Source organism: Stomoxys calcitrans, chromosome 2 (genome assembly GCF_963082655.1).
Source record: "Stomoxys calcitrans chromosome 2, idStoCalc2.1, whole genome shotgun sequence".
NCBI classification, from domain to species: domain Eukaryota; kingdom Metazoa; phylum Arthropoda; class Insecta; order Diptera; family Muscidae; genus Stomoxys; species Stomoxys calcitrans.
In genome coordinates, this window is record NC_081553.1 from 131,944,493 (window position 1) to 132,012,294 (window position 67,802).

At 38.8% G+C, this 67,802-nt stretch overlaps 2 protein-coding genes across 2 annotated transcripts; both read left to right on the top strand.

Moving 5' to 3' along the window:
* The first annotated feature begins 26,462 nt into the window (after positions 1-26,462).
* On the top strand, positions 26,463-43,832 carry LOC106087922 (protein takeout). Its single transcript, XM_059361350.1, has 4 exons — positions 26,463-26,879; positions 42,905-43,157; positions 43,221-43,354; positions 43,413-43,832. The coding sequence occupies exons 1-4, from the start codon at positions 26,780-26,782 to the stop codon at positions 43,748-43,750; spliced, it is 825 nt and encodes a 274-aa protein (XP_059217333.1). The 5' UTR covers positions 26,463-26,779; the 3' UTR covers positions 43,751-43,832.
* A 5,734-nt stretch (positions 43,833-49,566) lies between these two features.
* LOC106087931 (circadian clock-controlled protein daywake) lies at positions 49,567-60,711 on the top strand. Its single transcript, XM_013253149.2, has 4 exons — positions 49,567-49,844; positions 59,746-59,998; positions 60,064-60,197; positions 60,254-60,711. Exons 1-4 carry the CDS (start codon positions 49,745-49,747, stop codon positions 60,577-60,579), a joined length of 813 nt encoding a protein of 270 aa, XP_013108603.1. The 5' UTR covers positions 49,567-49,744; the 3' UTR covers positions 60,580-60,711.
* Positions 60,712-67,802: the final 7,091 nt, after the last annotated feature.

Consider the following 67,802-nt stretch of genomic DNA (forward strand, 5'->3'; position numbering starts at 1 on the left):
ACCCCTTTCATTATCTTTTTTAAAAACAAATTTAAAAACCGGAGTTTGACCCCCAAACACACCTGAGTCCCAAACAATCTCTTTGGCCTTCATGGCCTATTGGTTTTTTTAGGGTGGGGTATACCCAAATATGTGGCTACAAATTTCTGTAAAAGATTCCTACTCAATACCGAAATCTCTTCCATTTGAGTCAAATACTGTGCCAATCAGACAACATACGATTTGGGGGTTTTCGGGAGATGGCAGCTACTTCAGCTCCGGAATCTTGGCGCAGACCCGTATTTCTGATTTATTTTCTTCTTCTGAAATGAAATGTGTTTTCATGTGAGCCCAATATTGTTTCGATCGAATTTCATCTGCTCTTGGAGAGCTATAGAGGTAAGGCGACTGCACAAACACTTGATCACAACTTTCAATATCTGATTCGAACTCTTTTCCAAAAGATCCTTAAATTAAGTCCCATTATTCCCGATCCGACAGCATGTCCTGACCCCAAATTTCATTGTGATATTACTTTTCTTCTCGTAATTTTAATTGATTACCTTTTATTTCCCACCCATATTGTCCCGATTGTGTCGCATTCTTTAAAATTGGAATTGATATTGGAATTCATGTTTGTATCCTACACCGGCGGCCACAGTGATACGCCCCAAAATTTCGTGGTAAATTCTGCTCACAAATACCTTTTATGTTAGTCGTATACTGTTCTTCATTTTTAGGATGGGCAAGGCCCCCTGACACCTGACCCAAAATTTTGTTATCAGATGTTTACTCTACTTCCACAGCTCGCTATAACCCCAAATTTTGATATCAGATTACGACTTTTCCCGAATACCAATAATAATGTGCTTGAACGCTCACACCAAGTATGTTTCACATAAAACCATACAAATGTTGGCTCCGATAAATCGTTCTTCCGATTTGACTTCTCGACTTATTATGTAAAATGTCCTTATGATTCTGAATGCCCTCATTTATAAGCCCATAAATAGCTGTGTCCGTCCGTCTGACCGTCTGTCTGTTGAAATCACGCTACAGTCTTTAAAAACAGAGATATTGATCTGAAACTTTGCACATATTCTTTTTTTGACCATAAGCAGGCTAAGTTCGAAGATGGGCTTTATCGGACTATATCTTGATACAGCCCCCATATAGACCGATCTGCCGATTTAAGGTCAAATCAGTTCAGATTTGGATATAGCTGCCATATAGAGCGTCTCTCGATTTATGGTTTTGGACCCATAAAAGCCGCATTTATTGTGCGATTTCACCAAATTTTGGGACAGTGAGTTGTGTTAGGCTTTTCGGCATCCGTGTCGTATATGGTCCAGATCGGTCTATATTTGGATATAAGTACCAAAACGACCAATTTGGGGAAATAAATTATGCATTTTGCAACGGATTATGACAGAAGGTGGTTTATATATAGACCCGAGGTGGTGGGTATCGAAAGTTCGGCCCGGCAGAACTTAACGCTTTTTTACTTGTTGCTTTTTCAATTATTTAAAAGTAAATTAAGACTTGTTCGATGCAATTTCAACTCGCTCTATTACCCGGTATAAATTAACACCGATTAAATTAAAAGTGGAAACTTTACTTAAATTATATATTTAATTGATTATTCATAAAAATAAAAAATCGTGTTTATGAACGCGAATTTGAAATTTTATCATATCTATTGAATAAAAAAAGTAAAAACGCAAAAAGTTAGGCCGTGTCGACCTTTGGGTACCCAAAATCACGGATATATCATCTGCTCTTGTTTGTATGTCGGGTTGTTTGTTTGTTCTGTATAGACTCAAAAATAGATGACGCGATTTTCTTGAAATTTTCAAAAATTGTATTGTAAGACCTGGAAGGAAAAATAGGCAATATAATTCTTTGACATCGGAAGGGGGTGGTGCTTTTGGGTTAATGGGTAGGGTCCCCATTAACCCAAAAACACCACCCGAAAGTAAACCGATCGGGACAGTATGGGTATCAAATGAAAGGTACTGAAGAGTGGTATAGGAATATAGTCTTAAAAATTGGGTCCAAGTATCCCCATACGGACATATTGGACGTTCATGTCAATATGGGACGCAAATGAAAGGTATTTGACAGTAGATAACGAATATGGCAAACAAATGAGGTCCAAATAAGTGTGTCGCCTTACCTCTAAAAAACCCCTGCATGGGCATATTAGCTGGCCAGGATTATATGGGACTTAAGTGAAACATATTTGGGAGTAGATTGCGAATATGACATTCTAATTTGTGTCCAAGCATCTAGATGGAGTTTTACTTCCTACACCACAAACAGGTTTATTGGCCCATCATGACAATATGGGACTAAATTGAAAGGTATTTAAGAGCGGGAAACAAATCTGATATCCATATTTGTGGCCAACTGAACTTATTTTCGGACCATGGCAATATGGGGCTCAAATGAAAGGTACTTGGGTGTAGAGAACAAATTTGATATTCATATTTCGGGCAAAATGTCAGAGGCGCCATCCCTCAAAAAGCACCCCCAGTTACCACCATTTTCAAAAATGTCAGATCTCTGATTCCAGAGAATTTTTTTGGACTCTTATATAAACCTAAAATCGATAGATGGCAAATTGATATATAGACCAATCACGACAATATGGGACTCAAATTGTAGGTATCTGTATTGAAGGCCATGTTAATGGCGGGCAGCCCCATCCTCAAAACTCCTTCCATATCGTACTTATTTACCGATCATGACAATATGGGACTTAAATGAATGCTATTTGGGAATAAAGTATGAAATTGTGAGGTACAATGCCATAAAAAAACTTCTTCCCAAGAGGTGTCACAACGCGGCATGCCGTTCGGACTTGGCTGTAAAAAAGAGGTCCCTTATCATCAAACTTGAACTGAAGGGGACAGCGACCATTTATATGTAAGAAATTTGCCCCTGTTCCTTAATGAAATGGTCACGGACAAATTTGCATTTTCATCATACACTCATAGAAAATGTCTGTTCAAAATAGCAAACAAACATTAGTAGTTAATTTGCTATTACAGCGGTAGACCCGCTTCTACAGCAGTAGTTCTGCTACTTCAGAACAGCAGTCTTACTGTTGAAAAGTCTGCTGCTTAATTATGAAGGGGATGTCAGAAGAAAAAATAAAATACAAATATAAATGTGGGTCTCAGTGGATGCTTATAATCACCACTGAATTTTTACTTTACATAATATTTTTTCTTTAAATTTAGATATAAAAGGCCATGCCAGTCAGGCATATATTAGTAGAGCTAGAGCTGGATCAGCTAGCTTCTTTACAGTAATATTCCACAAATTAAAATCATCTGTTAACGTAATCAAAACAGGTAACAGGCAAGCATAAAATTAGCAATACATTTTTTTCGGCATATTTTTGTACTTAAAACAGCAGATTTTGTTTGCTGATTTACAAAAACATTTTAGCTGTTTTGAATAACAAATTTGATTAAGTGTAGCATATAGCTTATCCAATCTCAAAGGATCTGGTTCAACCACTACTGGTCTAAAGATTGGATCAGTGTGGCCAGATAAGACGCCATATAGTCAGCCTCCTTCTGTAGTAATTCCGGAAATGTTCCATCAGGTCCGGGTAACTCAAATGCCTTAAAGCTCCTCCAAGCTTCGTTAGCCATAAATTCTGTAATGGTAAGCCTTCGATCCCAATATTGCGAATCTCGGTTTTTTGTTGGCTGATTTCCTTTCTCGAATAGGACAACTATCTTCGAAAAACCCCACTTGTGCATTCGTGATCCTGTTGACATTGTCGTCAATATATTCTATGCTTGGTCAATCTTAATTATCTTGCCTAAGTCTTCTTCTGAGTAGTCTTCCGAATTTAGTCCAGTTGGTTCAAACTTATCGCGGAAGCTTATCAGCTTGAAGTGATCCATGGAGTCCCTCCAATCCTGAACTACATGGATAAAATATTCCGTACATATTGTCACATTCAAAACCTCCTTCCTAATAATATTAGCAAAGCTAGTCGTTAGTATTCAAGAATTCTGTCAGGGCTTGGCCCCGCTTATTAATGTTGGCACTACCCCACGAAAAGTGGTGGGTGTTCGCATCGCACCCAATAAGTACCTCATGTTCTACCTCATGTTCTGCAGCTCCGATGTGGGTGGCTGTGTCGGATAGTCGAAAGGTAGATAAAATGATACCAGGTATTCTCCACCGTCTCCTTGTCATGTTACTGTTTTATGACAGATAATACAGGTTCTTGGCCGAGTACCATGTTAGCATAAAACAAGTAAAAGCGTGCTAAGTTCGGCCGGGCCGAATCTTATATACCCTCCACCATGGATCGCATTTGTCGAGTTCTTTTTCCGGCATCTCTTCTTAGGTAAAAAAGAGGATATAAGAAAAGATTTGCTCTGCTATTAGAGCGATATCAAGATATGGTCCGGTTTGCACCACAATTAAATTATATGTTGGAGACCTGTGTAAAATGTCAGCCAATTCGAATAAGAATTGCGCCCTTTGTGGGCTCAAGAAATAAAATAGAGAGATCGATTTATATGGGAGCTGTATCGGGCTATAGACCGATTCAGACCATAACAAACACGTATGTTAATGGTCATAAGAGAATCCGTCGTACAAAATTTCAGGCAAATCGTATGATAATTGCGACCTCTAGAGGCTCAAGAAGTCAAGATCCCATATCGGTTTATATGGCAGCTATATCAGGTTATGAACCGACTTGTACTTTATTTGACATAGTTGTTGAAAGTAACAATAAAAAACGTCTTGCGAAATTTCACCCAAATCGGATAGGAATTGCGCCCTCTATAAGCTCAAGAAGTCAAGTACCCAGATCTGTTTATATGACCGCTTTATCAGGTTATAAACCGATTTGAACCATATTTGGCACAGTTGTTGGATATCATAATGAAATACTTCGTGCAAAAACTCATTCAAATCGGATAAGAATTGTGCCCTCTAGAGTCTCAAGAAGTCAAGACCCAAGATCGGTTTATATGGCAGCTATATCAGGTTATGGACCGATTTAAACCATACTTGGCACAGTTGTTGGACATCATAACAAAACATGTATTGCAAAATTTCATCCCAATCGGATAAGAATTGCGCACTCTAGAGGCTCAAGAAGTCAAGACCCCAGATCGGTTTATATGGCAGCTATATCAGGTTATGGACCGATTTGAACCATAATTGGCATAGTTGTTGGATATAATAACAAAACACGTCGTGCAAAATTTCATCCCAATCGGATAAGAATTGCGCACTCTAGAGGCTCAAGAAGTCAAGACCCCAGATCGGTTTATATGGCAGCTATATCAGGTTATGGACCGATTTGAACCATACTTGGCATAGTTGTTGGATATAATAACAAAACACGTCGTTATCCCAATCGGATAAGAATTGCGCACTCTAGAGGCTCAAGAAGTCAAGACCCAAGATCGGTTTATATGGCAGCTATATCAGGTTATGGACCGATTTAAACCATACTTGGCACAGTTGTTGGACATCATAACAAAACACGTATTGCAAAATTTCATCCCAATCGGATAAGAATTGCGCACTCTAGAGGCTCAAGAAGTCAAGACCCAAGATCGGTTTATAGGGCAGCTATATCAAAACATGGACCGATATGGCCCATTTACAATACCAACCGACCTACACTAATAAGAAGTATTTGTGCAAAATTTCAAGCGGCTAGCTTTACTCCTTCGGAAGTTAGCGTGCTTTCGACAGACAGACGGACGGACGGACGGACAGACGGACGGACATGGCTAGATCGACATAAAATTTCACGACGATCAAGAATATATATACTTTATGGGGTCTCAGACGAATATTTCGAGTAGTTACAAACAGAATGACGAAATTAGTATACCCCCCATCTTATGGTGGAGGGTATAAAAACGTCTTGCGAAATTTCACCCAAATCGGATAGGAATTGCGCCCTCTATAAGCTCAAGAAGTCAAGTCCCCAGATCTGTTTATATGACCGCTTTATCAGGTTATAAACCGATTTGAACCATATTTGGCACAGTTGTTGGATATCATAACGAAATACTTCGTGCAAAAACTCATTCAAATCGGATAAGAATTGTGCCCTCTAGAGGCTCAAGAAGTCAAGACCCAAGATCGGTTTATATGGCAGCTATATCAGGTTATTGACCGATTTAAACCATACTTGGCACAGTTGTTGGATATCATAACAAAACACGTCGTGCAAAATTTCATCCCAATCGGATAAGAATTGCGCACTCTAGAGGCTCAAGAAGTCAAGACCCAAGATCGGTTTATATGGCAGCTATATCAGGTTATGGACCGATTTGAACCATACTTGGCACAGTTGTTGGATATCATAACAAAACACGTCGTGCAAAATTTCATTCCAATCGGATAAGAATTGCGCACTCTAGAGGCTCAAGAAGTCAAGACCCAAGATCGGTTTATATGGCAGCTATATCAAAACATGGACCGATATGGCCCATTTACAATACCAACTGACCTACACTAATAAGAAGTATTTGTGCAAAATTTCAAGCGGCTAGCTTTACTCCTTCGGAAGTTAGCGTGCTTTCGACAGACAGACGGACGGACGGACGGACAGACGGACGGACATGGCTAGATCGACATAAAATTTCACGACGATCAAGAATATATATACTTTATGGGGTCTCAGACGAATATTTTGAGTAGTTACAAACAGAATGACGAAATTAGTATACCCCCCATCTTATGGTGCAGGGTATAATAATTGGTAGTTGATATGCTTCAGCCCAGAAACTTTGTTCCGGGTCGTCCATGGCTCCTGAATTAAGGCAACATGAATCCTGCCCTTGCTGATTTTCTCCATCAGAGAGTGTGTAGCTGTCTCGGTCCGGTGGAGGTTTATCTGGATGATCTCAATCATTGGTCCTCCAGCAAATGGGATTCTTGGGAGTGGGTGATGGTCTCATCGTCCGCTTCCTGTTCGTTAGACTGCATTGAGTTTCCTATCAATGCAGTCTGCCTGTTGTTTTTCAATATCTTAGTCCATCTTAGTCTTCCGATTCCTGAGAAAGTCGGTAATGTTTCCATCGTCGACCCCCTGTTGGTTAGGCGGTATTGAGTCTCCCGTCCCTGCACTGTCTGACGTTTTAATATTTGGATCTCTGCTTACGCAAAAATTGCCCAGAACATTTCATTAAGAAACAGGGGCAAACTTCTCACATATCACCACAGAACTGTCCGATCAATTTTAATAAGACTAATTCTAGTCTTCTTAATATTGACAAAGTCGGTGGTGGTCTCGTCGTGGCCTCCTGTTCGTTAGGCGATATTGAGTCTCCTGCCACTGCACTGTCTGATGTCTCCATATGAGGATTTTTTGCCTATCCTTGTCTTCCCAACTTGGAAAAGACAGCCTTGATCTCGTTGAACGCCAAGCCTTTGGTCGTAGCCAAACTTGTCACGGTGACTTGGTCAACTCAAACCACAAGAAGTGTTCCTTCCTCCTTCTCCTCCCTGTGGAACGCCTTCCTTCTCCGCGACCACACCTTGGTTTTGCTTGTTTAAGACTTTCACCATACCTACCGTCGCGAATTTTCTGCCTCATCCCTTGATAAAGATCGTCGCCTTTGACGATAGCCCTTTTTTCTCGCAGCTTATAATTTGTATGGATGTACCCTCTTCAGATTTTAACATATGTTCCCATAATCCACTCATTAAATGGATCCTCCACTTCGGACTGATGTTCTGGTGGAATCCTACACTGCCGATATTGATGACTGCATATGCCAGCTTATCTTTTTTATTTTTCCTTGCCACTCTGGCGTAAGAGGCCGATTCCTTACCTTTTTGAGCGACCATCTTTCAATTCCGTGATATTTCTGGCGATTTCTTCGTTCCTATTCCGTCTTTGTCTCCCTCCGCAGGATACTGTCTGGAATCTCCATTGCGGAAGGACTGGCATAGTCTTTCGAAAACACTTGAAACTATTTTTAGTTTTCAGCGTTTTAATTTTTTAGAATTGAAGGGTGACCAATAAGCGATTTTAAGATTTTTTTTTCCTATAAGAGCTGAAACTTAATTTTTAGAGAGCGTAATAAAGCTTCATCAAAATTTGAACACGCATATTATAAGGATTTGTCTCCGCCAGCTGTTAAAGTCAAAATATTGATCCCGTTGACGTACCATTAATTTTAAGTAAATTTTCCTTACTTTCATTTACCTGCCACTCTTGTGTTTTTTAGAAGTTTTTCAATTTTTTTTCCATATTTATTTGCAAACAAGAACTTTGAAACTTGATCCAACTTTCTTATAGGGGTTTCAAAATTTTCATATATAAGAACATGTAACGCAAGAAATAACAAGTAAAAGCGTGCTAAGTTCGGCCGGGCCGAATCTTATATACCCTCCGCCATGGATCGCATTTGTCGAGTTCTTTTCCCGGCATCTCTTCTTAGGCAAAAAAGGATATAAGAAAAGAGTTGCTCTGCTATTAAAACGATATCAAGATATGGTCCGGTTCGGACCACAATTAAATTATATGTTGGAGACCTGTGCAAAATTTCAGCCAATTCGTATAAGAATTGCGCCCATTGGGGCTCACGAAGTAAAATAGAGAGAACGATTTATATGGGATCTGTATCGGGCTATAGACCGATTCAGACCATAATAAACACGTTTGTTGATGGTCATGAGAGGATCCGTCGTACAAAATTTTAGGCATATCGACTGACTTCTTGACACCTCTAGGGGTCAAGAAGTCAAGATCCCAGATCGGTTTATAGGGCAGCTATATCAGGTTATGAACCGATTTGAACCTTATTTGACACAGTTGTTGAAAGTAAAAATAAAATACGTCATGTAAAATTTCAGCCAAATCGGATAGGAATTGCGCCCTCTAAAAGCTCAAGAAGTCAAATCCCCAGATCTGTTTATATGACAGCTATATCAGGTTATTTACCGATTTCAACCATACTTGGCACAGTTGTTGGATATCATAACGAAATACTTCGTGCAAAAATTCATTCAAATCGGATAAGAATTGCGCACTCTAGAGGCTCAAGAAGTCAAGACCCAAGATCGGTTTATATGGCAGCTATATCAGGTTATGGACCGATTTAAACCATACTTGGCACAGTTGTTGAATATCATAACAAAACACGTCGTGCGAAATTCCATTCCATTCGGATAAGAATTGCGCCCTCTACAGGCTCAAGAAGTCAAGACCCAAGATCGGTTTATATGGCAGCTATATCAGGTTATGAACCGATTTGAACCATACTTGGCACAGTTGTTGGATATAATAACAAAGCACGTCGTGCAAAATTTCATTCTGATCGGATAAGAATTGCGCACGCTAGAGGCTCAAGAAGTCAAGACCCAAGATCGGTTTATATGGCAGCTATATCAGGTTATGAACCGATTTGAACTATACTTGGCGCAGTTGTTGGATATCATAACCAAACACGTCGTGCAAAATTTCATTCCAATCGGATAAGAATTGCGCACTCTAGAGGCTCAAGAAGTCAAGACCCAAGATCGGTTTATATGGCAGCTATATCAAAACATGGACCGATATGGCCCATTTACAATACCAACCGACCTACACTAATAAGAAGTATTTGTGCAAAATTTGAAGCGGCTAGCTTTACTCCTTCGGAAGTTAGCGTGCTTTCGACAGACAGACGGACGGACGGACGGACGGACGGACGGACGGACGGACGGACAGACGGACGGACATGGCTAGATCGACATAAAATGTCACGACGATCAAGAATATATATACGTTATGGGATCTCAGACGAATATTTCGGGTAGTTACAAACAGAATGACGAAATTAGTATACCCCCATCCTATGGTGGAGGGTATAAAAAGTTGATAAAACGGTTACTACGCATTAATGGGTTAAAATGTATATATTAATGTGTTGCAAACGGAAAGGCAAAATGAGCATACTCCTGGTCCTACAGTTGTGGGTAAAACAAGTTAAAAGGCGTTAAGTTTGGCCGGGCCGGGCCAAACTTTGGATACCCACCACCTCGGGTATATATGTAAACCAACTTTCGTCATAATCCGGTGCAAAATGCTTAATTTATGCCCCCATATTGGTCTTTTTGGTAGCTATATTCAAATATAGACCGATATGAACCATATACAACACGAATATCGAAAAGCCTGACACAACCCACTGTCCCAAATTTTGGCGAAATCGCACAATAAATGCTGATTTTATGGACCCAAGACCTAAAATCGAGAGATCGATCTATATGGTAGCTATATCCAAATCTGAAATGATCTGAGCCAAATTGCAGAAATATGTTCACTGTTCCAAATTTCAGCAAAATCGGATAATAAATGTGGCTTTTATGGGCCTAAGACCTTAAATCGGCGGATAGGTCTATATGGGGGCTATATGAAGACATAGACCGATATAGCCCACCTTCGAACTTAACCTGCTTATGAACAAAAAAAATCTTTGCAAAGTTTCAGCTCAATATCTCTATTTTTAAAGATTGTAGCGTGATTTCAACAGACAGACGGTCAGACGGGCGGACATGGCTAGATCGTCTTAGATTTTTACGCTGATAAAGTATATATATACTGTATAGGGTCGGTAATGGATATTTCAATGTGTTGCAAACGGAATGACAAAATGAATATACCCCTATCCTTCGGTGGTGGGTATAAAAACTTGTTTATGATATCTTATTTATGCATCTCAAAAATATTACGTCTCAAAAAGCTTGTCAATTACATAGTTCAGTCGAATTAATTATTCTTTGATTATACTATACTGAAAAATAACGAATAGCCAAGATCTGGAGCAGAAAATAAATGTCAGTGTCATGTCCTTGAACTTTAATCCGGAGGAACTGAATGCAATGAATACATAAAGTAAACGGTTGTCTAAAGAGAAACTAAAAGCAGTTATCTTAATCGCCAATCATTTTAATATTTTCATCGACTTCTTATTATTCTTAATATGCTACCCAGATAAACTGAAAATTGCTGTTGTCAAGGAATTTGTAACACCTTAAAGTATTGCAGTCATTGCAATGTTCCCCAATAAGCAGATATAAACATCTACTGATTTTACAAATCAAGGTCAGGCAAATTCAAATTTTAGTTATTATACCCACCACCGAAGGCTGGGGGTATATTCATTTTGTCATTCCGTTTGCAACACATCGAAATATCCATTTCCGACCCTATAAAGTATATATATTCTTGATCAGCGTAAAAATCTAAGACGATCTAGACATGTCCGTCCGTCTGTCCGTCTGTCTGTTGAAATCACGCTAAAGTCTTTAAAAATAGAGATATTGAGCTGAAATTTTGCACAGATTCTTTTTTTTTTGTCCATAAGCAGGTTAAGTTCGAAGATGGGCTATATCGGACTATATCTTGATATAGCCCCCATATAGACCGATCCGCCGATTTAGGGTCTTAGGCCCATAAAAGCCACATTTATTATCCGATTTTGTTGAAATTTGGGACAGTGAGTTGTGTTAGGCCATTTGACATCCTTCGTCAATTTGGCTCAGATCGGTCCAGATTTGAATATAGCTGCCATATAGACCGATCCTCCGATTAAGGGTCTAAGGCCCATAAAAGCCACATTTATTATCCGGTTTCGCTGAAATTTGGGACAGTGACTTGTGTTAGGCCCTTCGACATCCTTCGTCAATTTGGCGCAGATCGGTTCAGATTTGGATATAGCTGCCATATAGACCGATCCTCCGGTTAAGGGTGTTAGGCCCACAAAAGCCACATTTATTATCCGATTTTGATGAAAATCGGGACAGTGAATTATGTAAGGGCCATCGACATCCTTCGTCAATTTGGCTCAAATCGGTCCAGATTTGGATATAGCTGCCATATAGATCGATCCTCCGATTTATGGTGTAAGGCCCATAAAAGCCACATTCATTATCCGATTTGGCTGAAATTTGGGACAGTGAGTTGTGTCAGGCCCTTTGACATATTTCTTAAATTTGGTCCAGATCGGTTCAGATTTGGATATAGCTGCCATATAGACCGATTTCTTGATTTATGGTTTTGGGCCCATAAAATGCTCATTTATTGTCCGATGTCGCCGAAATTTGGAACAGTGAGTTAAGTTAAGCCCCTTGAAATACTTCTGCAATATCGCGCAGATCGGTCCAGATTTGGATATAGCTGCCATATAGACCGATATCTAGGTTTTAGGCTTTGGGGCCATAAAAGACGCATTTATTGTCCAATGTCACTGAAATTTGACACAGTGAGTTTGGTTAGGCTCTTCGACGTCCTTCTTTAATTTTGCCCAGATCGGTCCAGTATGCATATAGCTGCCATATAGACCGATCTCTCGATTTAAGGTTTTGGGCCCATAAAAGAGGCATTTATTGTCCGATTTCGCCGAAATTTGGGACAGTGCATTGTGTTAGGCCATTCGACATGTTTCTGCAACTTGGCCCAAATCGGTCCAGATTTGGATATAGCTGCCATGTAGACCATAAAAGGCGCATTTATAATCCGATTTCACTGAAATTTGACACAGTGACTTATGTTCGGCTTTTCGAAATCCGTGTCGTATATAGTTCATATCGGTATGAGGTATATGAGTATAAGGTATGAAATTTTCACCGAATTTTGATGAAAGATGGTTTACATATATACCCGAGGTGGTGGGTATCCAAAGTTCGGCCCGGCCGAACTTAACGCCTTTTTACTTGTTTTATGTTAAAATAACCCGTTTGAATGTTTTGAACTGTATAAAGTTTGCTATATGTATTTCTTTTATAATTTTCATTTTTCGGTTGCAATATTTCTCCGAATATGAAGTTAATTACACTGGAATAAACGTCAGCTTTTTCGTACAGAAAAAACGGCACGGATCATGAAAGAAGACGCAATAAGAAAAGACCATATATCGGCGTTTTGAAAATTTACGAGGAAGAGTACGAAACATCTTCTTATATATATAAATCAATTTGTGTTTGTTTGTAGGTTTGTTTGCTTGTTTGTCTGTTTGTATGTTTGTGTGTTCCTTATAGACTCAGAAACGGCAGAACCGATTTTCTTTAAATGTTCACAGATGGTTCATAATGATCCCGTGATGAAAATAGGGTACTAAATTGTTTGATATGGGGGGCGGACACTCCCACTTACCCTTATTTTCAGAAACGCCAGATCTCGGAGATGGGTGGTGCGATTTAAGCGAAATTTTTTTGTGCTCTCATATAGTACCCTAAAAATAAAAATTTAGTACCCAAATATCGGATGGGGTACCTAGGGGAGCCACCCCACCCCAAAACCTACCAAACATATATTTAGACCGATCACGACAGTATGGGACTTAAATGAAAGGTATTTAGGATAATAAAACGTATCTGATATCCAATTGTCGGACCAAGTGTTAGAGGGGCCACCCCAAGCCCCAAAACACCCCTAAATCGTACTTTTCTTCTGGGAATCTACCCCTTTCCCAAAATTCCCCACAAACAACAATTTTTTACTGCCCATCGCAAAATGGGGCTCAAATAAAGGTAGAGTCGAGTTGGGAGTAGAATACAAATTTGATATCCGAATGTACGAGCATGTATTTAGGGCATCACCCCTTCCCCAAAACACCCCCAAAGGGTAAAAATTGTTCGAAAATGCCAATATGTGGCTCAAATGAAATATGTGGCTCAAAATGAGATTAGAAAACGAATTTGATAACTTATTTTGGGGCCATGTGCTTGGGGGACGCCTCATCATGTAAACTCCCCTAAACCAATGATTGAAAGAAGAGCACGATGCTGATATTTTTTCTGGGCCAAGTGTCTGGGGACCACCTCATCCTCATGAGAATATCGGGCTGAAATAAAATATTTTAATAATTTATCTAACATCCTTACATTAGCCTTACATCCAAACTTAAATGCGTAGACCAATAAAGATCATATGGGATTCAGATATAGGCACTTATATTGTTAAAGTGTTAGTCAAGCTATATACTATTTTCGTAGCATGGTCATTCAATAAAAGCTCTTTAATTGGATTTTAATTAATTTTTTCCATATAAAGTAAAAAAAGGCGCAGCGGAGTTTGGAATAAATGTATTATTTTTCGATTATAGCGAGCTCCTACTTCATCGAACATACATACAGACTTGTGTGAAAAACAAGTAAAAGCACGTTAAGGTTGGCCGGCCCACCCTCCACCATGGATCGTATTTGAAGTACTTTATGTGACTTTTTCACATGTATAGTAGCTACATCAAGCAAGTTAGGTTAGGTTAGGCTGAAAAGAGGGTGCAGATATTAATACGCACCATGTCGCTATGGATGTATATCCATATATCCGCTATGGATGTATATCCAAAGCCAGTAATCGGATTGTTGTGCACTCTAACAACTAAAAAGTAACCTCGAAAAAGAAAATTTTAAGTTAGGAATTCCGTGCTACTTACAATATCTTACTTATTTTCCATACCACACCCCTAAGTAGGTTCATGTTGCTCCCCATGCCCTACACATGCTGTCACTTGCCGCACCGATTTTGCATATGTGAGCTCGTAGTTCTATGTGTCCTGTTATGATACAGAAAGCTATACGGACTTCCTTTTTACTTCCTTTCCTCGTCCTCTTACGATCTGGATGTCCCATAGGATTTTCACCGCCCTACCGATCCTTTCGCTGTTCCACAGGGTTTGGTTATGTTGAAAGAGGGTGCAGATATTAATCCGCCCCATGACACCATGGACTTACACCTAAGTCAGTAATCGCCTTGTTGTGCGGTCTAAAAACTGTAAAGTAACCTATAAAATGAACATTTTAAGTTAGGAATTCCGTGCTACTTACAAAATCCTTAATTGTTTTCAATACCAACTACCCTATGTTGGTTCATATCTGGTATTGTGTCCCCACCTAAGTGTCGGTATCTGTTAGACGCGAAAGCCGGGCAATGCAAAGGAAATGCTCCAAAGTCTCGTCATCTTCCCCGCATGTCCTACACATGCTACCACTTACCGCACCGATTTTACATGCGCATTCATCGCCTACGTATTAACTCGGGCTGCGTCGACCCGAAAGGCTTCGGGTTAACCAAGTTTATTGACGGCAGTTCTACCAATCTTCCAACTTCCAAATCGTTTCCTTTCTCATTCCCAGTTACTCCGCTATGGCCCGGCACTCAAACGATGCGGATTTTGCCATCCTCAGAGAAGGCGTTAATTTCGTTCCTACTTTCCAAATTTAAGTACACCTTAAGGTTGTTTCTGCTGTAAACTCGCTTCTGTTAGCAAATACCGACTGCTGATTTTAAATTGAAAAATTCTAACATTTAAGGGAAACAATTTCAAATTTTGGAACATCTTAGCGATAGTTAAAGCATTTTCTTAATAAAAATTTAGTTTTTTAAAAATTTTAAGACTGATTTAAGATAATATACATATGATTTAAGTAGATTTTTTGCTGCTGCTATTTCAAATCATTTAAAAGTTACTAATGTGTAGAAAATTTCATAAAATTGTATTGTAAAAACGTCCGTTTTAGTGTTGGACTTCCGACAGCCCATGTAGTCCCACAGTTTATAAAATTATGAAATCTTGTCATATCTGTGTGTTTTTAGTGTTAAGTGTTGTTAAGTTTAGTGTTTTTATGTACCAAAATGCGTAGCCTTAGCTCATTTAACAAAGAAAGTACCAAATAGTACCAATTGCTGTACTAAATGTTCTATTTCTCCGACTTCCGTTACAATTTTGAAAAAATTTTTTCTCCAATCCTTTTTTTGAGACGTTCTTTATCTTGAGCCCAATCTACTCTTGGAAAACATTCACCATTTAGGTGAATTTGAGTGAGTTGCCCACCAAAGGTTAGTTCACTTGGAGGCCAGTCTGGCCCATTGTGGTACCCTAGAAACGGCGTCCCAGAAATGAGAGTCTACGTCCCTATAGACCCGTACATGAACACAGCAAGTGCTCAATAGTCATCCTCATCAAGGCAACTCGTATAGAAGTCATTGTGCGGTATTCCCATGCGCGCCGCCATGCGGCCTATGGCACAGTTTCCGGTTATGACCCCTGTCAAGAGGAACGCCAGCAACTCTCTCATCCTCATTCGGGCGATGACCGACCATAGCGCCTTTGTAGTCCGGTAATCACCTACCGAGTCCCACCTCGCCCCCGACGCCGTCCTGGCCATCCCCTCTACTGTGTTCAGTAGCTCGACAAATGACACGTAGGCAAGACCGGTGACTGATCCGCCCGGCGCAGACGAACCCCTCCTGGCTCACTTGTCCACCCTCTCATCGCCTGGAATCCCCTCATGCCCAGGAACTCATGTCTGCGTTATATCGTGGGCCGGAGCCTTTCCAAGGACTCCAAACAATCTGCCACGCATCTCGCCCTTAGCATGCCGAGCACCCTTAGCCTTAGCGCGACACTAGCGGTGCAGTTCCGAATATAGGCCTCAACGGGCTACATATCCAGCATCGCCTCCAGGCCTGTCAGCGGTGTGAATCTTTGCCCCTGTAACCCCGACACAGGTTATTCTCTAGACCTTCTGGAACTCCCTCGCACACGTCCTCTTCTCTACAGCATTCCACCATACCAGTGCTCCATAGATCAGTATTGGCCTCACGATGGCCGTATACATCCATCCTACCGAACATCCTCCTTCAGAGTTAAAAGCGCACAGTGCCTTACGGCCTCTTTCCCCGGTGTTCCTCTTCCAAGACATTTTCGAATCGAGTACTAGGCCAAGGTACTTCGCCTTCTTCGACAACCGCAGGGTGACCCCGTCAAAGGACGTGAGTCTGAACTTCGGTATCTTATATCTACGCTGGAAGGGCACCAGCTCCGTCTTCCCTGGGTTGATCCTCAACCCATTCCTGGTAGCCCAGGATCTCGCTTATCGTCGACAGAAACCTGGTCGGACCAGCAGCACGATGGTGTCAACATTAGCGATAATCTTCGTGCCGTCTCCACCGAGATCCATCAAAAATTCATTTATCACGAGGTTCCATAGAATAGACGAGAACACCCCTCCCAGGTTCGTATTAATAATCCTGCCATAAAGCATATTATTGGTCCACTGGGAGATTATGGGGTGAACCCCCGTGCGGTCCAGTACGACGATTATCTATCCTATCTCCACATTATTGAAGGCCCCCTTAATATCCAAGAAGGCAGCCAAAGTGTACTCCTTCTGTCGGAGAGACATCTCGACCTCCTTTACCATCTCGTGAAGGACCGTCTCCACTGACCAGCCTTTAAGGTATGCGTTTTGTACCTCACTGAAATTTTCCGGCGTCAGTTCACCTCTCACCTTCTGGTCAATCAGTCCTTCCAGTGTTTTCAGCAAAAACGATGACAGACTAATAGGCCATCTTGACCTCCCTCCATGCCCTCGGTATGTAGGACCATGCCAGGCTCGCTCAGAAGATCCGCTCAAGGGCAAGGTGACTCCAAGGGACTCCTGCAGCAGTGCCGAAATAATTCCGTCATGTTCGGCCGACTTACGTAGTCGGAAAATGCGGACCGCCCACACTATCTTCAACTCGTAAACGAATTTCCTAATAAGGTCATCCGTTAAGGCCACATGTGCAGGTATTGCGATATCTTGATAGCCGACCTCTACCTGGCCCCCTGGGAAATGAGCCTCCATCAAAAGTTTCACAGTCTCCAACAGCCCACTCTCAATCGTAGTCCCTTCCTCCCTCCTCAGGGAGCTAGGCGTGATGGGATTCTTCGAGAGCACTTTGCGCAGCATAGATGCCTCACTAGCGCTTTCTAATTCCTCAAAGAATTTCGCCCATAATCTCCTCATCGCCATCCTCGTCTCCTTCTTGAACTTGCCAAGGGTGTCGGGATCCTCATCCCAGCCCTCTGCCGTGTTCTCTCTCTCTCTCTCTTGGCCTTATTCAAAAGCCTTCTGCTCTCCATCCTGAGCACCTTTAGCTCCAGTGACCACCGTGGCTGGCTGGTTTTATGTGGCGGTACTCTTTCGGGACGAGGCCTTCAAAAAGACCTCGTTGAGGTATCCCGTGACAAGATGGACTGCAGCCTCAAGTACACCTTGTATCATCCAGAGGCCCCCTAAGGGGCCCCAATTTCTGCATCTGTTCCCTGAACATCACCCAGTCGGTCCTCTTTGGGTTTCTGTATGGTATCTTCTTCCCCCTCTCGTGCTCGATCTGAAATCATATCTTATAGTGACCCAAACAGGATCGCCAAGAACGTTATATCAATAACCTGTTCCCTGATCCGGTTGCGGAAAGTGGGGGCGTTGCCCCTATTGGATACAACTAGGCCCGTGGACAAAATGTAATCAAAAAGTTACTCACCTCTTCCATTGGTATCCGTGCTTCCCCAGAGACTGTGGTGTGCCTTAACATCCCTCCCTACTGGCTACGATACAGCTTCTAATCTCACCTTCCTTGGGGGAGGGGAGAGATGAGATTCAGATTTCGTGGTCTAAGTCCACGAATCTTTTTACCGCGAACCTTGTTACCTCGGTTCTTGAGCGAGGGCCACATCTGTGCCATCTCTCCATTGCCCTCAGCAGCTCATCCGTGGCTGCCTCTGAGTAGAGCAGGTTAATCTGAACTAGCTTCAGGCAGCCCATGCCCCCTAGTTTCCTGGGTGGCGTCGCACAGTGGGCCAAATGGCAAAAAAATTGGAAATAAGTCTACAACTTTTTATCTGTTGATTTTAGCCATACAAAATGTTCTAGACATTTGTAGAGGAGGACATAGGCTTTCAGAAAAGTGCTGTTGTTGGTCCATATCTTTAATACAGGGTGAGCTACAGGGTGTCAAAGTTGACCACTTTTGACTTCTCCAAGCTTCTGGGGGCCATAACTTTTGATCTACTCAACCGATTTACATGATTTAGGACTCTAGAGAAAGAGCTTGACAAGATCTAAAAAACTTATGCATAAAGTACCATGCCATCGTGTACTGTTAAGGAGTTATGAATTGTTTAATTTTAAAATATGAAAATTTGGCCTTGGTTTTTTTCAGTGTTTTTTAAATAACTCCGTCAATTTTAAAGCTATAAACTTCATACTTCACACAAATTATGCCAGCATATGTGTGCATAAAATACAAAAGGAATCACGTGAATATCTTTGGCGGTTTAAAAATGGCATCGTTTTCAATATGAAAAATATTTTTTTTGTCAAAAAATTGCAAAATTTTTCAAAAAAGATACTCCCATTTCCTTTAAGTTTTCGCAAACTTTGGCCATCAAAGCATTATCATTTCTTTCCATTTTCACAAAGTCGAGGTATTAAGAAAAGTTTTAAGTGCTAATTTGGCTAATTTCGATATCAAACAACACCGTTATCTTAAGACCAAAATGGCCAATTTTTTTACTAAACTTCAAAAGTTTCTCACTGGAAAAAAAGTTCCACGGGGATTTTTTCGCTTTTTTTGAACTTAAATGAAAGCTTAAAATGTTCCCAACATTTTAAGGTATGTCTCGCCATATCCTAGCCATAAATGAGATCGTAGCGATCAAAATACTGAAAAAAGTCAATTTTCAAGTAGTGCTATATTCATTGCTAAAAAACAAGTATTACGTCACATTTTATTGCAAAGATGTTAAATAAACTTTTATTTGGTAACACTTCTTCTACAAAACACAAAAAGAATCATGGAAATATCTCTATTCTATTCCATTTTATGGAACCGGCAATAAAAAAGTCAATTTTTCAAAAAAGTCGAATTTCCCAAATTTTGTTTTTGTTGTCCTAATTGCACATGACACACTATAGCCATATTTACGCAACATACCTTATCGTAAAGGAAATTTTCATACCTTTCCAACGATGTATAAAACATTTCTCAACTCGGATTCTATCTACTCTAAAATTCATTTACACTTCATTAAACTCTATATAAAAATGTCTATTTGTGAAATGGAACCTTATATGGGGCCTACACTAAAACATTGATAGATTTGCCCAGGGTTTACAATACAAATGTGTTAGAATAAAAAAAGGTCTCCTGCCAAAGTTTAAAAAAATTGGAATAAAAATATGTGTTTTAGAGCGAAAACACTTCGCATCGGCGTGCGTTTGTATAGTACCTACATCTATTTTTAATGTAAGCTGATGATTTTTGAATAAAAAGTAACCTAGAAATATACCTGCATATATATATATATTTGTGTTAAGATTTGATGCAGACAAATGTTACCTGTTTCGCTATGTCGAATTCCCAGGAAATCCACCGTATCAATGAATGTGAAAAAACCTACCCATAAAAAATTCATTGTCATTTTTTTTAACCAAATTCGAGTCCAGGTAAATAATTATAGAAGAGTAAGTAAAAAGAGGCACTTTGGACCCCTTTTTACGATTGCGTCTGATACCTGAAATGGGTCATTAATTGTGAATATATTGCATAAATATTTGAACAAAATCCAAATTTTCTTCATTATATTTTGTAGAGGCGTAAAGGACATTTATAAGTTATGGAAGTCATACTGAAGTATTCCACTCTTTCGAAAATTGTATGGGACATCAAAAATGATTCCAAATCATACACGGAGTCATTTAAGGAACTTGTTTACACTTTGGACCACATATATGGAATAAGGCTAAATAAAGACGCTTTAGACAAACTTGAAAAATTCTACAAATCATTTGAGAGAAGGTTGCCAGAATGTTCATTCGCAAAAATCAAGTTTTTCAAAATGTATGAGAAGTGGCTGAAATCGGATCTACTTATTGAAATTAAACCGCTGATTCCCGGCCGGCCTAGCAAAGCATACGACGAAGTTACGGAGAAAACCAAAAAGAAAAAACAAGAGGAACTATTGGCGGCACATCCGCCAAATTTAATAAAAGATACGTTCAAAACAGCATTGTTAAAAACACAACCAAAAAATGTTGGACGAATTGTCGATGTTTTACCATTAGCATCTCCGAAAAGGGTAAAGAGAATGGTAGAAAGTATTCCAACTCCAAAATCGACTACAGAATTCACGGAGGAAGATGCACTGGCCCTGATTTCTGATTTCTGGCAACCTTCTCTCAAATGATTTGTAGAATTTTTCAAGTTTGTCTAAAGCGTCTTTATTTAGCCTTATTCCATATATGTGGTCCAAAGTGTAAACAAGTTCCTTAAATGACTCCGTGTATGATTTGGAATCATTTTTGATGTCCCATACAATTTTCGAAAGAGTGGAATACTTCAGTATGACTTCCATAACTTATAAATGTCCTTTACGCCTCTACAAAATATAATGAAGAAAATTTGGATTTTGTTCAAATATTTATGCAATATATTCACAATTAATGACCCATTTCAGGTATCAGACGCAATCGTAAAAAGGGGTCCAAAGTGCCTCTTTTTACTTACTCTTCTATAATTATTTACCTGGACTCGAATTTGGTTAAAAAAAATGACAATGAATTTTTTATGGGTAGGTTTTTTCACATTCATTGATACGGTGGATTTCCTGGGAATTCGACATAGCGAAACAGGTAACATTTGTCTGCATCAAATCTTAACACAAATATATATATATATGCAGGTATATTTCTAGGTTACTTTTTATTCAAAAATCATCAGCTTACATTAAAAATAGATGTAGGTACTATACAAACGCACGCCGATGCGAAGTGTTTTCGCTCTAAAACACATATTTTTATTCCAATTTTTTTAAACTTTGGCAGGAGACCTTTTTTTATTCTAACACATTTGTATTGTAAACCCTGGGCAAATCTATCAATGTTTTAGTGTAGGCCCCATATAAGGTTCCATTTCACAAATAGACATTTTTATATAGAGTTTAATGAAGTGTAAATGAATTTTAGAGTAGATAGAATCCGAGTTGAGAAATGTTTTATACATCGTTGGAAAGGTATGAAAATTTCCTTTACGATAAGGTATGTTGCGTAAATATGGCTATAGTGTGTCATGTGCAATTAGGACAACAAAAACAAAATTTGGGAAATTCGACTTTTTTGAAAAATTGACTTTTTTATTGCCGGTTCCATAAAATGGAATAGAATAGAGATATTTCCATGATTCTTTTTGTGTTTTGTAGAAGAAGTGTTACCAAATAAAAGTTTATTTAACATCTTTGCAATAAAATGTGACGTAATACTTGTTTTTTAGCAATGAATATAGCACTACTTGAAAATTGACTTTTTTCAGTATTTTGATCGCTACGATCTCATTTATGGCTAGGATATGGCGAGACATACCTTAAAATGTTGGGAACATTTTAAGCTTTCATTTAAGTTCAAAAAAAGCGAAAAAATCCCCGTGGAACTTTTTTTCCAGTGAGAAACTTTTGAAGTTTAGTAAAAAAATTGGCCATTTTGGTCTTAAGATAACGGTGTTGTTTGATATCGAAATTAGCCAAATTAGCACTTAAAACTTTTCTTAATACCTCGACTTTGTGAAAATGGAAAGAAATGATAATGCTTTGATGGCCAAAGTTTGCGAAAACTTAAAGGAAATGGGAGTATCTTTTTTGAAAAATTTTGCAATTTTTTGACAAAAAAAATATTTTTCATATTGAAAACGATGCCATTTTTAAACCGCCAAAGATATTCACGTGATTCCTTTTGTATTTTATGCACACATATGCTGGCATAATTTGTGTGAAGTATGAAGTTTATAGCTTTAAAATTGACGGAGTTATTTAAAAAACACTGAAAAAAACCAAGGCCAAATTTTCATATTTTAAAATTAAACAATTCATAACTCCTTAACAGTACACGATGGCATGGTACTTTATGCATAAGTTTTTTAGATCTTGTCAAGCTCTTTCTCTAGAGTCCTAAATCATGTAAATCGGTTGAGTAGATCAAAAGTTATGGCCCCCAGAAGCTTGGAGAAGTCAAAAGTGGTCAACTTTGACACCCTGTAGCTCACCCTGTATTAAAGATATGGACCAACAACAGCACTTTTCTGAAAGCCTATGTCCTCCTCTACAAATGTCTAGAACATTTTGTATGGCTAAAATCAACAGATAAAAAGTTGTAGACTTATTTCCAATTTTTTTGCCATTTGGCCCACTGTGCGTCGTCATCATCGGCGGGCAGGACCATTCTCACCTGGTTTAAACCGAACTTGACCTCTCTCAGCGAGGACTTCAGGAGTGACAAGGATGCTGAACCAACCCTGATCCAGAGGTCCTTGCCATTACCTTTATCCCTCGTTCGTCCCCTTACAATCTGTGCTAGCAGATGCTTATTCTGCCCTTTAGGCAGCCTATATATGGCTTCGACTTCCAATGCTGGAAGGGGAATCCACACTCGCAGCGTCGTTCAGTGGGGGATCTGATCAATCGGGACCAACTCTATCTTCATGCCAGTCCAAATAGTGTCAAGGCCATCGATGCAGGTAGAAAGAAAATCCAAAGCTTTCTTATTACCGCATCCTATGATCTTAGGGCCCTTCTGCCACTTGCGCCATCGAAAGCCGGGAAAAGTCATCCTCGCCTATTCCAATGGCTTCCGATGAGCTCGGAGAATCTTCTCTTCGACTAACAACCAAATTTCGGTAAATACCAGGCCTTCAGGATTGCTCCGGTCCAGGATAGCCACCTGTAGTTCAGGCACTGATGACAAATGTGTTAAGTTCGGCAATGCCGAACTTTGGATACCCACCGCCATGGATATATTAATCATTCCATTTTGATTCATATTTGATTCAGATCCCGAGAACCCTTATACAAGTCAAAGTTTCAGCGAAATCAGGCCATAAATCCGCTTTTTATGGACGTCAGACCCTTAATCGACAGATCGGAAGACTTAAAACAATTCACAATTTCAAACATCAACGAAATCAGGTTTCGTTGATGGGTTTCAGACCCTAAACCACCAGATCGGTGTATATGGCAGCTATATCTAATTATAGTCTGACCTGAACCATATTTGAGTCGGACGTCGGGAGGTTTAAAACAACTAACTCACTGAGAGAAAACTAAAGAAGGCGATATCTGAACTAAAAAAGCTCTTAAAATAATTAAACGATAGCCAAATCGAGAAAGAGATAAAAAACGTGCTAAGTTCGGCCGTCCGAATCTTATATACCCTCCACCATGGATCGCATTTGTCGAGCTCTTGGCACAGTATCTCTTTTTCGGCAAACAAAGGTTAGTAGAAAATAATTGCTATGTTATTGGAACAATATCAAGTTATGGTTCATTTCGGACCATAATTAAACTGAATATTGTTGACCATAGTAGAAGTCATTGTGTAAAATTTCAGCCAAATCTAGTAAGAATTGCGCACTTTAGGGGCTGAAGAAGTAAACTAGGGAGATCGGTTTATAAGGGAGCTGCATTAGGCTATTAATCGATTCAAGCCATTTTCGACACGTATGTTAAAGGTCATGAGAGAAGCCGTTGTAAAAAATTTCAGCTAAATCGGATAATAATTGAGCTCTCTAGTGGCTCAAGAAGTCAAGACCCCAGAGAGGTTTATATGGCAGCTACATCAGGTTATGGACCGCTATGAACTATTCTTAGCACAATTGTTGAAAGTCATAACAATACACATCATGCAATATTTCAGCCAAATCGGATAATAATTGCGTCCACTAGAGGCTCAAGAAGTCAAGGCCCCCGATTGGCTTATATGGCAGCTATATCAGGTTAAGGACCGATTTGAACTATTCTTAATACAGTTGTTGGGCGTCATAACAAAACATGTCATGCTATATTTCAGCCAAATCGGATAAGAATTGCTCCCTGTAGAGGCTTAAGAAGTCAAGACCCCCGATTGGCTTATATGGCAGCTATATCAGGTTAAGGACCGATTTGAACTATTCTTAGCACAGTTGTTGGATAAGATAAGAATTGTGCACTCTAGCGGCTCAAGAAGTCAAGATCCCAAGATCGGTTTATATGGTAGCTATATCAAAACGTGGACCGATATAGCCCATTTACAATCCCAACCGACTTACAGTAATAAGAAATATTTGTACAAAAATTTCAAGCGGCTAGCTTTACACATTCGAAAGTTAGCGTGCTTTCGACAGTCAGACGGACGGACAGACGGACGTACATGGCTAGTTCGACTCAAAATGTCACGACGATCAAGAATATATATACTTTATGGGGTCTTACACCAATATTTCGAGGAGTTATAAACAGAATGACGAAATTATTGTAGTATATCCCCATCCTATTGTGAAGGGTATAAAAACACACCGGATATAACTAAAAAAGTTGATCAGCCAAAAACACTTTCTAGAAAAAGTATTCCCAACAACCTTTAATAAAGAACGTGATGCCCCAATAATGAACAATTCATGCTTCACATGCCTTTAAACAACCGGTTAAAGCAAAACGATTCAATAAAATAGCTTTAGTTTGGGTTTGATTAACAGCAAATGAAATTAAATATTTTTTTTACTTTTACGACATCATTTTAAGAGTTCTAATAAAATTTTAGTTAGTTTTGACATGATTACGGTACAAGGCGCTATTACACGCCTTGTCACTTTTTGTATTCACATGTAATTGAAAATGTTTGTCAAAATTTTCAATTTACATCAGATTCATCATTTTTGCTATCACACCTGTATGTTATCTTCGTATGGCATAATGTAAATGTTTGAGCAAAAGCTGTTTTTTATGCGTAATGATTGCCAAAGAAAGAAAGAATCATAAATTTGTGAAAACAATTTAATTTGGGGTTTATTTTATTCGACTGACAACAAAGACAGCTGATTTCGTTATGTTTTTGTCAGAAGGAATAGAGCACGTTCTAATCGAAAAAAATTACATGTGCTATTTTGAAAAGTGATTTTCATATGTTAGTTTCGTTTGTATCAGACGACATGTACAACTCAACATTTGCTATATTTGACTTGTCATAAGACAACCACATGCCGTGTAATAGAGCCTTTAGTAAATTTGTAAACTGAAACACTTTTAAACGTTTCGGGCTGTCGAAAATGGTTTTGTAGTCCACAAAACGATCTCCCCTCAGGAAGTTAAAAATTATTCGGAACGAACTGGGTAAGATTTTGCCGAAAGTCTTCAGAATTTGTTACAACGCCAATCATATGGCTGAAAGATAGTGAAATATATTCCCACTGTTCTTTAATGGAATGTTTTTGAGCAAATTTATGCCATCCGTATACCGCTACAAGTTCAGGATTTTTATCAGCGGCCCACAAGCCAAAAGTGGGCTGAGGTCCTCGCAGTAGGGTGTTCCATTTCACATTTTTCCTCGCCCAATAGAAATTGTGTCTATAACCGTTTGCTTTCTTGAAGCAGATGTAGAAAAATCCATGTAATCTAGAACTAGTTACAAAGGTTAAGCTAAGTGATAATGAACGTCGGAAAGCTTATTCAATTAACTGCAATTACTAACAATGTCTGTCTGTTGGCAAATGTACAATACACAATAATATAAGAAATGAATGCGTTGCCGCCGTGTCTGTTTGACTTTTTAAATATTTTACATGTTAAGTTAGAAAATAACGTTTATTTGCAAAGTTTAATAACAAACTGAACATCTCGTCATGAAGACCGGCAGGGGTTTCGTTGCTAGGGTTTGCTAAACAACCGATCATATTTCAAAACTTAACAACTTTTTCTATTGTCGTTTCTTGATCGTCGAGAAATGATTTTATAAAAATGACATCCACTGCGCAGTGGTGCAACAGTTTATTTAACGTGCTCGCCTGTTCATCGCATAGTTCTAATTCAACCTTTGCATATAGCTCAACAAAGCACGGTTACTACGCGTAGTGTGTGTTGTTCTAACATTGGCTTCAGCCAACATCGAGTCACGCATGCGTAAACATTCGACTTAATTTATTAACATCAAGGAGTAATTTTATTGCATAAAATTGAAAATGCATTTACTACGAATTTTGCCTACCATTGCCTTTGGAATTATTTATTGTTTGTGTTCTGTTCAAAGTTCAGTGGGCTTTGAATATTTCAAAGAGAAACGTAAGTAAAAATGCGCTAGATTTTAAAAAAAATTTATAAGTTTAACAAGTATTTTTTAAAAAAGGAGCAGTAAAATTTAGTGCACAAAAAATAAAAGCAATCGTTAAACTCCATATGTGACACAAAACCAGTGTGTTCATTTCGGTTTGTCCACATGGATAACAATATTACCCAACAGCATGTTTTCTAAAGAAAAACTTTCTTTCAATAGAAGTCTAATGAGCATTCGTAATTAATTCCCATGCTAAATTATTTGGCTTAATAATTTTGCCAAATAATTTTGCATAGGAATTAATTACGAATGCTCATTAGACTTTTATTGAAAGAAAGTTTTTCTTTAGAGAACATGATGTTGGGAAATTATGTTATCCATGTGGGCAAACCGAAATAAACGCAGTGGCAATTATTATTTGTCAAAATCCGGTGAAAATGCATACCTTATGCCCCATAGCAGCTATATCGAAATATGTTTCGATTTAGACCAAAAACTTATAAGTACAAGTCATTGTTCAATTGTGTATAACAAAATATTGGTCTTTTAAGTACCTATATAAGATTCGGCTCGGCCGAATTTAGCACGCTTTTACTTGTTATGTTTATATTGTTTTAGTTTAATAAAATGCTGAAACAAAAACGCGCTACATATTTTTGGGAAAACAATGTGACCTTTTTACAAAAACCATTTTTTGCGACTATTTCAAAATTCTCAACACCAACGCTGGTAGGGACTAGAAAGTATCTTCCTTCTCATATTCAGTTTGTTTTTTTGTGTTGTTTTACTGTTAACAGATTTAGCCTGGTCTATAATTTAACTTATAAACGAAGAACGAATTGAGAACTTATACAAAACTTATAAAGGGTGATCTTTTAGGAGTTATAAAAAAAGTTTTTCGGCCGGTATCTCACGAATTAATGCTTCAATGTTGTCTTCAAATGCGTCAATTGAAGCGGGCTTGTCTGTATAGACTTGATAGAGCTGGGAAACTATCGATAATCGCAAGATTCCATATTTTCGATAGCTTTAATAATAAATATCGATAGAATCGATACTATGGTTAATATCCCAACACCTAAAGGGTGATTTTTTTGAGGTTAGGATTTTCATGCATTTGTATTTGACAGATCACGTGGGATTTCAGACATGGTGGCAAAGAGAAAGATGCTCAGTATGCTTTGACATTTCATCATGAATAGACTTACTAACGAGCAACGCTTGCAAATCATTGAATTTCATTACCAAAATTAGTGTTCGGTTCGAAATGTTCATTCACCGTTCAGCGATGAGGCTCATTTCTGGTTGAATGGCTACGTAAATAAGCAAAATTGCCGCATTTGGAGTGAAGAGCAACCAGAAGCCGTTCAAGAACTGCCCATGCATCCCGAAAAATGCACTGTTTGGTGTGGTTTGTACGCTGGTGGAATCATTGGACCGTATTTTTTCAAAGATGCTGTTGGACGCAACGTTACGGTGAATGAAAACATTTCGAACCGAACACTAATTTTGGTAATGAAATTCAATGATTTGCAAGCGTTGCTCGTTAGTAAGTCTATTCATGATGAAATGTCAAAGCATACTGAGCATCTTTCTCTTTGACACCATGTCTGAAATCCCACGTGATCTGTCAAATACTAATGCATGAAAATCCTAACCTCAAAAAAATTACCCTTTATATTTCAAACGAAAATGAGAAGTAAAAATCAGGAGATCGATTTATATATAAGCAATATCAATGCACAGACAAAATAGAACCAAGGTTAATAAAGTCGGTTGGAAGTCAAGAGAGAAATCACTGTACAAACTTTTAGTCTAATCGGATAAAAATTGCGCCCTCTATAGGCGCAATGTATCTTAAAGGATACATTCAGTGTCGAATGCCACCACCGTAGGATAGGGGGTATATTCATTTAGTTATTCCGTTTGCAACACATCGAAATATCAATTTCCGACCCTACAAAGTATATATATTTCGGATCGACGTAAAATTCTAAGTCCGATCTGCCGATAAAGGATCTAATGCCCATTAATGCTTTATTTAAAAATAATGCTGAAATTTAAAAAAACAGTGAGTAGTTTAAGGCTTTGCGACATCTGACCCGGATATGGTTCTGATCGGACTTTATTTAGATATAGCTGCCATATAGACCGATCTGCCGATAAAGGGTCTGAGGCCCATAAAAGCTTTATTTATTACCCGATTTCGCTGAAATTTGAAACGGTGGGTTATTTTAAGCTTACCGACATCTGATTTAAATGTGGTTTATATCGGACTATAAAGAGATATAGCTGCCATATAGACCCATCACCCGATAAAGGCTCTAATGCCCATAAATGGTTTATTTTTTATCCGATTTCGCTAAAATTTAAAACACATGATAAGGGACTGCCTGTTTTTAGCCGAGTCCGAACGGCGTGCCGCAGTGCGACACCTCTTTGGGGAGAGGTTTTACATGGCATAGTACCTCACAAATGTTGCCAGCATTAGGAGGGAAAACCACCGCTGAAAATTTTTTCTGATGGTCTCGCCAGGATTCGAACCCAGGCGTTCAGCGTCATAGGCGGACATGCTAGCTTCTGCGCTACGGTAGCGTCCGAAAAAAGCTTTAGTTATTACCCGATTTCGCTGAAATTTTGCAATATGGGTCAGATCACACCGTATAGATATAGCTGTCATAAAGACCATTCTTTCAATTTAGGGTCTGTATCCCATAAAAAGCAGATTTATTGTCTGAAAAGGTTACTTTTACTTGGATCGTGACCAGCACCTTTTAAGATATAACTTCGTATATAGTAGTGGAGTTATAATAAAATAGGATGATTATTATTTCCTTGTTTAATTTAATCCACATCGGTCCAGATTTGGTTAAGGGTGCCATATAGAAAGAACTCTCGATTTAAAGTCTTGGCCCTATAAAATGCTCCTTTATTATCCGATTTCGTTGAAATTTGACGTAGTGTCTTTAGTTAGGCTTTTCGACATCCGTGTCCTTTATCGTACAGATCGGTTTATATTTGGATATAGCTGCCTAAAAGACCAATAATTTGTTCTATAAAATTAAACAGTGACTTATATTCATTAGACCACTCAATATTCGTGCCGAATTTGGGGGCAAAAGTTATTCAATATTCACCGGATTGTGATGAAAGGGGGTTTACATATATACCCGAGATGGTGGGTATCCAAAGTTCGGCCCGGCCGAACTTAATGCCTTTTTACTTGCTTTTATTTAGTTTTGCAAAAAAATAACTTCAGCTATAGTATCCATCGGAAATATATCGATCGATATTCAGCTAAAAAATTAAATATCGATAGTGCCATCGATATTTTGCCAGCTCTAAGACATGAGCTTTAACATAGCCCCAAAGGCCAATTGACCGGTCCGGAAAGTAAAATAAAATGTTCACTAAACTCGCCTCTCAATAAGTCCATTGTTACGCGTGCTGTGTGGCATGTGGCACCGTCTTGTTGAACCCATTTGTCATGCAAGTCCAGCTCTTGCATTTTGGGCAAAAACGAGTTGGATATCATCTCACGATAGCGCTCACCATTCGCAGTTACGCTACGATTCTCATCATATTTGAATAAGTACGGTCCAATGATGCCACCAGCCCATAAACCGCGCCAAACTGTGACTTTTCTGGATGCATTGGTAGCTTTGCAATACTTCTGGCTGATCTTCACTGCAAAATTGACAATTTTGTTTATTTACGTAGACATTGAGCCAAAAATGGCCTTCGTGGAAAAATGATGAAGAGCGCTATGAACTTTCTTAACAGAGTACCCATTTTGATAATAAAATTCATTTATTTCTGTTGTCTGTTTGTTAGACGATTCATGGTTGAATTATAGACCAAACTGAAGATGTTTGACAGTGAAACAAAACACGAAACGTGTTGCAAAAAAGATACTAGCTAAAAGTCATTCTTTAGAACCCTACGGTTGGGCCTGTGTGCTAGTTGTTATAGTTGAATCTCTGTTTGGGCAAATATGAATGAATTGGATTTCAGTCATTTTCATGATGAACTAAATGGGTTTATTATTGGAGATATTGAGTGGTTCACGAAAAAGTTGAGCAACCTTTCAGCTTTTCAACCCAAAAGGGGTTGCAACGATCACGTATAGGAAATTTACCAAACCAAAAAATATGTATTACCATTAACGGTAACCTCTGCATAACTGATAGCTATGCTACTTTTTCCACCGATTTTTATACCCACCACCGAAGGATGGGGGTATATTTGTCATTCCGTTTGCAACACATCGAAATATCCATTTCCGACCCTATAAAGTATATATATTCTTGATCAGCATAAAAATCTAAGACGATCTAGCCATGTCCGTTCTTCTGTCTGTTGAAATCACGCTACAGTCTTTAATAATAGAGATATTGAGCTAAAATTTTCCACATATATTTTTTTTTTGTCCTTAAGCAGGCTAAGTTCGATGATGGGCTATAACGGACTATATCTTGATATAGCCCACATATAGACCGATCCGCCGATTTTAGGTTTTAGGCCCATAAAAGCCACATTTATTATCCGATTTTGCTGAAATTTGGGAGAGCGAATTGTGTTAGGCTCCTCAATATCCTACTTCAATTTGGCTCAGATCGGTCCAGGTTTGGATATAGCTGCCATATAGACCAATCCGCCGATTTATGGTCTTGGGCCCATAAAAGTCACATTTGTTATCCGAGTTTGTTGAAATTTGGGACAGTGAGTTGTGTTAGGCCCTTCGACATCCTTTTCTAATTTGGCCCAAATCGATCCAGATTTAGATATAGCTGCCATATAGACCGATCGCTCGATTTAAGGTTTTGGGCCCATAAAAGGCTAATTTATTATCTGATTTTGCCGAAATTTGGGGAAGTGAGTTAAGTTAAGCCCCTCGACATACATCTGGAATATGGCCCAGATCGGTTCAGATTTGGATATAGCTGCCATATAGACCGATCTCTCGATTTGAGGTTTTGGGCTAATAAAAGGCCCATTTATTGTCCGATGTCGCCGAAATTTGGGACAGTGTGTTAGGCCCTTCGACATCTTTCTTTAATTTGGCTCAGATCGGTCCAGATTAGGATATAGCCGCCATATAGACTGATATCTCGATTTAAAGTCTTGGCCCCATAAAAGGCGCATTTATAATCTCATTTCACTGACTTTTCGACATCCGTGTCGTATATAGTTCAGATCGGTTTATTTTTAGATATAGGTACTTAAAAGACCAATATTTTGTTATACACAATTGAACAATGACTTGTACTTATAAGTTTTTGGTCTAAATCGAAACATATTTCGATATAGCTGCTATGGGGCATAAAGTATGCATTTTCACCGGATTTTGACAAATAATAATTGCCACTGCGTTTATTTCGGTTTGCCCACATGGATAATATAATTTCCCGACATCATGTTCTCTAAAGAAAAACTTTCTTTCAATAAAAGTCTAATGAGCATTCGTAATTAATTCCCATGCAAAATTATTTGGCAAAATTATTAAGCCAAACTTAGCCTGCTTAAGGACAAAAAAAATATATGTGGAAAATTTTAGCTTAATATCTCTATTATTAAAGACTGTAGCGTGATTTCAACAGACAGACGGACGGACATGGCTAGATCGTCTTAGATTTTTATGCTGATCAAGAATATATATACTTTATAGGGTCGGAAATGGATATTTCGATGTGTTGCAAACGGAATGACAAATATACCCCCATCCTTTGGTGGTGGGTATAAAAATCGGTGGAAAAAGTAGCATAGCTATCAGTTATGCAGAGGTTACCGTTAATGGTAATACATATTTTTTGGTTTGGTAAATTTCCTATACGTGATCGTTGCAACCGCTTTTGGGTTGAAAAGCTGAAAGGTTGCTCAACTTTTTCGTGAACCACTCAATATCTCCAATAATAAACCCATTTAGTTCATCATGAAAATGACTGAAATCCAATTCATTCATATTTGCCCAAACAGAGATTCAACTATAACAACTAGCACACAGGCCCAACCGTAGGGTTCTAAACAATTACTTTTAGCTAGTATCTTTTTTGCAACACGTTTCGTGTTTTGTTTCACTGCCAAACATCTTCAGTTTGGTCTATAATTCAACCATGAATCGTCTAACAAACAGACAACAGAAATAAATGAATTTTATTATCAAAATGGGTACTCTGTTAAGAAAGTTCATAGCGCTCTTCATCATTTTTCCACGAAGGCCATTTTTGGCTCAATGTCTACGTAAATAAACAAAATTGTCAATTTTGCAGTGAAGATCAGCCAGAAGTATTGCAAAGCTACCAATGCATCCAGAAAAGTCACAGTTTGGCGCGGTTTATGGGCTGGTGGCATCATTGGACCGTACTTATTCAAATATGATGAGAATCGTAGCGTAACTGCGAATGGTGAGCGCTATCGTGAGATGATATCCAACTCGTTTTTGCCCAAAATGCAAGAGCTGGACTTGCATGACAAATGGGTTCAACAAGACGGTGCCACATGCCACACAGCACGCGTAACAATGGACTTATTGAGAGGCGAGTTTAGTGAACATTTTATTTTACTTTCCGGACCGGTCAATTGGCCTTTGGGGCTATGTTAAAGCTCATGTCTTAGAGCTGGCAAAATATCGATGGCACTATCGATATTTAATTTTTTAGCTGAATATCGATCGATATATTTCCGATGGATACTATAGCTGAAGTTATTTTTTTGCAAAACTAATTAAAAGCAAGTAAAAAGGCATTAAGTTCGGCCGGGCCGAACTTTGGATACCCACCATCTCGGGTATATATGTAAACCCCCTTTCATCACAATCCGGTGAATATTGAATAACTTTTGCCCCCAAATTCGGCACGGATATTGAGTAGTCTAATGAATATAAGTCACTGTTTAATTTTATAGAACAAATTATTGGTCTTTTAGGCAGCTATATCCAAATATAAACCGATCTGTACGATAAAGGACACGGATGTCGAAAAGCCTAACTAAAGACACTACGTCAAATTTCAACGAAATCGGATAATAAAGGAGCATTTTATAGGGCCAAGACTTTAAATCGAGAGTTCTTTCTATATGGCACCCTTAACCAAATCTGGACCGATGTGGATTAAATTAAACAAGGAAATAATAATCATCCTATTTTATTATAACTCCACTACTATATACGAAGTTATATCTTAAAAGGTGCTGGTCACGATCCAAGTAAAAGTAACCTTTTCAGACAATAAATCTGCTTTTTATGGGATACAGACCCTAAATTGAAAGAATGGTCTTTATGACAGCTATATCTATACGGTGTGATCTGACCCATATTGCAAAATTTCAGCGAAATCGGGTAATAACTAAAGCTTTTTTCGGACGCTACCGTAGCGCAGAAGCTAGCATGTCCGCCTATGACGCTGAACGCCTGGGTTCGAATCCTGGCGAGACCATCAGAAAAAATTTTCAGCGGTGGTTTTCCCTCCTAATGCTGGCAACATTTGTGAGGTACTATGCCATGTAAAACCTCTCCCTAAAGAGGTGTCGCACTGCGGCACGCCGTTCGGACTCGGCTAAAAACAGGCAGTCCCTTATCATGTGTTTTAAATTTTAGCGAAATCGGATAAAAAATAAACCATTTATGGGCATTAGAGCCTTTATCGGGTGATGGGTCTATATGGCAGCTATATCTCTTTATAGTCCGATATAAACCACATTTAAATCAGATGTCGGTAAGCTTAAAATAACCCACCGTTTCAAATTTCAGCGAAATCGGGTAATAAATAAAGCTTTTATGGGCCTCAGACCCTTTATCGGCAGATCGGTCTATATGGCAGCTATATCTAAATAAAGTCCGATCAGAACCATATCCGGGTCAGATGTCGCAAAGCCTTAAACTACTCACTGTTTTTTTAAATTTCAGCATTATTTTTAAATAAAGCATTAATGGGCATTAGATCCTTTATCGGCAGATCGGACTTAGAATTTTACGTCGATCCGAAATATATATACTTTGTAGGGTCGGAAATTGATATTTCGATGTGTTGCAAACGGAATAACTAAATGAATATACCCCCTATCCTACGGTGGTGGCATTCGACACTGAATGTATCCTTTAAGATACATTGCGCCTATAGAGGGCGCAATTTTTATCCGATTAGACTAAAAGTTTGTACAGTGATTTCTCTCTTGACTTCCAACCGACTTTATTAACCTTGGTTCTATTTTGTCTGTGCATTGATATTGCTTATATATAAATCGATCTCCTGATTTTTACTTCTCATTTTCGTTTGAAATATAGGTGTTGGGATATTAACCATAGTATCGATTCTATCGATATTTATTATTAAAGCTATCGAAAATATGGAATCTTGCGATTATCGATAGTTTCCCAGCTCTATCAAGTCTATACAGACAAGCCCGCTTCAATTGACGCATTTGAAGACAACATTGAAGCATTAATTCGTGAGATACCGGCCGAAAAACTTTTTTTATAACTCCTAAAAGATCACCCTTTATAAGTTTTGTATAAGTTCTCAATTCGTTCTTCGTTTATAAGTTAAATTATAGACCAGGCTAAATCTGTTAACAGTAAAACAACACAAAAAAACAAACTGAATATGAGAAGGAAGATACTTTCTAGTCCCTACCAGCGTTTGTGTTGAGAATTTTGAAATAGTCGCAAAAAATGGTTTTTGTAAAAAGGTCACATTGTTTTCCCAAAAATATGTAGCGCGTTTTTGTTTCAGCATTTTATTAAACTAAAACAATATAAACATAACAAGTAAAAGCGTGCTAAATTCGGCCGAGCCGAATCTTATATACCCTCCACCATGGATCGCATTTGTCGAGTTCTCTTCCCGGCATCTCTTCTTAGGCAAAACAGGATATAAGAAAAGATTTGCTCTGCTATAAGAGCGATATCAAGATATGGTCCTGTTTGGACCACAATTAAATTATATGTTGGAGACCTGCGTAAAATGTCAGCCAATTCGAATAAGAATTGCGCTCTTTGTGAGCTCAAAAAGTAAAATAGAGAGATCGATTTATATGGGAGCTGTATCGGGCTATGGACCGATTCAGATCATAATAAACACGTATGTTGATGGTCATGAAAGAATCCGTCGTACAAAATTTCAGGCAAATCGGATAATAATTGCGACCTCTAGAGGCTCAAGAAGTCAAGATCCCAGATCGGTTTATATGGCAGCTATATCAGGTTATGAACCGACTTTGACATAGTTGTTGAAAGTAACAATAAAAAACGTCTTGCGAAATTTCAGCCAAATCGGATAGGAATTGCGCCCTCTAGAAGCTCAAGAAGTCAAGTCCCCAGATCTGTTTATATGACAGCTATATCAGGTTATGAACCGATTTGAACCATATTTGGCACAGTTGTTGGATATCATAACAAAATACTACGTGCCAAAATTCATTCAAATCGGATAGGAATTGCGCCCTCTAGAGGCTCAAGAAGTCAAGACCCAAGATCGGTTTATATGACAGCTATTTAAGGTTATGGACCGATTTGAACCATACTTGGCACAGTTGTTGGATATCGTAACAAATAACGTCGTGCAAAATTTCATTCCAATCGGATAAGAATTGCGCCCTCTAGAGGCTCAAGTAGTCAAGACCCAAGATCGGTTTATATGGCAGCTATATCAGGTTATGGACCCATATGAACCATACTTGGCACAGTTGTTGGATATAATAACAAAACACGTCGTGCAAAATTTCATTCCAATCGAATAAGAATTGCGCCTTCTAGAGGCTCAAGAAGTCAAGACCCAAGATCGGTTTATATGGCAACTATATCAGGTTATTTACCGATTTGAACCATACTTGGCACAGTTGTTGGATATCACAACAAAACACGTCGTGCAAAATTTCATCCCAATCGGATAAGAATTGCGCACTCTAGTGGCTCAAGAAATCAAGACCCAAGATCGGTTTATATGGCAGCTATATCAAAACATGGACCGATATGGCCCATTTACAATACCAACCGACCTACACTAATAATAAGTATTTGTGCAAAATTTCAAGCGGTTAGCTTTACTCCTTCGGAAGTTAGCGTGCTTTCGGCTGACAGACAGACGGACGGACGGACGGACAGACGGACGGACAGACGGACGGACATGGCTAGATCGACATAAAATTTCCCGACGATCAAGAATATATATACTTTATGGGGTCTCAGACGAATATTTCGAGTAGTTACAATCAGAATGACGAAATTAGTATACCCCCCATCTTATGGTGGAGGGTATAAAAACGAAACAACAATTCATAAAAACATTGTTTCAAGCATCTCAACATTTAAACAAACAATTAAAAAAAATGTTTGCTCTTCAAAGTAATACAATTTCTTATAACTTTTAAGAGTATATACATGCATAGTTGCATATTTTAAATCTCTGAGACTTGAGTTCTGTTTTTTTGGACAAGTTCATAACATCGAATCCAATTCTCAATTTCAACTTCCAAAAAATTGAAATCCCATAACATATATTCACAAGTTTCTACATTTACTCTGGTATACACAAAAATTAATGTAGATTTGAAATAGGTTTATTTGATATAGGTTTATAGAAACATGTTTATATAACTGTCAAATAATCATATTAAATTATGGTATTATGGTCGCCGTCCTACCGACCGTTTCGCTGTTCCACAGTTTAACATGAGCGTTCGTCGCCCACGCCCTTAATTCGGACTGCATCGGCCCGAAAGGCTTCGGGTTAACCAGGTTTATTGACGGCAGTCCTCTGGCCTTCACCGCCAAATCGTCTGACCTTTCATTCCCCTTACTACGCTTTGACCCGGCACCTAATCGATGCGGATTTTGCCATCCTCAGAGAAGGCGTTAATCTCCTTCTTACACTGCAAGACTGTTCGTGATCTTACCGTCCTGCTTGTTATTGCCCTTATGGCCATTTTCCTGTCCGTAAAGATGTTCACACTCGACGTCCTCGCGTTAGAACAACACTAGCCCACGCATTCCGTGATCGCCCGGATCTCCGCCTGCAGAACGGTATTATGGTCAGGCAGCCTAAAACAGATCTCAGCCCTTGGGATCTCAATGTAGACCCCCAGGCCCACTCTGTCCTCTACCTTTGATCCAATCGTTTAACATTATCTTCCAGATGACAATTCTAGCGTTCCGTCAGTCCAATACTGTGCCGCTGGCAGCAATGCCTCGCACTTGACCTCAAGTGTCGTCTCAGGTATCCGATCGGAAACCTCTTCCCTTCCTTCCAGGTTTTCTATCGTCGCCGCGATTAAAACGCATTCTCCCATCACCTAAAATCTCATAGCCGCAGTGGCTGCCTCACACTTAATCTGTATGTCCATGGGTCGCATATTTATAATAGTCTCGTGCCCTAGTGGCCGTGGTCCTCATCACTCCGCCAATGCCAAGACAACATGTTCTCCGAACCTGTTGTATGGTCCTTATGTTGAACTTTTTCTTCATAGCAGTCCACCAAACTACTGAAGCGTAAGTAAGTGTTAGCTTAATCACACTCCTATAGAACCAGTGGACTATCCTCGGATTCAAGCCCCATTTCGAGCCTACGGCCCATCTACATAGTGCCCAACATCTGTGAGCCTTCTTAGTACGCTCCTTAGTCCTAGGCACGCTGTGAAAATAGTGACCATAAATTCCGTTATGATAAACCTTCGATCAACCTCATTATTCCAAGATCCTGGTCTCTCCATGAGTCCCGTCCCGTTGTTTCTGCTCTCACTACCATATGGTCTACTAACATTTCAATGTCGACATGGTTTTTTTTCATCTTGGCGGCGTCATTAACGAAGCACGTTTGCAGCTCTGGTAATCCTATTGTATTCCATAAGCCGTGTGTAATACACATCCCAATGTACTTTCGCTTTTTTACGACGTGCTCTGTTAAAAACCTTGCGGACATCTTTCCCAATGTTGCGAATCTCCCGGTCATCCTGTGTTTTTCATAGGATAGTTTCCTTTCCCGAAAGGGATGACAATCGTCGAAAGACTCCACTAGTGCAGTCATAATCCTGTTGACATTGTCGTCTATGCTTGGACAATCCAAATTATCATGCCCAAGTCGTCTTCTGAGTCGTCTTCCGAATCTTGGCCAGCTGGTTTTCAACTTATAGAAGAAGCTTATTGGATTTGGAGCTGGCGTGCTATTCCAAACCTAATGTAGCGATGGTCTGAGAAGGAATGCTCCATGGAGACCGTCCAATCATGAACCTCATCGATAAGATTTTCCGAACATATTGTCATATCTAAAACCTCCTCCCTAATCCTATTAACAATATTAAGTGTTATTAGGTCGTTAGTATTCAAGAACTCTACCAGGGCTGGTACTGCTCCACAAAATGTGATGAGAGTTCACATCGCATCCTATTAGTACATAATTTCCTGTCTGTTTTGCTTTCCCTACCAACCGTTGCAGTTTCGACGTAGGTAGCGGTGTCGGAAAGTCGAAAGGCAGTTAAAGTGACGCCAGGAATGCTCCACCGTCTCCCAGTCTCATCACTGCTGCATCCGACGTTGACAACTCTCGAGAAAATCTATAATTTAAATTTTTATGACAAATAGGGTCCTCGCCCGAGTACCAGTGTTAGCATAGAATAATTGGTATCTGATATGGTTCAGTCCAGAAATTTTGTTTAGGATCGTCCATGGCTCCTGAATTAAGGCAATATGAATCCTGCCCTTGCTGATTTCAGAGAGTGAGTATCGGTCTTGCTCCGGTGGAGGTTTATCTGGATGACCTCAACCATTGATCCTCCATTAGATGGGCTTCTTGGGAGTGGGTCTGCTCCCTGTTCTTTACGCTGCATTGAGTTTCCCGTTACTGCACTGCCTGATGTCTTCCGAATCTTGAGAAAGTCGGTAATGGCTCCATCATCGGATCATATAGTCGGCGTTGACAAATTTTTTCACAGCTTGTGACTCTGTAATTGCATTCTTTCTTCTGTCAGTTATCAGCTGTTACCTTTAGCTTGCTTTAGAAAAAAAGTGTAAAAAAAGTATATTTGATTAAAGTTCATTCTAAGTTTTATTAAAAATGCATTTACTTTCTTTTAAAAAATCCGCAATTACTTTTTGGGCAACCCAATAGTTATGGCACATAGCTCTCCTTGAAATGTTGTGTGTGTCGTAGTATAGCACCAATCCAGTCCCTGTCTCCTGAAACCCTCCTCAGTCTGCGCACCGCATCCACAGTGTCCAGAAGGGAAACTTGGCCTTATTCTTTCCCCCCGTGCTGCCTAGGGCGGTGACTGTCGACCCATCTCCTCGTTGTTAAATACCCTCTCAATATTCGAGAAAGCCGCCATCGCGAACTCCTTTAGTTGGAGAGACGTCTCAGCTTCTAGCATCACTGCGTGGAGGGCCCTCTTCTCCGACCTGCCCTTGAGTTATGCCTAAAGTTCTTTGACATCAGACCCTATCTCACTTTCAAGTCTTTTTTTTTTGGAATAAGCATAATTGCCTCTTTACATTTACAATACATTTGTTCTACATTTACACTACATTTACGGGAGCATAACCAGGCCTTCATGTTATTCGATGTTTTGTTTTGTGTGGACAACTTTCACAACACCAAACAAAATTCTTGCTTGGTATATATGACGATTGGTACTTAGTATGCCGAATATGAGAAGCAAAACTAATTTTTTTAACTTTTTTTCGGAGTTGTTACGTTGTTTGTCAACTTTTATAGCATATTAGTCAATAAATATTGTAAACCACTTATTTGTTACTCGTCCAGGCTTACTTACTCGTTACCAACTCATATGTAAGAATCGCGAAACATTCTTTCAGAAGACTCGTCTTAAGGACACATCTCTTCACGACGAGGCAATTGTCTACGACTCTTAGACGAGCTCATCCGCGATCAAAACTTTCATCTAGAAGATTCTCGGAAGGTTATTTGGCAATTAAAAAAATTTGCGGGGTGCATCACACACATCCATACTCAATTCCTGAAAACAGTTGCATATTTTGGTACTTTTATCGATTATTCAGCCATAAAATCGATTTTATTTGGGATTTAAAAATAAATCCATCAAAAATCGAATTTATTTTTTTATGGTAAAACCTGCCAATAAACACAGGATTTAGCAATTAAATCACAGAAAGCCCATATAACGAATTAAGTGGCCAATTTAAACATACTTTTACAGCTTCTGCAGAAGTCGTTACTTACAGTCTTCAGTCTGTCAGCATGTTTTCTGATTAGACAGTAACCTGTCATAACTGACACCTTTGTTCAAGCCAATGACAGCAAGGCGGTAGACCTTTTCAAGTCTAGAGCGTTCACAAACCTCATCCTTAAGACTTACCCTACACCTCTTTTGGTAGCCCACTTCACTGTCCCACTTCGCTGTCGTACGTGAGAGATATACTTCCTGAAGTATATCTCTCAGAAACACTCTTCTGTCGTACGTGGAGCTTCCTGAAGTATATCTCAAAGATAAAGAGGCACTAAACAATTCAGAACTAGTCGTGACGGACATAATTGTCAGGGAAGTGAAAAAAAACTCTTCTTGCCATTTAAGTCATCAGGGCTTCATAATTTCTGGCATTACCGGATAGTGGTAAAGTCAGAGACTAGCTTATACAATCCAAACCGGCAATGCCAAATTTTCAACTTCGAAAGCCATTAACTATGGTGATCAATAAATCGGCTTTTTTCTTCAAACCGGTTTTCGAACTATTCGAAATGGGAGCTTTTTAAGAAACGGTACTTTTTCTATAAAGTTGAATTTTTTACTTGAATGATACACAATTTCTGATACAATATTGATTTAGCACAGAGATAACATCTAGCAAAAAGCCTTTCGCTAAAAGTTTGGCAAAGAAAAATGTTTAGGAAATTTACTGCAAAATTTCAACGAAATTTTTTCTTGAGACAAAATTTCAATGATATTTTCTCTTAAGACAATATTTCCAAATTTTCAAAGAACATTTGGATGAAATTTTTCTTTAAAAAATTTTGTCAAAACACAAAGTTTTTTTGAAATCTTCTCAATCAAAGCAAAAACGATAAAATTTTTGAAGACAAAATTTCGATTATAATTTACCTAGGAACATATTTACAAACATTTCTATAAAGACACAAATGCGACAAAAATTTATTTTTAGACAAAATGTTGGTCGAATTTTCCCTTAAGATAGAGTATCGATTCATTTTTTCAAAACTTTTCCCCCTAAAGATCAATGAAATAAAAGCGATAATTATCACAAAATATGGCCCGAGGAAGACGCAGTTCAACATGAAAATATTTCAACATATACAAAGGGCATGTATTTTTTGGCATAAGTAGGGTTATGAGATCCAAGCCTATCAGCCCGCTAAAGACGATTTTGGACTTTAGTCCCATAAACATACAGATAAAGTTTCAGGTATCAATCGTCTCTAATAGACTTTAGGCGATGGAGGAATGGATTTATTGTAGAATTAGGTTGTTCGATAATCGAGGTGACCATATTGGAATGACAGAGGTTTCGGAGCTGAAACTTGAGATATATGCAAGATATTTCTACGGTAGTCTCCCGAAGAGAGATCCATTTTTAGTTCTACAGCGATATAAAACTACGACAAATGTCCTTATTGATGTAGGCCTGTTGGTATTGTATATGGGCCAAATCAGATGATATTTAGATATACTTCCTATATAAACCGATCTTGAATATTATAGCAGACTCTGTGTTGTTCATTAATATGATTTTCGTGGCCAAATTTGTATTTGTTGTTGAAATTCTATACTATTGATGCCAAACATTTTCCATATCGGTACATAGCCTGGTATTACTCCTATGTAAACCCATCTTCCGATTTACCATTGAGCAACTAAAATATTCAATTGTTATCAGAATGTATAGAAACATTGCACGTTCGTTTGGCTATGAACTTCAATTATGCCCTTTTAATTTCTACCTATGGAAAGAAACTGTTCAGATAACTTGACTATTAAATTCGACCCAAATTAACACAGTTTGACTTCGTTTAATTATGTTCTCACCTTTATATTGATTTGATTCTATTTTCAGCATCCTATTTAGAAACATGCAAAATTTATGAACCCGAGTTTACAAAATGCTCCACCAGATCCGTCCAAGCATTTCTAACGGAGATTTTCAATGAAAGAGTTCCGGAAGTTAACGCTGTATTGGGTAAATTGGAACCCTTGAAGTTAGATCGCCTTAATTTTAAGCAGGATAACAACGAGGCAGCCACTATAAGAGCAACTTTAACAGATTTGATGGTTTCAGGGCTGTCCAAAATTCAAGTAACAGAGAGCAGGTAACTGTGTGTTAAAATACCATAGTTTACAAATCGTAATTCTTTGTATTTTTTGCATTATAGGGTGAGCAAAAAAGATTTTGGATGGTTGACAAAGCTATTTTTACCAAACTTCAAACTGGAAGGCCAGTACAAAATGGATGGACGCATTCTACTTTTGCCTTTAAATGGAGAAGGCCATATGATTATCGATATAGGTAAGTAAGAAGTTTGGCAATTGAAAAAAATTTGAAGATTCAAAGTTATATTTGGTAGATTCTATGAACATTACTATGCGCACCAAAACCCGCCTTATCGAAAAAGGTGGCTTCACCTTTTACAACGTGACCGAAATTAAAGTTGATGTGGATGCCAAAAAAATGTTCACCCGCTTCGACAATCTCTTCGGTGGCAGCAACAAGGAAATCGAAGATAGTACGAATGAATCCTTCAATAAAAACTGGCGTGACTTTTTTGAGGCGTTGCGCCCTCTTATCACAGACACCGTGAACAAGGTTATGTTCAAACTGATATCCAAAGTTTTCCTATTATATCCTGCTAATTTCTTTGTGTCAGATATTCCTGCGCCTGAAAAATTTTACGGCGCTAAATAATAAACCTGATGCGTTTTTCTACGAAACTGTGCTGTAATATACTTATTAAGATTAAATTAATAAAAATTTATTTTAAAACATACTTAATTTTTTATTGTACCCACTAGCATAGTCTGCACACGGCCCGAGGAATACAATAAGAGCGGCAAAACGTGCCTCCTGGAAGATTTTCTGCGAACAGGTCGATAGCGTTAATGACGCCACCAAGATGAAATAGTTTCTCTCGAAAACCCATGTCCAAACTACAACGTTAGTAGACAACTCACAGTGGGATGGGAAAACAATAAGTGGAAATAAGTCTGCCATTTTGGAACGAAGAGAGAGTTATCTTCATGAAATTGTACATAGTCATAACAGTTTATATGCAAAATTTCAGGGCCCTAGAAGTCTCAGGGGCCCATTGGTGGGCCTTCAAAGTTGGTCACCTCGGCCCTACAAAATTTTGTTCGTGCTGTCAAAAAGGTCGGATTTTCAAATGTTTTTGCTGGGAAGTGCTTAAAAGGCCCAACAAAAAAGGCCTAAATGTGCGGGATAGTGACCAAGAAATTTAAATAACATTGTTTTTTTTTGAAAATTTCGCAGAGGCTGGTCTCTTATTTTGTTGATTTGGAAAGCTAATACAACTTACCTTTTTTTGTCGCAATATATGCCAAGGTCCGATTCTTCAGTCAAAAGTTATGTGAAACAAGTAAGAGCGTGTTTCACCATGGATCGCATTTGAGGAGTTCTATGAGCGGTATCTCTTTTTAGGCAAACAAAGAATATTGAATAAAAGCTGTTATGCAATTGGAGCTATATCAAGTTATAGTCCAATTCGGACCATAAATGAATGCTGAAAATCGTAGAAGTCATTGTGTAATATTTCAGTTCATTCGAGATGGAAATTGCGCCTTGTAGGGGCTCAAGAAGCGAAATCAGTTATTGGAAGTCATTATAAAACAACTCATGCAAAATGTCAGCCAAATCGGATGAGAATTGCGTGATCTATTGGCTCAAGATCGGTTCATATGACAGCTATACCAGATTATGAACCGATTTAAATCATATTTAACACAGTTATTGGAAGTGATACCAAAACACCCATGAAAAATTTCAGTCAAATCGGAGAAGAGTTGCGCCCTCTAGAGGCTCAAGAAGTAAAGACCCTTACTTTACATCTCAACACTTTTGGTCGTACCATGGGTTTCTTGGAGGAGGCTTCCGGTACCCAAGTACGGATTTCGCGGCATTTTCCATGTAGTGGGCAATAGTTTGCCACTGCGCCATTATATCTTCGAAACAAGGAGTGCTTTCATCAAGCAGTTGGGTCAGTCGGGTGAAGTATGCCGTTGCCAACAGATGGAGCTGTTTGCAGCTTTTCGACGTCCAGCTTCCGTGCAGTGTCAGATTGTACTTTCCTCGCCATATACAAACGGGTGCGAACCTTTTCTGCAACAAGGTAATGATCCGAATCTATATTCGCTCCACGGAGCGATCGTACATCTAACACGCTGGATGAATGCTTTCCATCCATCACAACGTGATCAATTTCATTTCTCGTGTTTTGATCGGGTGACAGCCATGTGGCTTTATGAACATTTTTATACCCTCCACCATAGGATGGTATAAAATTACTTTATTTAATGACGTTGATAATCGAATTTTAAACTTTTTTAGTCCCTATTTAGGGACTAAAAGTGGCATGTTTTCTGCCGTACCGAGTAAAAAATTATATCGCCTGAGAATGTTTTCAACTTCCTTGAGTGCAGATTTGGTGAGTCGCACGATAGAAAATTTTTGAAGGGATAGTGCCCCTAAAATTCTTTGTATACAAAGGCAATTTACTATTTTCAACTGTGTTAGTGTGCCCTTCACTGTGTAGAGTATCTGCAGTGTGTGTTTGTCTTGCCGCACTGGCAAGTAGAGAAGTCCCATTTTAGGTTCTCATTTCTTTGAGGACTTGTCTGAATTAGCGGGTGTGAACAATCGCTAGTTATTGGCTTTTTAAAGCGATCTGGATGGTTCAACGGTAAGTAGGACTAGAAGGCTTCTCCTCTTCCTGTGGTATCACAATGGCTGAAAACGTCTAAGTGAGTCTGATGGCAGACAACCACATAAACCTTACCTAACCTTCTATTCCTCATGCACAATTTTCCTTATATTCAAAGAACTACCAAAAACTTATTGTTATACATTACTAGCTGACCCGGGCCCGCTCCGCTGCGCCTTCTTTTACTTTATATGGAACAAAAGTTTCCTTGGAATATTTATTTTCGACAATTAAAGATCTCTTAGTGAAATAACATGCTAACTTGACTAACAGTTTAACAATATAAGTGCCTTTATCTGAATCCCATATGATCTTTATTGGTCTACGAATTTAAGTTTGGATGTAAGGTGTACTCCATTCTTAAAATACTTCATTTCAGCCCGATATTCACATGATGTCTGAGTTAGTGGTATTTTTGGGGGAGAGGTGGTCCCCCAGATACTTGGCCCTGAAAAAATATCAACATAGTGCTCTTCTCTCAAATACCATTTATTTAAACCCCATATTGCCATTGGTTTAGGGGAGTTTGCACGATGAGGCGTCCCCCAAACACATGGCCCCAAAATAGGTTATCAAATTAGTTTTCTAATCTCAAATACCTTCCATTTGAGCCACATATTGCGATGGTCAGTAAAAAATTGCTGTTTGTGGGGTATTTTGGGAAAGGAGTAGACCCCCAGAAAATTGGTCCCGAAAATGGGTATCACTTCTTGCTCTACCCCCCAATACCTTTCATTTAAGCTCCATATTGACATGGTCGGTAAATATGCCCAATTTAGGGGTGTTTTGGGGATTGGTGTGGTCTCCCAAACACTAAGCCCGGAAAATATATCAGCAACGTGCTCTATTCTCATATGTCTATATATCATTTATTTGAACTCCATATTGCCATTGCCCTCAAAATTGGATATCAAATTGGTTTTCTAATCTCATTTAAACTCCTTATTGCAAAAGTCAGCAAATATATCCGGTTTTGGGTATTGGCCCTAAAAACTATGAATATTTAGTTCCACTCTCTTTAATACCCAAATTGTCTTGATGAGCTAATACGTCCTATTTGGGGGTTGTTGTGGTGGTGAGACGTCCGCTAGACAGTTGGCGCCTAAAGTTGATATCAGATACGTGGTCTACTCCCACATACCTTTAATTTGAGCCCCATATTTCCATAGTCGGCAAACATGACCTGCTTGGGTGGTGTTTTGGGGTATGCGCGGCCACTCTGTGGGTTGGCCTTGAAAATATATGTATCGGATTCGTTTTCCACTTTAAAACCCCTCTTATTTGAGCCTCATATTGCAATAGTCAGAAAATACTTACTATTTGGGTGATGTTGTGGGGTGGCGTGGCCCCATAGAAACTTTTCCCGAATATTAATATCAAATTCGTGCTTTACTCCCAAAGACCTTTTATTTGAGCCCCATATTGCTATGGTCGTAAATTTGTCCGCTTTGGGGAATGTTTTTGGTGAGAGGCGGCCCCCCAAACACTTGGTCCCACATTTGGATATCAGATTCGTATTCTACTCGCAAATACCTTTCATTTGAGTCCCATGTTGCCATGGTCGGTAAATATGTCCTATTTAGGGGTGTTTTGGGGCTTGGGGTGGTCCCCCTAGCACTTGGTCCGACAATTGGATATCAGATACGTTTTCTAATCCTAAATACCTTTCATTTGAGTCCCATATTGTCGTGATTGGTCTAAATATATGTTTGGTAGGTTTTAGGGTGGGGCAGCCCCCCTAGGTACACCAATTCTAACTTTAGATACCAAATTTTTATTTTTAGGGTACCATATGAAAGCACACAAAATTTCGCTTAAATCGCATCACCCATCTCCGAGATCTGGCGTTTCTGAAAATTGGGGTAAGGGGGAGGGTCCGCCCCCCCCTTTAGATATCACCACGGGGTCATTATGCACCATCTGTGAAAATTTCAGAAAATCGGTTCAGCCGTTTCTGAGTCTATAAAGAACGCACAAATAAACAAACAAACAAACACAAATGGATTTTTATACCCTCCACCATAAGATGGGGGGTATACTAATTTCGTCATTCTGTTTGTAACTACTCGAAATATTCGTCTGAGAACCCATAAAGTATATATATTCTTGATCGTCGTGACATTTTATGTCGATCTAGCCATGTCCGTCCGTCTGTCCGTCCGTCCGTCCGTCCGTCCGTCCGTCCGTCTGTGTGTCGAAAGCACGCTAACTTCCGAAGGAGTAAACCTAGCTGCTTGAAATTTTGCACAAATACTTCTTATTAGTGTAGGTCGGTTGGTATTGTAAATGGGCCATATCGGTCCATGTTTTGATATAGCTGCCATATAAACCGATCTTGGGTCTTGACTTCTTGAGCCTCTAGAGTGCGCAATTCTTATCGGATTGGAATGAAATTTTGCACGACGTGTTTTGTTTTGATATCCAACAACTGTGCCAAGTATAGTTCAAATCGGTCCATAACCTGATATAGCTGTCATATAAACCGATCTTGGGTCTTGACTTCTTGAGCCTCTAGCGTGCGCAATTCTTATCCGATTGAAATGAAATTTTGCACGGCGTGTTTTGTTATTATATCCAACAACTGTGCCAAGTATGGTTCATATGGGTCCATAACCTGATATAGCTGCCATATAAACCGATCTTGGGTCTTGACTTCTTGAGCCTCTAGAGGGCGCAATTCTTATCCGATTTCAATAAATTTTTGCACGAAGTATTTCGTTAAGATATCCAACAACTGTGCCAAGTATGGTTGAAATCGGTCCATAATCTGATATAGCTGTCATATAAAAAGATCTGGGGATTTAATTTCTTGAGCTTCTAGAGGGCGCAATTCCTATCCGATTTGGCTGAAATTTTGCATGACGTATTTTATTTTTACTTTCAACAACTGTGTCAAATAAGGTTCAAATCGGTTCATAACCTGATATAGCTGCCATATAAACCGATCTGGGATCTTGACATCTTGACCCCTAGAAGTCGCAATTATTATCCGATATGCCTGAAATTTTGTACGACTGATCCTCTCATGACCATCAACAAACGTGTTTATTATGGTCTGAATCGGTCTATAGCCCGATAAAGATCCCATATAAATCGTTCACTCTATTTTACTTCGTGAGCCCCAATGGGCGCAATTCTTATACGAATTGGCTGGAATTTTACACAGGTCTCCAACATATAATTTAATTGTGGTCCGAACCGGACCATATCTTGATATCGTTTTAATAGCAGAGCAACTCTTTTCTTATATCCGTTTTTGCCTAAGAAGAGATGCCGGGAAAAGAACTCGACAAATGCGATCCATGGTGGAGGGTATATAAGATTCGGCCCGGCCGAACTTAGCACGCTTTTACTTGTTAAATTTAAGATTCGCATGTCTTGTTATAAACGTAATGTCCATTCGAAATGTCCTTCAACTTAATGTTGGCTAACTAATTTTTTAAATTACAACTTCTCGTTGTTATAATGCTGCAACCACAAACTGAATTTGATTTAATTAAAAGCAAAACTACTGCCTCCAACTTTATTTTATCAAACAAATTAAATATAATTTGCTCGACCAGTTCTGGGCTGCATCAATTAATTGATAGGCGTATTGTGTACGACAAGTTCGTCACTTTGTTACGAGAACATCAAGTGCATCGTCGTACCATGTTTGGTTTTTGCGGGAGTTTATCACACACAAATCATATTTCGAAATGCAACAGTCTTTGTATTATTGTTGTTAGAATTTTATAAAAATGCCTTGCACTTGGCTATGTTGCAGCAGTTCGTTTTAGGCGTTCGTTCGTTTCACACTCAGATCAATCAACCTTGTAGTTGACATAGATATCCCAGTGTCGATGTAATTGAAAAAGCGTGCTATCTACAAAATTATAGCTTTAAGCTTGAGCAAAAATTCGGTTGCGCATGCGCATTTCGCTCTCTTCTTAACAAAGATACATTTGTATTGAGAAAATCTAACTATGGAGTTATTGAGACTTTTGCAATTCAACACTTTTATTTTACTCCATTTATTGATTTTTATTCAGAGTTCAATGTGTTTTGAGTATTTCAAGGAAAAACGTAAGTTGACGCCACTACATTGAATTATGCAAAAGAAAATATTAAAAAAAATCGAGTTTATAAAAAAGAGACAGTTTAAAAATGGAATATGCGAACAATAAAAATCCACCGGCGACAAAGAACTACTTATCATTTGATTGGGAGAAGCGAATGTCAATAGTGGTGTGAAAACGAGGCGACGAAAATCAACCGGAGACAATTATCAACTTATCATTTGATTGAGGAAAGTGAATGTCAATACAGTGCGCGAAATAAATATAGGTTCACCCGAAAACACAAAAGAACAAATAGCAAGTAAAAGCGTGCTAAGTTCGGCAGGGGCGAATCTTATACCCACCACCATGGATCGCATTTGTCGAGTTCTTTTCCCGGTGTCTCTTTTTAGGCGACCAAAGGAAAGGAAAGGATAAAAGAAATGACTTGCTGTACTATTTGAGCTATATGAAGGTATGGTCTGATTCGGACCATAATGGAATGAATGTTGGAGACCACAGTAGAAGTCACTGTGTAAAATTTCAGCTAAATCGAATAAGGATTTCGCCCTTTAGGGGCTCAAAAGTGAAATAGGCGATCTGTGTTAGATTATAGACCGATTTAGACCATATTTGACACGTACGCTGAAGTTAATGGGAGAAGCCGTTGTACAAAATTTCACCCAAATCAGATAATAATTGCGCCCTATAGAGGCTCAAAATGTTAAGATCCCAGATCGGTTTATATGGCAGCTATATCTGGTTATGGGCCGATTTGAACCATACTTTTCACAGTTGTTGAAAGTCATAACGAAACACGTCGTGTAAAATTTCAGCCAAATCGGATAGGTATTGCGCCCTCTAGAGGCTCAAAAAGTCAAGACCTCAGATTGGTTTATATGACAGCTTTATTAGGTTATGGTCCGATTTGAACCATACTTATAACAGTTGTTGAAAATCATAACAAAACAACTCATGCAAAATCTCAGCCAAATCGGATAGGAATTGCGCCCTCTAGAGGCTCAAAAAGTCAAGACCTCAGATTGGTTTATATGACAGCTTTATTAGGTTAAAGTCCGATTAGAACCATACTTATAACAGTTGTTGAAAATCATAACAAAACAACTCATGCAAAATTTCAGTCAAATCGGATAAAAATTGCGACCTATAGTGGCTCTTGAAGTCAAAATCCTAGATCGGTTTATATGGCAGCTATTTCAAAACATGCACCCATATGATCTATTTACAATCCCGACCTACGCCTATAAGAAGTATTTGTGCAAAATTTAAAGCGGCTAACATTCCTCCTTCGAAAGTTAGCGTGCTTTCGACAGACAGAAGGGCGGACGGACGGACAGACGGACGGACATGGCTAGATCACCATAAAATGTTATGACGATCAAGAATATATATAATTATGGGGTCGAGTATAAAAAGGCCGGGCCGAACTTTGGATACCCACCACCTCGGTTATATATGTAAACCACCGTTCGTCATAATCCGGTGAAAAATACGTAATTTATGCACCCATGGCAGCTATATGGAAATATGGTCCAATTTTGGAACAAATTCGGTTTTGAGTGGTCCAATAAATACAAGTCTTTGGTAAATTTTGTACAACAAAATATTCATCTTTTTGGCAGCTATATTCAAATGTAGGCCGATCTGAACCATATAGGCCAAAGATGTCGAAAAGCCTTACAATAGTCACTGTGTCAAATTTCAGCGAAATCGAATAATATGGGGCCAAGACTTAAAATCGAGAGATCAGTCTATATGACAGCTATATCCAAACCTGGACCGGTCTGAACCAAATTGAAAAAAAAAATCGAAGGGCTTAACACAACAAACTGTCCGAAATTTCGGCAAAATCGGACAATAAATGCGCCTTTTATGTGTCCAAGACTCTTAATGGGCAGATCGGTCTATATGGCAGCAATATCCAAATCTGGACCGATCTGGTGCGAATTAAAGAATGATGTAACACAATTAACTCTCCCAAATTTCAGTAAAATCTGATAATAAATGTGGCTTTTATGGACCTAAAACCTTAAAACGGCTGATCGGTCTATATGGGGGCTATATCAAGATATAGTCCAATATAGCTCATCTTCGAATTTAACCTGCTTATGGACAAAAAAAAGAATATGTGAAAGATTCAGATCAATATCTCTATTTTTATACCCTCCACCATAAAATGGGGGTATACTAATTTCGTCATTCTGTTTGTAACTACTCGAAATATTCGTCTGAGACCCCATAAAGTATATATATTCTTGATCGCCGCGACATTTTATGTCGATCTAACCATGTCCGTCCGTCTGTCCGTCCGTCTGTCTGTCGAAAGCACGCTAACTTCCGAAGGAGTAAAGCTAGCCGCTTGAAATTTTGCACAAATACTTCTTATTAGTGTAGGTCGGTTGGTATTGTAAATGGGCCATATCGGTCCATGTTTTGATATAGCTGCCATATAAACCGATCTTGGGTCTTGACTTCTTGAGCTTCTAGAGGGCGCAATTCCTATCCGATTTGGTTGAGAATTTTCATGAAGTATTTTATTATTACTTTCAACAACTGTATCAAATAAGGTTCAAATCGGTTCATAACCTGATATAGTTGCCATATAAACCGATCTGGGATCTTGACTTCTTGAGCCTCTAGAGGTCGCAATTATTATCCGATTTGCCTGAAATTATGTACTACGGATTCTTTCATGACCATCAACATACGTGTTTATTATGATCTGAATCGGTCTATAGCCCGATACAGCTCCCATATAAATCGATCTCTCTATTTTACTTCTTGAGCCCCCAAAGGGCGCAATTCTTATTCGAATTGGCTGACATTTTACACAGGTCTCCAACATGTAATAATATAATAATAGCAGAGCAAATCTTTTCTTATATCCTTTTTTGCCTAAGAAGAGATGCCGGGAGAAAAACTCAGCAAATGCGATCCATGGTGGAGGGTATGTAAGATTTGGCCTGGCCGAACTTAGCACGCTTTTACTTGTTGAAGACTGTAGCGTGGTTTCAACAGACGAACAGACATAAAAAATAAAAATTTAAGATGTTAAATTTATAATTTTAAAAGGGTGATTTTTCAGCTATTATCTTTTTGGCAACACTGGTTTAAGCAGTTCACGCCCGTTTCGAGTTCTTCCCCGCTTCTTCCATTTTAACAACGAAGCTCATTTTTGGCTCAATGGGTACGTAAATAAGCAGAATTGTCGATTTTGGAATGAAGATCAGCCAGCTACCAATGCATCCAGAAAAAGTCACAGTTTGGTGCGGTTTATGGGCTGGAGGCGCCATTAGAACGTACTTCTTCAAAGATGATGGGAATCGTAACATACCTGTGAATGGTGAGCGTTATCGTGAAATGATATCCAACTTTTTTTTGCCTCATATGCAAGATTTAGACCTGCATGACATGTGGTTTCAACAAGATATTGTCACATGCCACACAGCATGCGTAAAAATAGAATTATTGGGAGGCGAGTTCGGTGAACATTTTATTTCACGTTCAGGACCGGTCAATTGGCCGCCTAGATAGTGAGATTTAGCCTTTAGACTATTTTCTGTTGGGCTATGTTAAAGTTCATGTCTATACAGACAAGCCCGCATCAATTGATGCATTGGAAGACAACATTGAAGCGTTTATTCGTGAGATACCGACCGAAAAGTTGGAAAGAGTATGCCAAAATTGGACTAAGTGGACCATTTAAGGCACAGCCACAATCAACATTTGAACATGAAATAATATTCAAACATTCAATTATATTGACCGTACTATAGATTCAAATAAGGATTTCAAGTGTTTTTTTTTTATTTTTTAACTTTCCTATAGCTCTTTAAAAATCACCCTTTATTACATATAAGTGTTTTAGTTTTTAACGAAGTGTAAATCTTAAATTTTTACTTTTTTAAAAACATTTCAAATTTTTTGTAACTGGTGCGCAATGAATTCTTACCAATTTTTTCTTTAGATTATAATACAAGGAGGAGTCCTGGATGGATCCCAAAACTATTACAATGTCAAAAGTGCCAAAATATACTGACAGCTTGCCGAGAAATGTGTTTACAACACAAAAAACTAACGCATCTAGCTTCTAGTCACTGCCGAAATTTTTGGAGCGGTACGCCAAGATTTGCGGAACTTCTCGCTTCATGGCAAGCTTCCCCTGGCTTGGATTACAACTAAAATGATCTTTGGGAATTATTTAGAAATGCTGGAATTATCATTGCTGGAAATTGGTGAAACATCAATGGGTCCGGACATAATTTTTCAGCGGGATAATGCTACACTCAAAGAAAAAGGTTTGCCGAAAAAAGCAAACACTGTCTGCAGAATATTAGTAGTTGATTTTGTTGCTATTGTAGCAGTAGTTCGTCTATTACAGCAGTAGTACTGCAATTTCAGAGTTACAGGCCTACTGCTGAAAAGTATGTTGTTTGCTGTAAATATCTGCTGCTTAATTATGAAGAGGATGTTATCTGCTGCTTAATTATGTTATAAGTACAATGTGGAAGCTATATCCAATTCTGAAGCAATTTTGATGAGCCTCGGCGGATGCTTTCGGATGGGTTATTAAACAATCCGCATCAAATTTCGAGCAATATGTTCAAACTGTAATAACTACCGTTGATAAATGACATCATTTTTGCAAATAAGACAAAATCTGACGAACATATATATGGAAACTATATCCAAATCTGAACCGATTTCGACCAAAGTTCTTAGATCTTGTGGACGAGGAAAGCGTTGTACAAAATTTTGGCAAGATTGGTTAATAAATGCGCTTGCTTTAAGTCAAGAAGTTAAAACAATCTGAACCGATTCCTATGGAATGCACCAGTAATGTCTAGAGATAATCCTACCTACCAAATTTCGAGAGAATCGGTTAATAAATGACCATTTTTAGGCACTACTACTTCAAATCGGACGAACATATATAAGGGAGCTATATTCAAATCTGATTCGATTTTTTCCAATTATTCAAATTGGCTTCGTCTCTAGGCATAAGAAAATGTCTGTGCCAAATTTGAAGGCGATCGGATGAAAGTTGCGGCCTGTACTTTGTACTCAAAATAACATGGACAAACGGACAGACAGACGAACATAGCTAAGTGCAATCAGAAAGTGATTCTGATTCGATCGGTATGCTTATCAATGGGTATATCTGTATTCCTTTTGGGTGTTATAATACCCCGTACCACAGAAGTGGTAGTATTGTATAAAAATAGAACACATATGTAAATGTGTGTCTCAGTGGTTGTTTATAATCAACACTGGATGTGTATTTTCCACAACCTTTTTTCTTTAAATTTAGATACAAAAAGCCATGCCAGTCATTTGCACATTAGCAGAGCAAAAACAAAAAATTGCAGCTAACTCAGCCATGTTTCGAAATGTATATCTATGGATGGATCAGGTTGCTTCTTTACAGTAATATTCCACAAATTAAAATCATCTCTTCCAACAAAATTTCTAAACAAATCTAAAAAATGCATAAAGTAATCAAGACGAGTAGAAGCGTGCTTTGTTCGGCCGGGCCGAAACTTCGGGACCCACCACCATGGATTCTGCTAAAAATTTGACCAAAATAAATATAGTTGTTGGGCATGATTTTATTCTACATACCAAACTTCTATCAAACCACCAAAAATGTAAGTTTCTTGGAACCAAAAAAGGATGAACGAGAGACCGGTTTATATGGGAGGTATATCAGGTTATAGACTGATTTGGACCGTACTTGGCAAAGTCTTTGGAAGTCATAAGAGAACACTATGTGCAAAATTTCATCCAAATCGGACAAAAAATGCGGCTTCCAGGAGCTTAAGAAGGTAAATCGGGAGATCAGTTTATATGGGAGCTATATCATGTTATAGACCGATTCGGACCGTACCTGGCTCAGTTGTTGGAAGTCATAACAGAACACTATGTGCAAAATTTCAGCCAAATCCAGAGGCTTTTGAATGTAAATCAGGAGATCGGTTTATATGGGAGCTATATCAGGTTATAGACGGATTTGGGCCGTACTTGGCAAAGTGTTTGGAAGTTGTAACAGAATACTATGTGCAAAATTTCAGCAAAATCAGAGAAAAATTGCAGCTTAAGAAGGTAAATCGTGAGATGGGTTTATATGGAAGCTATATCAGGTGTTTGGAAGTTGTAACAGAACACTATGTGCAAAATTTCAGCCAAATTGGACAAAAATTGTGGCTTCCAGGAACTTAAGGTTATAGACCGATTCGTACCGTTCTTGTCTCAGTTGTTGGAAGTCATATGAGAACACTATGTGCAAAATTTCAGCAAAATCGGACAAAATTGCGGCGCTCATGGGCTCAAGAAGTCTAATCGGGAGATCGGTTTACATGGAAGCTATATCTATATCTGAACCGATATGGCCCATTTGCAATCCCCAACGACCTTCATCGACATTAAGTATATGTGCGAAATTTTAATCGAAATTTTAGGTCGAACGCCTAGACCTCTATCGTGATTTCGACAGACAGACGGACAGATCGAATCAGAATGTCGAGGAGACCCAGAATATATATAATTTATGGGGTCGCAGATCGATATATCGAGGTGATACAAACGTAAAGACTAGGTTAGGATACCCCTATCCTATGGTGATGGGGCAACCATAAAAAGTAGCATACAAACGGCAGATTTTGTTAGTTGAAATAGCAGTAAGAAATGTTTGCTAATTCTTCTAAAATTTTTGGAAGTTTTGAAATGGCCCGCACGTATTGGAGTCCTGTGGGGAGTCGCCATTGGAGTCCTGTGGGGAGTCTTAGAACGAACAGTTTTTACCAAAAGGAAGTAGTACGAATCTACATCCGCACCAAAACATCTTCTCAAAAACCGCATAGGCCGAAATACCGACAGAAGTTTTTCAAAACTTGATCCACACGAAAAAAAAATTGTATTTTTGATGTTAAGACAGAACGGAAACAGGATTAATTGTCAATTTTATAAATTTTTCAGACCTTTGTAAAATTTCGTCACTAAACCGATATCTATTTCACACCAAGTTTCTTTAAACGTGATGCATTTTTGTTTTTCATTAAGTAAAATCTAATTAACAAGCAAGCTTATAATACAAAGGAGTAGTAAATCAATTTCTTACATTTTGCTTTTTTCATTGTATTTTTAGGTGAACCTATCCTATTTTGCGCACTGTAGTGGTGTGAAAACGAGGAGACGAACATGTTAACAATTTTATGTTGGGTGACTTTGAAATGTATGGTGGTAGAAAATTTGATTTGCTTTTAATAAAAATGCCTGTCTGTCTGCCTACCAGTTTCTCTGCCTATCTGAGATAATAAGCGTAAAATTACAGATTTCCCCATTAAAGTGGTAAATTTTGACTGCATGTGCTCATATCTTTAATACATGCAGTCAAAATTGACCACTTTAATGAGGAAATCTGCAATTTTACCTTTATTATCCCAGACAGGCTAGCAATTTTGTGTTTCTGAAAGCCGATGCCCTCTTCAAAAAACGCCGAAGAGTACCGCTCAGATTAGAATCAAAAGTTTTTTTCTTTTTCACTTTGCGACCACTGTTTTTCCCGACACCTAACTCTGAGACTTCTGCGCATAAACCATTAAAATTTCGGAAGGATATTAAAGATGTCGTTTTTATGAAAAGAGCTTCAAAATCCTCATCCCACAAATCTCACGGTTGAGAATATTTGAATGCATCTGATGTTGAGTCTTTAGTTTTTAGCGCAAATACAACAAATATGACCTGTGACTTCTAATTCTTCGTAGTTAAAGATAATTAAAATTGCGATTTTTGAGTTTATGTGCATTGGTTTCTAAAATGGTATTCAATTCTGCCTCTATGTACCTTTAAATTGCTTTTTAAAATGAGGAAATGCATTATGCAACTTGATCAAGTTACATGAACGAATACGGGGTCTAGACGCAAAGCGATTTTTTTATTTGTATCGTTGCCAAGCAACTATTTGATGAATATTTCGATTGTAACATTTCAGGAAATCACTCTGCGAAAGCTTTTAAAATTGCGTGGAATTTTTAGAATGTGACATATTTCTAGTCAGTTATTTTCTACATTGTCAACATTAGGAAAATTTACTCTGTGTTGGTTTTGTATAATTATTGAAACAAGCGAATGGCTTCATTCGAATCTGCGTTCCTAAAGGTGCCATCACACTACATGTTCTTGTCCTATGACATGTGCTAATTTGCTATTGTTGAAGTTGCACACATAGTGATGAACGAATAACAAGTAAAAGCGTGCTAAGTTCGGCCGGGCCGAATCTTATATACCCTCCACCATGGATCGCATTTGTCGAGTTCTTTTCCCGGCATCTCTTCTTAGGCAAAAAAGGATATAAGAAAAGAGTTGCTCTGCTATTAAAACGATATCAAGATATGGTCCGGTTCGGACCACAATTAAATTATATGTTGGAGACCTGTGTAAAATTTCAGCCAATTCGTATAAGAATTGCGCCCATTGGGGCTCACGAAGTAAAATAGAGAGAACGATTTATATGGGATCTGTATCGGGCTATAGACCGATTCAAACCATAATAAACACGTTTGTTGATATTCATGAGAGGATCCATCGTACAAAATTTCACGCATATCGGATAATAATTGCGACCTCTAGGGGTCAAGAAGTCAAGATCCCAGATCGGTTTATATGGCAGCTATATCAGGTTATGAACCGATTTGAACCTTATTTGACACAGTTGTTGAAAGTAAAAATAAAATACGTCATGCAAAATTTTAGCCAAATCGGATTGGAATTTCGCCCTCTAGAAGCTCAAGTCCCAAGATCTGTTTATATGACTGCTATATCAGGTTATGGACCGATTTGAACCATACTTGGCACAGTTGTTGGGTATCATAACAAAAACACGTAGTGCGAAATTCCATTCAAATCGGATAAGAATTGTGCCCTCTAGAGGCTCAAGAAGTCAAGACCCAAGATCGGTTTATATGGCAGCTATATCAAAACATGGACCGATATGGGCCATTTACAATACCAACCGACCTACACTAATAAGAAGTATTTGTGCAAAATTTCAAGCGGCTAGCTTTACTCCTTCGGAAGTTAGCGTGCTTTCGACAGACAGACGGACGGACGGACGGACGGACAGACGGACGGACAGACGGACGGACATGGCTAGATCGACATAAAATGTCGCGACGATCAAGAATATATATACTTTATGGGGTCTCAGACGAATATTTCGAGTAGTTACAAACAGAATGACGAAATTAGTATACCCCCCATCTTATGGTGGAGGGTATAAAAATAACACATGAAAATCACTTTTCAAAATAGCATTGATATTTTTATACCCTACACCACTACTGTGGTACAGGGTATTATAACTTAGTGAATTAGTTCGTAACACCTAAAGGGAAGAAAGATGGACCCATTGATAAGTATACCGATCGATTAAGAATCACTTTCTGATTCGATTTAGCTATGTGCGTCTGTCTGTCCGTCGGTCCATGTTAATTTGTGTACAAACTACATGTCGCAATTTTCATCCGATCGTCTTCAAATTTGGTACAGGCATGTTTTTCGGCCTAGAGACGAAGCCAATTGAAATTGGCAAATATCGGATCTGATTTGGATATAGCTCCCATATATATGTTCGTCCGATTTGCAGTAATAATGCAATAAAAAGGTCATGTGTTAACCGATTCTCTCGAAATTTGGCAGGAAGGATTTTTTTATGACACTCGACATTACTGGTGAATTTCATAGAAATCGGATTTAGATATAGCTCTTATATAAATTTATATATATATATATATAGCCCGATTTTCATTCCTAGAGCCATTTCAAGCGCATTTATTGGTCAATAAATGCGCTTGCAACATTTTGTACAACGCCTTCTTCATTTTTGCATATCTTTCATTTTTTCCATACAGCATCATATATTGAGACATGTAAAATTAATCAACCTGGTTTTACTAAATGTTCAACAAGATCCATACAAGCTTTTCTGGTCGAAATATTCAATGGTAAAGTTCCCGAGGTTAATGCCGTTGTTGGACAATTGGAGCCCATGAAATTGGACAAGATTAATTTTAAGCAAGATGACAATGAAGCAGCCACTATAAGAGCAACGCTTTCGGATTTGATGGTTACAGGACTCTCAAAAATCCAAGTTAAAGAGAGCAGGTAAGAGCAAAGATACATCTTGTGTTCTTTTGTAGCTCCAATGTTTTTTCTATCCCGCCATCTAGAGTTAGCAAGAAGAATAGTGGATGGTTGACAAAACTGTTTTTCCCAAACTTCAAGATAGAGGGTCAATACAAAATGGATGGACGCATTCTGCTTTTGCCATTGAATGGGGAAGGCCATATGTTCATTGAAATCGGTAAGAGTTCATCAACAAATTGCAGATGTCATCAAAATGCAGTTTTAATTTTACAGATTCCATGAACATAACAATGCGCACAAAAACCCACGTAATCGAAAAAGATGGATTTCTATTCAACAATGTCACCGACGTGCAAGTAGAAGTGGATGCTAAAAAAATGTCTTCGCAGTTTGATAATCTGTTTGGCGGCCACAACAAGGAGATCGAGCGTAGTACGAACGAATCTTTCAACAAGAACTGGAGGGATTTCTTCGAGGCTCTTCGTCCTTTAATCACAGAAACAGTGGCAAATATAATGTTTCAGCTTATTCCAAAAATATTCCTTATGTATCCGGCCACCTTCTTTATAGAGGATCTTCCAATGCCACAAAAACCATAGGTGAATAAAAATACTTGTTATACTAGCAACCCCCCTAAACTAAAATCGTTGCCAATAAAGTGAAAACTAGCGTAAGACAATATTTTACTTCTTCTAAGGGACATTTAAATATAATGTAATATCTTTAATGAACTGACTTTTTATAAAATGTCTGTATATTTTAAACTTGTTGCAATTAAAACTTTCCAAGTTCTTGGTAATGCGTTTTCAGTTTAATCCGTCGTTGATTCATCTAAGGATATTGGTATGTTATGTTATGTATGCTATGGACAGTCCTTGTAATAACTGTATAGTTAGGTTTGAGTGACAGTCCGCCCATAAACTCACTTAGACATTCTGATACCACAGGAACTGGAGAAGGAAGAAGTCTTCTTGTTCCTACCGTTGAACCATCCAGATCGCATTTAAATGCCCAACAACTTGCCACCCTCTGTAAGCTCAACAAGTTTAATAGCGACATCGGTTTGACTCAGAGCTATATCTAATCGTTTAGAGAAGTTTTTAACATCATTTGTTTTGATTCCAATAATAGAAAGTCTTCTCGTTGTTAGATCTATCTTAAATAAAAACTCAATAAGACGATGCGGATCAAATATCTCAATGATTTAAATACTTGTCGATAATTGTACGCAAACAATCGATTTCTTGCATATCCAAAAAAATTTTAAGCGACTTATAATATTTTCAGAATATTACACAAAATTATTTGTTTACAGCACTCTCACCACATTTCGTGGGGTAGTACCAACATTAATAAGCGGGGCCAAACCCTGGCAGTATTTTTGAATACTAATGACCTAATGACCTTTATATTGGTAACACCGCTACCTTTGTTAATAGGAATAAGCAGGAGGATTTAGATGTGACAATATATTTGGAAAATCTAATTGATGAGGTTCAGGATTGGAGGGTCTCCATGGAGCTTTCCTTCTCAGACCATCGCTACATTAGGTTTATAATAGCACGGCCAGCGCCGAATCCGATAATCTTCCGTAATAAGTTGAAAACCAACTGGCCACAATTCTCAGACTTCTCAGACGAATTGACCAAGTCTTCTTCAGAGATAATTAAGATTGTCCAAGCATAGGAGACATTGACGATAATGTCAAAAAAATTACGACTGCACTAGTGGAGTCCTTCGAAGATAGTTGTCCTCTTCGAGAAAGGAAATCAGCCCAATAAAAACCCTGTATGACCGGGGAGATTCGCAACATTGGGACAGTAGTCCGCAGACTTTTTAACAGTGCACGTCGTAAAAAAGCAGAAGTATATAGGGATGTGTATTACACACGGCTCAAGGAATACAATAAAATTACCAGAGCAGCAAAACGTGCCCTAGGAAACATTTCTGCGAACAGGTCGATAGCGTTAATGACGCCGCCGAGATAAAAAAGTTTCATTCAAAAACCCATGTCCAAACTGAAACGTTAGTAGGCGACATGGGAGTGAAAGCAAGGCATGTTGAGGCTTTTGAAGAAAACCAATTTTACCCAGGATACAACGGGGCTCACGGGGACACCGGAATCTTGGAATAATGACGTTGATCGAAGGCTTATCATAACGGAATTTATGGTCAAGGAAGCCTTAAGGATTTTCAAACCATTTAAGTCACCCGGACCTGATGGAATATTTCTGGCGTTACCACAAAAGGAGGCTGACCATCCGGCACCTTATCTGGTGGTATTAGTACCCAAATCCGGCAAGGCAAGTTATGGTTCACCAAATACCTACATGCCTAGAAGACTTACCTCCTTTCTACTCAAAACCATGGAATGTATTGTAGATACCATGATAAAAAGTACGACATCCAGCGAACTGCTCAAATACAAACAGCATGCCTATGTCAAGGGAAGATCGGTGGAGAGAGCCCTGCACGAGGTTGTGCATAAAATAGACTCCTTCGATGCCAAGACGTATACATTGGCGGTTTGCATTGACATCGAGGGGCGTTTAACAATGTGCGGACCGACACATTGATCCAATCGTTAGACCTGTACCGCGTAGACCGGGTCCTTAGAGACTGAATAAATCATATGCTAAGGAACAGGTGGCAGATCCCATAACATAAATATAAGGGAGAAAGTGGCACAAGGCATGCCACAGAGGGGATTTTATCGCCACTCCTTTGGGCAACCACCACAAATGACCTATAACGGATGCTGACTGAGGAGGGATTTGAACCCGTCTGCTATGCAGACGATTTTATAATACTTCTTAGGAGTAAGGTTCCGAACCAGCTATACAGAATGGCCGAAAAGGTCTTGCATAAGGCATATGACTGAGCTGGACCCAGGGGTCTCAATGTTAACCCAAAGAAGACTGAAATATGCATGTTCACGAGAAAGACGAAGGTGTGCCTATTTGAAGCACCACGTGTCTTTAGCAAAGCGATTTCGATATCTGACAAGGTCAAATACTTAGGTGTGATCTTGGAAAGGAAACTTAATTGGAAGTGTCACATTCAGAAGCGTAGTGAGATGGCTCACAGATGTTGGCCACTATGTAGATGCGCTGTGGGGTCGAAATGGGGCCTGAATCCGAGAATATTCCACTGGCTCTACAGGAGCGTGATTAGACCAATACTTACTTACGTCTCAGTAGATTGGTGGACTGCTATAGAGAAAAAGTGCAACATAGGAACCATACAAAATGTTCAGAGAACACGTGTGAGGCAGCCACTGCGGCTATAAGACTTAAGGAAGAATGGATTGAGGATGGGAGCAGCTCATACCATTGCGGTATACTCAAGGCGACGATAGGAAACCTGGAAAAAAGGGATGAGGTTTCCGACCGGATACCTGAGACGACACTTGAGGTCGAATGCCACGCACTGCTGCCAGCGGCACAGTCTTGGATTGACGGAATCCTAGTATTGCCATCTGGAATATCATGTTACATGGATGGATAAAAGCTGTTTTAGACAGTCTGACCATAATACGGTCCTGCGGGCGGAGATCCGGGCGATCACGGAATGCGTGAGGTGCTGTGTTGCTAACGCGAGGACGTCGAGTGTGAACATCTTTAAGGATAGTAAAATGGCCATAAGGGAAATATCAACCAGGACGTTAAGATTACGAACAGTCTTGCAGTGCAAGAAGAAGATAAACGCCTTCTCTGAGGAGGGCACAATCCGCATTGTTTGGGTGCCGTGTCATAACGGAGAAAAGGGGAATGAAAGTGCCGGCGATTTGGCGGAGTAGGTCAAAAAACTGCTGTCAATAAACTATGTTAACCGAAGCCTTTCGGGTCGACGCAGTCTGAGTTAAGGGCTAGGGCAACGAACGGTAGGACGTCAAAAATCCTAGGGGGTGATCCGGATTGTGAGAGGATGTGTTTAATACTGAAAGGAAGTAAGAAAGAGTTCAGTAAAGCTTTTGGTATCATAACGAGCTAACTTATGCAAAATCGTTGTGACAAGTGATAGCATGTGGGGAATGACGTTGGGGAAGAGACGTGGTAGCATTTCCTATGTCATTGCCCGGCTTTCGCGGCTAAAAGACACCGGGCACAATACCAGACATGAACCAACTTAGGGAAGTGTTATGAAAAACAATAAAGTATTTTATAAATAGCACGAAATTCCTAACTTAAAATTATCTTTTTTGAGGTTAGTTTTCAGAGCGCAAAACAAGCCGATTATTGGCTTGAATGTATATCCAGAGTGGCATGGGGCGCATTAATATTGACAACCTCTTTTCAACCTAACCTAAGAGAGATGAGTCAAAATTTCTTGAAAATTCTGAAAGTACGTACTTTAAAACCCTGGAAACTGATCCGAATCTAAAAATGTCAGAAATGGTGTATGGAACAAGATAGCATTGGGCCGACAATAGTGTATGTTTTGTAGTATACCACGTTCCTAGGTGGTTTATAATAAAAAAATTATTTGGATTCCCTGTATTACTTTTCCATTTATGCGCCTTAAAATATGCTTAAAAGAGTAAAAACGACCAAACCGATATTTAAAAAAAAAAATGATTGCCAAACACATAGCAAACATAATCGTTGAAAGCACTTTAAAAACTCAGGATCTAAAGGGTGATTTTTTTGAGGTTAGGATTTTCATGCATTAGTATTCGACAGATCACGTGGGATTTCAGACATGTTGTCAAAGAGAAAGATGCTCAGTATGCTTTGACATTTCATCATGAATAGACTTACTAACGAGCAACGCTTGCAAATCATTGAATTTTATTACCAAAATCAGTGTTCGGTTCGAAATGTTTTCATTCACCGTAACGTTGCGTCCAACAGCATCTTTGAAAAAATACGGTCCAATGATTCCACCAGCGTACAAACCACACCAAACAGTGCATTTTTCGGGATGCATGGGCAGTTCTTGAACGGCTTCTGGTTGCTCTTCACTCCAAATGCGGCAATTTTGCTTATTTACGTAGCCATTCAACCAGAAATGAGCCTCATCGCTGAACGGTGAATGAACACATTTCGAACCGAACACTGATTTTGGTAATAAAATTCAATGATTTGCAAGCGTTGCTCGTTGCCCTTTATATTCAAATTATATTGTTTGTTAGTTGAAATTAGTCTGTAGCATTCCAAACTACATGTGCATTTGAAAAGATGTTTAAACACAATAATATTTTAAAATATCCTTTTTTAACCGAGATAACTTTTTCTTTAATTGTCAATATACATAATAATAGATAAATTATTTATAGATAAACAAGTAAAAGGGTGCTAAGTTCGGCCGGGTCGAATCTTGTATACCCTCCACCATGGATCGCATTTGACGAGTTCTTTTCCCGGCATCTCTTCTTAGGCAAAAAAAAAGGATAAAACATGATTTGCTCAGCTATAAGAGCGATATCATGATATGGTCCGGTTTGGACCACAATTAAATTATATATTGGAGACCTGTGTTAAATGTCAGCCAATTCGAATAAGAATTGCGCCCTTTGGGGGCTCAAGAATTCAAGATCCCAGATCGGTTTATATGGCAGCTATATCAGGTTATGGGCCGATTTGAACTTTATTTGGCACAGTTGTTGAAAGTCATAATAAAATACGTCATGCAAAAATTCAGCGGAATCGGATAGGAATTGCGCACTCTAGAAGGTCAAGAAATCAAGTCCCCAGATCGGTTTATATGACAGCTATATCAGCTTATTGACCGATTTGAACCGAACTTAGCACAGTTGTTGGAAGTCATAGCAAAACACTTCGTGCAAAATTTCATTCCAATCGGATAAGAATTGCGCCCTCTGGAGGCTCAAGATGTCAAAACCCAGATCGGTTTATATGACAGCTATATCACAACATGGACCGATATGGCCCATTTGCAATCCCAACCGACCTTCACTAATAAGAAGTATTTGTGAAAAATTTCAAGCGGCTAGCTTTACATAAAATGTCACGACGATCAAGAATATATATACTTTATGGGGTCTCAGACGAATATTTCGAGTAGTTACAAACAGAATGACGAAATTAGTATACCCCCATCCTATGGTGGAGGGTATAAAAATCTACAACCACCATACGATAGATCCTTACTAGTCTTTAATCAATCAGAGACATTATTAGTCCTTAGTATATATGTACACGATAAATTTATATCCATTGATAGGCTCAAGTCAGTCAGCATATATTCTCAACCCAAATTTGATGGAAGATACAACTTCACCAAACCAGAAACAAAACATCGTAAACGTCTTGTAGTGCTTCGATAGAGAGACTAGAATTAGGTTAGGTTGAAAAGAGGGTGCGTGTATTATTTCGCCCTATTCTAATAACAAAATCCGACACGGCATAGCTGTGAGCACCACACAGGCTTGAACATTGAGATCCTATCTATGTGGAGATCATTGCTGTCACAAAAAGCTTAGCTGCGAGATACCGGGCGCGTCCACAGGTTGCGGATAGTGAAATTCTCAGCGATATGGAGCGGAGAGTCTCAGTAATAGGCCTGGAAGTACCGGCTCAAGACGAGTTATTCGCGCCTTTATATAACAAATGGCCACACTGTACCGCGGCGGTCGGTGCTTTGAACCGGAACGATCTCGCTCGCCTACAGGTGCTTTACGAGGATCGAGGATGCAGATCGTGCCATCCTCTGATGTCCCCCTTACACTCCAAGAGCATTCGTGACCTTACCGTCTTAGTTGTTATTGATAGTTTACTGTCCGCAAGATGTTCAAGCTTGACGTCCTCGCGTTAACACCAAGCAACAGACGCATTCCTTCACCTGCAGAGCCGTATTATGATCGGGTAGTCGAAAACTGCAAGTAAATCCCATTATATTCGGCCGTGCCGAACATTTGATATTCATCACCATTGATATATTTATTATCCTATTTTATTATAAATCTACTATATCCATATTAATATCCAAAAATAAGCCGATCTTATTCGTATTTGGTAAAGGTGCTGAGAAGCTTAATACAAGTAACAGTCGGATTATAAATTCGCATTTTATATGCTTCAGGCCCTAGATCGGTCTATATAGCAGCTATATTCAAATATGGTCTGATCTAGACCATCTCCGGCTCAGGCAACAGGAGACCTTGTCCAACTTAATGTTCTAAATTTCAGTGAAATCAGATAATAAATGCGGCTTTTTTGGCCTTAAGATCCTAAATCGGTAGATCGGTCCATAACCATATTCGGGTCGGATGTCGGGAGTATTAATCCAACTTTCTGCTTCAAATTTCAGCGAAATCGAATAACAAATGCCCTAATTTGGCTGATCGATTCAAATGGCAGCCAGGGGGCCTTCGGGCCCGAGTCCCAAACAACATTTTCCAAAAATTATTTCTATAGACAAATTTCAATAAATATATTAAAAGACAAAATTTTAACCCACTACGCCTGACCCTCTATTCCATTGTCCGATTTTGATAAAAGTTTGTCTCTATATGTAAAAGAGACTCGTATGATTGGCTGACTGACTGATCAACGCCCAGCCCAAACGGCTAAAGCTTGGGTCGTAGGCGCGCGATAAGACGGGGTTTTGTGATATTCGTACGTTTAGGTACTAAAAAGTACGAAATGGTGACTTTTTACCCAGCACGAATGGATGAGACTAAAAAAAGATTTAGTGACAAAAATTTCCCAAAGTAGTACGTTTAGTACCACAATTGGTACTTTTTGGTACCTTGTTTGTTAATTGAGCTAGAGCTTTGAATTTTAGAATTAAGGTGCACTATGGCAACCCAAACTGGGATGCCAAAGGAGTTTTTGGGATTTTGAACATTTAGGAACAA

Bases quoted from the DNA above. Each gene is read 5' to 3' on its own strand.
- LOC106087922 (XM_059361350.1), top strand. From the start codon at position 26,780: ATGCATTTACTACGAATTTTGCCTACCATTGCCTTTGGAATTATTTAT. The intron at 26,880-42,904 runs GTAAGTAAAAAT...TTCTATTTTCAG, and splicing joins TGAATATTTCAAAGAGAAAC to CATCCTATTTAGAAACATGC. The intron at 43,158-43,220 runs GTAACTGTGTGT...TTTGCATTATAG, and splicing joins ATTCAAGTAACAGAGAGCAG to GGTGAGCAAAAAAGATTTTG.
- LOC106087931 (XM_013253149.2), top strand. From the start codon at position 49,745: ATGGAGTTATTGAGACTTTTGCAATTCAACACTTTTATTTTACTCCAT. The intron at 49,845-59,745 runs GTAAGTTGACGC...TTTTCCATACAG, and splicing joins TGAGTATTTCAAGGAAAAAC to CATCATATATTGAGACATGT. The intron at 59,999-60,063 runs GTAAGAGCAAAG...CCCGCCATCTAG, and splicing joins ATCCAAGTTAAAGAGAGCAG to AGTTAGCAAGAAGAATAGTG.